Source organism: Equus przewalskii, chromosome 24 (genome assembly GCF_037783145.1).
Source record: "Equus przewalskii isolate Varuska chromosome 24, EquPr2, whole genome shotgun sequence".
Classification (NCBI taxonomy): domain Eukaryota; kingdom Metazoa; phylum Chordata; class Mammalia; order Perissodactyla; family Equidae; genus Equus; species Equus przewalskii.
This window is the reverse complement of record NC_091854.1, coordinates 19,614,127-19,686,215: the sequence shown is the minus strand read 5'-3', so window position 1 is coordinate 19,686,215 and position 72,089 is coordinate 19,614,127. Positions and strand designations below refer to the sequence as shown.

Genomic DNA, 72,089 nt, shown 5'->3' with positions numbered 1-72,089 from the left:
TGACCACCCAATGGAAGGTATAAGGAAGTCAGATCACAGCTGAGCAGGAGAACGAATGCATTTTCTGCCAGTTGGGCGGGGGGGAGTCTTTCTGGGGATCTTTAGGCTATGTCATTGGAGACCTTTGAGTATGAAAGGGAAGAACACCTGGGAGGAGGGTTAGTCAAGAAGACTAGAAAAGAGGTTTTGTGGTTAAAGTAGATAAGTTAAAATATTGTTGACTAAATTTCTTGGTTTTAGAGAATTGTGAAGGTTTTGCAGACATGGGAAGCCCAAGAGGAAAACACAAATCACCTATATATATATATTCTTAGTATGCAGAGAGAAGCGCCAGTCATATTTTGGTCTACAGGCCATCCCTCTGTGGCTGTTTCCTGCTCAAAGGTGCCCAGCCAAGGGAGCAAGTGGGGCCCTAGGTGTGTATATTTGCAAAGCTAGGATCACACTAAACGCACTGTTTTGTGGGCTGCTTTTCTCTTATAGGACCTTACGAACATTTTCTCACGTGGTCATGGAATATTTAAGGTCAGCTTAGCATATGTGGTTTAGGTACATAGTGTAGACATACTGTAATTTCTTTAAACAATAACCTTTTGTGTACATTGAAGTTGTTTGCAACAGTTCGCTCTTAAAATGTGATGTGGCCACCATTATGCATACTTTTGACTTCTTTGTTATGATAAATTCTCTGAAGTGGATACGCTATATCAAGGTAAATATTTATAGGTCTTTTGGTCCATATCAGCTGATTCGTAATTTTCCTCTTACTCCTGAGATTCTGTGAAACCTTGAGCAGATTATTTTATAAGCAGATTTATTTTTAATTATGTTATCCACTATCATGGAGATTGATACATTTCTCCAAGAATACAAAATTCAGAAACAACAGAAATGTGCTTTCCTCCAATCATTATTGCCACCCCTGTGATAAGATGGGGGAATTATCAACTGATTTATGCATGTTCAAAGATTTCTTTCCTCCCTTATCCTTGTTTTTCACCTCTTTCTGCCTACACATAAATCTGCCTGGACAAATTGTGAGCTCACTGAGAGTAGAAAACAGTTTATATACATACTCACTTCATATCTAACAATCTGTCTCTGTTATTGTCTTTTTAAGGTTTTAATTGACTATCTTGATCTTGAATTTTTTGTGTAGGTGATCATATCATTTACAAATAATATTTTTTCTTCCTTTCCAATGTTTACCTCTTACTCTTTTCCTCCTCCTGCACTGGCTCTACTGTCTAGAATAACGGTGAATGTTAGCTGTCGTCAGGAATTTCAGTGCCGATGCCTTCCAGGCTGTAGGGCAGCCTTTTCTAAACCATGTAGGTGTGGACTCTCATTCCCAGAGGGGAGAACAAAGTAGTTCAAGAAGCTTGGGAAACAGCACTTTAATTCCCTTCCAGGGGAGTCACAGAACAAATACACCAGCATATTAAAGTCCTTGAGAAATTCCCCAGTATAAAAAAAACCTGTTTAATTTGCTTTACAGCTAAACAAACTTGTTTGTTCTGGTGAAGACTAGTTTTTTCTAAACATACCTGTGGACATCTCCTCCCTTAAAGCCAGACTGAGGATCTCTGCCCTCTTGCTTCACCCTTGAGTATTGTGTTTGCTGTTAGCTTCTGAGAAATACTTTTTTATCCTGGAAAGGAAGTTCAGTGTTTCATTTTTTTAAAAAAGCTCAGGAATTGATATTGCATTTTATCAAAAACCTTTCTACTTTATTTGAAATGATTATACAGTTTTTCTTCTTTCACTCTTAAAAATTATGCCCTGTTTTATTTTTTAATTTAATTTAATATTTTTTAAACAATTGGCACCTGAGCTAACAACTGTTGCCAATCTTCTTTTTTTTTTTTTCTGCTTTTTCTCCCTAAATCCCCCCAGTATATAGTTGTATAATTTTTTAGCTGTAGGTGCTTCTAGTTGTGGCATGTGGGGCACCTCCTCAACGTGGCCTGATGAGTGGTGCCACCGCTGCGCCCAGGATCTGAACCAGTGAAACCCGGGCCTCTGAAGTGGAGCACGTGAACTTAACCATTTGGCCATGAGCAGCCCCTGCCGTGTTTTAAAGTCAAGTCATTGTTGCGTAGAATATAGAGGTTAAGAAGCTGGGCTTGGCGGTCTCTGCAGTCTGTGTTCCAGTACCAGCCTGCCACTCACGAGCCGTGTGAAGGCTCACAGGTTACTTTGCCTGTTTCTGTTTCTTTGTTTATAAATGGAGGGAGGTAGTAGTTACCTAACAAAAGAATATAAAGTGCTCACTACAGGGCCTGGCAGATCACAGCACCGCAGTAAATGTTAACTGCTGGCAATACCTCTCGTTTATTGTTGAACGTTAATAATGGTAGCTGTCAAAAGCCTGGTGTCTTTTAGGATGGTACAAATTTGACAATTTTTTAATTTTATTTTTTAGGATTAGTGCTTTCAGGTCATCCGCCTCTTCTTGTGCTGATTTTGATAATATATTTTTTTCTGGAATATCACGTATTTTATCTGTACTTTTAATTTCATCTGTATCTGTGATTAAATTGGCCTTCTTATTCCTAATTTTGCACAGTATTTTTTCTTTCTCTTTTTTGTTTTTAGTCAGACTTCCTAGATATTTGTCTGTCTTATTCATCCTAGAGAATGTTTCAATGTCATTTTGCAATTTCTTAGAAATGTTGCATTTCTAGCTTATTAATTTCTGCTTCTATCTCTGTGAATTCCTTCTTTTGACTCCCTTTTGGCTTACTTACTTGTTCTTTTATCAGCTCCTTTAGAAGAATGATGAATTAACTTGAGTTTGATATTTCTTATTTTCTAATAAGTAACTGTGGGGTTATATTATTTTTGTTGTATACCCCTTGACTTTATCTTAAGTTTGAATGTGTTATCATTGCCTTTCATTTTAAAATTCTATGATTTCAGCATCAGTTTCCGTGTAACCTAAGTTATTTAGAGCACGATTTTTTTTTTAAAGATTGACACCTGAGCTCACAACTGTTGCCAATCTTTTTTTCCCCCCTGTTTTTTTTTCTCCCCAAATCCCCCCAGTACATAGTTGTATATTTTAGTTGTGGGTCCTTCTAGTTGTGGCATGTGGGATGACACCTCAACATGGCCTAATGAGCGGTGCCATGTCCACGCCCATGATCCAAACCCTGGGCCACCGAAGCGGAGCACAGGGACTTAACCACTTGGCCACGGGGCCGGCCCCTAGAGGAAGATTTTTAAAGTTCCAAGTGGTTAGCTGGATGCTGGGGGTGTAGAGGATGCCTGTTAATAATAACTGCTTCTATGGCAGTGTGGTCAGTGAACCACATTAATATTTCTACTTGTTGGAATTTATCATGATTCTTTTATGGTTGACTATATCATTAATTTTTAAGATAATTCCATGGTATCTGAAAAGACTGAGTACTTATTAGGTGCAAAAGTCTTCATGTTAATAAATCAAGCTTATCAAGTTATTCTAATCCTTTGCTACCTTATTTAAATTTTCTCTATTTGATCTGGCAAATACTCTTGGGGTCACAGTTCTTTTTCTCAGAACTCTATTTTTTTCTAGTAGCTGCTAAGTGATCTACTCTTTTTTTTCTTATACTTAATAATATAAGATAGAGCTCTAGAACCTGTGTGATTCTCTTTCATTTGGGGAAAATCTTTTAAAAAATTATTTTTGTAAGGATGTAGCATTTTCTTTATAGCTATGGAATTTAAACGTTTCACAGGAAAATGTCTAGCTATCCTCCATGATATTGAAGAATCAAGTCCTTGTGAGGGAAAAGCTTTTCTCTTAAGTTTTTGAACAGGCAGAGGAAAGAGCATGTGTATAAGCCGTGAAGACCTTCGTGTATCTGGAAAACAACAACTAGGCTCATGTGCTTGGAAATGTGTGGGCTCTGGGAAGAACGGCAGAAGATGAGGGTGGGGAGGTAGACAGGCCCTCGATCACGTGGAACTCCTGGAAGAAAGAGGTTGGCTTTCATCTGAAGCGTACTGGGAAGTCATTGATGCATGTTAGGCAAGTCAGTGGCATTAATCAGATTTATATTTTAAAAAACTATTCTGGAAGTTGTATGGAATGGTGGAGGTCAACAAAAGTGGAAGCTGGGAGACTAGTAAGAAGGCTGTTGTAGTGTTCCAGGTGATACAACTGACGCCGTTCATGCCTTTCACTGTCCCTCCACCCCCTTCCCTCTAGTATCCACCAATCTGCTGTCTGTATCTATGAGTTTGTTTGTGTGTTTTTTTTTTTTTAATATTCCACATATGAGTGAAATGATACAGTATTTGTCTTTCTCCGTCTGACTTATTTCACTGAACATAATACCCTCAAGGTCATTTCCATTTTCTTGAGCATCAATTCTTAGGACTTTATCTGAATTTTTGGTAGCATTTGTCACAGTTGATCACTTTTTTGTCCCTTATACTTTCTTTTCCTTTTTCCTCCAGAATACCGCACTGTTTGCCTTCAACCTACCTGCTGCTTCTTGTCTTTTTTGCTGTTCCCTCTACTTCAGCCTGAACTCTTAACGTAAGAGCCCTTTTTTTCCCCCTCTGTCTATACTTCTTTGATGATCTCATTCAGTCTTATAGTTTTAAATATCATTTATAGGTGGACAATTCCTAAATTTACACCTGCAGTCTGATCTCCAGGCTTATGTATACAATTGCCTGATCAACATTTCTACTTGTATTTCTAATAGGCATTGAAAACTTACCACATCTGCAACTGAATTTCTATCTCCCTCACTAAACCTTCTCTACCCCCAGTCCTACCCTTCTCAGCTTGTAGAAACTCCATCCTTCCAGTTGCTTTGGCCAAGATCTTTAGAAACATCTTTGACTCTTCACTTTCTTTCCACCCCACATCAAATCCATCAGCAAATCTTTTGGGCTCTAACTTCAGAATATGTTCATCCCCTTCTCACATTTCCACAACCTGGGCCAAGCCGCCATCATTTCCTTCCTGGACCACTGCGATTACCTCCTCACTGGAGGTCTGAAGTATGGCATGGAGTCAACAGAGAACACAGGAAGAGCAGTCATGACAGAGCAACAGCTTGTGCAATGGCCCAGGGTCACTTCCCACGGGAATGTAAGTTGTGTGAGGGAAAGGATTTTGGTCTGTTTTGTCCACTGCTCCATCTTCAGAGTGTCGCCCAATGCCATTGCAATGTCTCAAAAATTATTTGTTAAGTCAATGAATTTTCGCTTTTAATGATATTTCATGACAGGGAAACTTGTGACAAGCATACTACTTTTTATAAAATTATAAAAATTTTGCAAATAATAATTTTTGTCACTGTTACTTCTCTCTACCTTGCTTATCTTGTTCTTTTTTATTCCACCTTTTAGTTGTGCTTTATATTTCTCTCAGCTTTCCAAAACCTATTTTTTCACTTCAAAAAGGGAAGGAGAAAAAGGTAGGGGAGTGAGGTTTTGTGGTCCAACTTTTTTGCAACTTGGTATTTTATTGTTAAGTATACATGTTAAGATTTGTAATATTCATTAAAACATGAGGAACAGTTTCAAAAAGTTATCCACATGAACATATTTTTTCTTCGTGAACATTTATCTTATCGTTTCTTGGGAAATATTTTCAATGTAGTCATAATTTATATTTTTATTTTGAAATTTTTTGAACTTCAACTTAAAAAAATAAGAAAAATATATTGCTGTTAGCTTAAACTCCTAAGTTCCCTTAGCCATTGATAAGCTGTGTCTTTTAAACAGCTAAAAAGATTTAACTGGAATTGTATGTATTTTCAGGTTTTCCTTTGATAAACAAAGAAAAAGAACTATTTCTCAAGTGGAAACTTTTTTATCTCTTCCCTTTTTTAATGAGGAAAATGACAGTAAGACTCAAGTGTTTATTTGGAATCTTCTGCCCAGCCAGTTCAGAGTAGATTAATACTTAGTTCTACCCTGAAGTTCCCGTGTGTGGGAAAACAGAACCGTTCAGTGCAAGACTTCTGCCCTGCCCGGCCGGCTGCCCACCACTGCTGGGAACAGCCTGAATTAGGGGGTCCTCCCAAACACAGTGTTTGGCCTCTGCTTTCTGTCCCTCTGAGTCACTTGGTCTACTTTCCTGGGTTTTACAGCAATGCTGTTGGATGGCTAACGTTATTTTTCATATTATCTGTAAACCATTCTTTTCTGGAGGATGTCCAGAATCTAGGTCTCAGTTTTTATAAAATTATCTTGACCCTCATAAAAATACCCAGGCTGAATTTTGAGTGCTCTGACTCATGAAAGCTGTCTTCAGTGCGCGCAGAGGGGAAATGCTGGTGAGCAGAGGACAGCACCGTCACGGTTAGGATTGTTAGTCCCTCAGTGATTAAATATTTTTTTCTTAATCGTTATTTGGTTTTAAAAGGAAGTGAATTTATTTGAACCATAGTTTATGACTTCTAATTCATAGCTGGTTAATTTAGCCTGCGCCAATGTCAGCCTTCCCCACCCCCTCACTGCACACACACATGCAAAGTCTATTTTTGAACTTTGATCCCTAAAAACCACTGGGAGAAAGAAAAAGGCGTAAACTTATAAGTACAGTTTTTCATGAGATTTTAAAGTGAAATGCTTTTAAGAATTGATCTGTAGAATTCAACTTTTTTGCTCAAACAAATATTCAATCTAATACTAAAAAAAAATACAGAAAACCTCTCTGGACTATTTTTAAACTTTCCTTTTATTTTCTGATGCTGTTAAAGAGCTCTTACTATTTAATTAAGTTCTTATTGGACTCTAGAGAAAAGACTTTTTAAAAAAGTATTTATGGGGCCAGCCCTGGTGGCCTAGTGGTTAAGTTTGGCACATTCTGATTTGGTGGCCGGGGTTTGGTTCCTGAGTGTGGACCTACACCACTTGTCAGTGGCCATGCTGTGGCAGTGAACCATATACAAAATAGAGGAGGATTGGCAACAGAGGTTAGCTCAGGGCGAATCAAAAAAAAAAAAACATTTACTAAATTAGAAAAGCTCATGTTTTACATTGGGAGAATATTGTAACTATGTCCACACATGGCAGCATCATTTGTTGTTGGATGTACTCTTAACCTCTTCAAATTTGTAATTCTAAGAAAAGCTATTTGTTTTGTATTGGTAATATTAATAAGTGCACATATTTACAATTGAACTTTTTTCAGAGAGATTCTTTTCACTGCTTGACTTTCACTAGTCTGAGAAGCACTTGCTTTGTCCTTTGAATAGTCTTAAGAATTGATGCTATGTGAGAACTAGGGAAATATTTAGGGGTAATTCTGTTAAGTGGTACATGCAGTTGTCGCTGCATATTCCCTAATATTTTTTATCAGAATACCAATAAACATTTATTGAGCATTTACTGTCACAAGTGTGAAATTTATCTGCTCCTTACAACAACCCTATGAGCTGGGCAGAGGTGGTATTCGAAGCATTTGACAACCTGAAAGGCATGGGTTCTGGCCTACTGGAATGGATTGAGGATGCAGCTGGGCAGAGTGGCCAGGCTTCTGCTGTTCAAGATGTCAGCTTTTAACTTTTTAACTCAGTGTTACGGGGTTAAGAGGCGACCGGAGGTGGGACCTGGGTGGAGGTTGTGTGTGTGTGGGCACTGGGGTGCTTGACTGGGCAGCTACTATCTACTGGCATGAAAGTATTTCAATATTTTAGAACTAGACTTCCCATACTTGTGCGTGCTGGGGAATATAAGGACTAGTTGTAGTACTGTTACTATCCCTTGATTTGCAATTGAGGAAATCAAGGCACAGAGAGATCAAGTAACTGACTTAAGGTCACAGCTAATATGTGATGAAGCTAGTGTTGAGCCAGGAGCATTGGTGCTGGGGCTGGTGTCACTGTGTAAAGCGGCTCCATAGAGATGCTTTCTGCTCACCTGCTACAAAGAACGGTTCAGGAACTGAGTGGAAGGGAGACCGATGGACTCTCCAATGAACATCCAGGCTGCTCGTTTCTCTATCCCACATGATGTCATAAGAAATTCAGCTGTGAGATGACCTTCAGAAACCAGGAAGTAGAAAATTGCAATAGAATGTGTCTGGTATATATGTTTTTAGTTTGCCAAAGTATGGAAAATTATTTATGTAATACATGTTTTGGAAGGACACAGGTTGATTTAAAAAGAAATGAGAAAAGGTTATAAAACTGTGTAATGAAACTGTAATGTGAGAAATGTTATAAATATATAAAGTCCATAAAATGTAAATATGTATATTATAAATACATATTGTATATATAAAATGCCTAAAAGTTGTAATGTGAGAAAATGTTGCAAATTCCTAAAGTGTTATATATCAAAAAATGGGTAACAACATGTAGTAATTGCTCTCTAAGTGTGGCTAGATCCTTTAATTCTTACTATTCCTGACTATCTATTATTTCAACCTCAATCCCATGTTGGTTTTATTGGAGATGATGAGAGCGCAGCTGCTCTGTGTGGGGTCCAGATCTGAGCAGGGACCAAGCAATGTCCTGGCTTATGGACTCCTTAGTTATGAGAGAACAAGACTGGGCTCCATGGCTAGGGCAGTATCTGCGGGGTGCTCTATAAATATTTGTTCCCAGTACAAATGTTGAAGGATCCAGGACGAACACAGAGGAAGATGAGCCAGTCTCTCAGGGCACAGGCAATGTACACGTTTTCCAGGGAGAAGAGTTCCATATGTATATATAACCTTTCTCTTTTGATCACAGTAGTCTTGTTAGAACAAAGTGACAGTAATAATACATTCCAGTTTCTTTTGGCATCTTTGCTGTGTGGTCAGTCAGCAGAATTTGAGTAAGAATGTGGGCTCTGGATCATTACTCCCTGAGTTTGACTCTCAACCCACCACTTACTAACTTCAAGACCCCGGACACGTTACTCACCCTTCTTGTGTCTCAGTTTCCTCATCGGAAAAATTGGGATAAGAATTGTACCTGCCTCGTAGTACTGTCCTGAGAATAAAATGTGTTAGTGAGTTAATATATGTAAAGTACTTAAGAAAGTTCTTGGGCCCATAGAAAGTGCTCAAAAATTTCGATTACTTCTGAAAGTCCAAGCATGCTGATGACAAACTAAAGTTTACTTATGAAAATAGGGAATGTCAATAATTTCCCAAGTGTGCAGTACTCCAGGAGAACCATTATTAGATGTCTGATGAATGAATGAGAGAAATAAAGAGACTGATCCATTTAATGGGACCTATTCGTCTTGTTAACTACAGAGCGGAAGATTAAGACAAAGTGGCAAAACAGAGGCCAGGCTTACTGTGCTCCTGAAGATCAAGGCTGTGCTTCGTTACTGAGTTTGTGGGGAGAATAAGAAACGGCTCTGCCTAATGAGGTGATCAAATGAGCCACCGCGACAGAATCATCAGAGTTAAGTCAAACATTAATTTTAATGCATTCTTTTCACTGAATTGTTTGGAATGTCAAGTGTGTGCCGCAGTTTTGGACCCACTTTCATTGTAAATTTGAATGCACCCGTTAGCCACAGCTCTCCCAGCCATGGAGGGTTATTGGCTGCATCCCCCAACACTCCCCACCAAGAGGGGAGAGCTTCTCGTGTTTTGCCATAATTACCTGAGCACGTTGGGCAAGTCCTCAACCTTTTCAGGGCCGTGTTTCCCCATCTTTAAAATGAGGCGTTACATTAGATACTCTCTAATTGAAATTCCCAGTCTGTTGTGATTGTAAGGTTGTGATACTAGTTTAATCAAATTTGGAGGAGAACTAGAGATATCCGCCACTTATTGCTGGGCTTGGTTAGGCAAGCCTGTTGGCGCTTCAGTTTCTTTATCTGTATAATGAGAAACAGAACAGTATCTACCTCACGGGGCTGTAGTAAGAATTCAGGGATATAGTATGTGTGAGTTACTGGGAACAATGTCTGACTCTGCGGTAGGCACTCAATAAATCTAGATATTATTGTGATTTACAGTAAAGTTGGCAGTGTATTTAGAAATTGTCACATTAATTTCATTCCATTGTTTTTTATACAAAAACAGTACACTAGAGCCTCACACTTAAATTTAAACTTTCAGTTAGGGTCCCACGTAGGACAGTTCTTTCAGACAAATGCTGGTGAACGTTAATAATAGCCAAGGTTGCTTGAATCTCTTGGCACAGTGCCTGTTGCTGTGCCCGACAAGGATGCATTACTGGGCATCTCCTGCAGCTCTCACTCTGCACAGCAATCCTTTAAGGTAGATATTGCTATTCAAGTTCAATTGCTTTGCATGTATCACGTGATTTATTCCTTACAATAATATTATTAAATAGGTTTTTTAATTCCCATTAACAGATGAGAAAACTGAGTGTTGGCAACTCCAGTGTTCTTAGTCACCACTGCATGTTACTTGTCATATAATGTTACACATATTCCATCGTGGTATCTTTCACTCATGTGCTGGAAACAGTTTTCTCCCCGCTCAAAGAGCTGGTATTTCTCCCTTCCTTCTTTGTCTGTAACAACCATATGACTATTTCTTCCTTTATATGATGCCTACTAAGAAGCATAGATCCAAATATGAGGCTCAAATGTGGTAACTCTATAACGCTGGTAAATTGCATGTTGAAGCTTCCCAAATGTGGATATCCTACTCTCTTCTTTATATTTTGCCCGGTCTTCAGTTTTAGTTCGAACTTGCATTTTTGGTTAACCACCTGTTTATTAAAACAGTCCCCTTTATGCTGTAGTCAGATCTTTTCTGGAGCCAGACAAATAAATGAATAAATAATAAAGCCTATATTCATGGCTTGATAAATTGCTTGACAGGGTGGATTAAAGATCCAGTATTATTAATTGAAAATGACCATTGCTTCTGGTTGTTTCCACAAGTTTTATGAGTCCTAAATAATCAAGAGATAAAATGTATATTTTTGAAAGTCAATATTGTGGATTATTATCTGGAGTTACAATTCTTTTCTGGGAGGTAATAAATATCTTTAAGAGCACGCCAAGTCTAATATGTCATTCAATGACTGTTAACTGGCTAGCAAAACATTCTGAATGAATAACTCTAAATGTATGTATCCTGAGAAGTAAGTCCTTCACAGATATGTTATAGCATGTAGAAAAAACAGAGAGGAGGAATAAAAAAAAAAAAAGAAATAGAAGGGGGTTATATTTCCATCTAATCACTCAGGGGAGATTCACTTCAACAGAGAAATTGAAAGATGTATTCTAAGATGTGGCAGAGGTGAAGTAATTACGTGAATAACACTAGGCGGTATGGTTTCTCTGGATGCCTTTACCAGACTGCGAAATTCTCGGATAACAATTCTTAAGATCGGACGTGATACACTCAAGTTCTGAACAAAATCTTTTAAACTGCTTATATGATTGTGCCTTATATGGCAGTTTAACTTTAGTAATCCATCAGGTATTTACTGAGTCCCCACTGTGTTCCGGGTTTGGGCTTGACATATCTGAGGGAACAAAGTGGACAAAATTCCTGTCCTCGTGGTCGTAGGCTGGATAATGCCCCCCAAAGATGTCCATGTTGTGATCCCCAGAACCTGAGAATGTGTTACTTTATCTGGCAGAAGGGACTCTGCAGATATGATAAAGTGAAGGACCTGGAGATGGGAGATTATCCCGGATTATCCCAGTGAGCCTTAAATATAATTACAAGTGTCTTCATGAGACGCAGGCAGGGGGAGGTTTTCCTTCAGGAGAGGAAGAGGCAATGTGATGACAGATGCAGATTGAAGTGGTGTGCTTTGAAGATGTAGGAAGGGCTCGCAAGCCGAGAAATGTGGGTGGTTCCTAGAAGCTGGAAAAGGGAAGGGAGTGGATTCTCCCCTCAGCCTCTCTGCCGACGCCGTGACTTTAGTCCAGTGAAGCTGATTTTGGACGTCTGACTTCCAGAACTGTAAGAGAACAAATTTATGTTGTTTTCAGCCACCAAGTCTGTGGTAATGTGTTATAGCAGCCATGGGAAACTAATGCACTTGTGGAGATGTCATTCTCCACAAGGAGAATGAAGAGGAGGGGACAGACAGTCAACCATAATTACAATAAGCAAATATATCCTAGAGTATGTTAGAAGGTAATAAGTGCTATGGAAAAGGGGAAAAGTAGTGCAGGTAAGAGGGATGGAGGGGGCCTGCTCCCTGCGGGGGTGCTGATGAGGCATGGGGGGACATTTTTGCAGTACAACTAGGTACTGTAAACTACAGTACTAGGATCAGCAGAAGAGACCTCATTGAGGACATGAGGTTTGAGCAAAGACAAGAAGCTGGTAAAGAAGTTACCTAAGTGGATATCTGTGGGAAGATTATTCCAGGCAGAAAGAACAACAGTACAAATGCCCTGAGGCAAGGGTCTGCCTGGTGTGTCTGAGGAAAAAAGCCAGGAGAATTGACGTCAGAGGGAGAGGAGAATGCAGATTAGAGAGGCAGCTGTAGGCGGGTCATGTAGGCCATTGTAGGCAACGTAGGCCTTTGTAAAGCCTGCTGTTAGGAAGAGGAAACCACTTTACAGACTGACTAGAAGTTACTTTCTAGAACATACTGTATATCTGGTCAATTCGGTTAAGTAATTTTCAATTGGAAAAAAATTATTGATAGGGTAAACTAGAGAATAACCGTCGACACAGAAACCTCTCCTAAATTAGTTTCAGAACACCAAACAGCTTGGAAGAATGGGATAGGTCAACTGATTATGTGTGTGAGACAAAAATTTTCCATCGCTTTTGAGTGTAAATATCTAAGGACTCTACTTGAAGCCAGCTGAGTTTCCGCTGATATCTCTGCCTTCTTTTATTTTATAAATTTTTGGTTGATTATTTTAAGGTCAAACTTTCTTAATTTTGGTGAAATAGTTTGTTCTTACATTTTTTTTTCTTCTTCTGGCGTAGTTTTGGATGATAGCACCCACTTTTGGTGTCGTCTATATCTGGATTTAATGTATTTGAAACTGCGGCAGGTTCTCCGTGTGAGGCAGGGGTGTGAAAGTACAGTAACTAAATTGTGCTTGGATGGGTCAGCCGCAGGCCTGCATGGCAGAACAGCCTGGACTGATTGCTTTGAGCAGATGTCTCGGCAAGTTGGAGGCACAACGACACAGTGATGGCCAGCCTATCCTGGCCCAGTCGTTCAGTTCATATTCCAAGCACCTTCAGGCTTTCAATGGCAGCAAGGTTTACCCAATGTGTTTTCCATTCCACCCTCTGACTTGGTTAAATTCTAAAATTACCTGCAGATGCGGTGTGATTATGAGCTCAATTTCTCTTTCTTCTTCCCATGTTGTGTTTAGATTATGTCTACCGTGCCAGTCCTATCAAAGTTTCTTGCCTGCTTACATTTTGGCTATATAACTTGATGGCAAACTCATTCCAGAAACCGTCTAGAATTGTTGCATCCAGAATTTTATTCAAGCTCAACAAAATAATATTTGTTGAAGAAATGAAGAAACCAGCATTAGAATTAGCAGGGAGTATCTGTCCTTGCCTTCCTAGCTACTCTTAACTTTAAGTTTTTGCAGATTCCCAGGCCAGTTCTGATATTAGATGGAGGTGTATCAGTGGACTCAGACCATCAGCCAAGGGGAACCGGAGCAGAACTTGCATATGGGGTACCTGGGATGGGTCCCAGCTACCTGCCTGTTCAGTGAGCTGACTCTTCCACTAATCACACTGCATTCATCTAATCTTCGCAGACAGGCTTCTCTCTTGGTTTCTCTTTCTATACTGTAGTCCCTTGTGTTACTGGTTCTCTGTATGGAATGTTATCCCGACTGGCTGGTGCCCTGATCACCTGCATGGTGTATGGGAGGGCCAGTTTCATTTGCAGGCCAGGGAGTAGGATTGGGGGTTTGTATCAGGGTTCTCCAGAGAAATAGAACCAAAGGAACACCTGAATAGAACAAAAAGACAGACTTCCCCAGTAAGAGGGAATTCTCCAGCAGACTGCCTTTGAACTGGAGCTGGAGCATAGCTCTTCTGGGTCTCTGCCTGTGGACTGAACCCTAATGTGGTATAACATATCTTATGTATATATATGTAATATATATAATTTACATAAGTATACACACATACACACACACCCCTTATTGGTTCTGTTTTTCTGGAGAACCTTGACTAATACAAAATCCTAACGACCATTCTATCCCAGCCATTTCTCCTTTTCCTTTCCTTTGCCTGTTGCTCTCCAGTGTGTAGATAAGACATCTGAAGTTCAGAGGGGTCAAATGACTTGTCCAAGATTGTCAGCTAGTAGGTGACTGAATTGGCATGTTGAGATGTTGGTGGGGAGAGAGGGACATCAAAGATGACTGATATATATATATATATATATACCTGCTGGATACCTGGGACGGTTTAAAGGAATAGAGATGTCAGGAGAATGTACGTACTTTAAGACAAAGCTATACCCTCACTCAGTTGTGTTAAACTATCAACTGTGGCAGAGAATCGCAGAAGATATTCAACCTGCAGGAGAGGCGTTCTGAAAAAGGAGACATTTCTGTCTGATGATTAGCCTATTGAGAATAAAGATTTGATTATGTGAAAGAACAAACTTCCAACATGTGTGAAAAAAGCAAAGTTTCCATTTGTCAAGAACACAACGTTCTGACAGCAGTTTTGTTCCTCTGGTTAGGGATAACTGGCTTTCCCTGACGCCTCACAAGATGAAATCCACTTACTGTCAGAGAAGTCACCCTCTGAAAGCCAAGAGTTTTTTGAACTTTAAAAAACAATTCATGCCATACAGTGCTTTCAATTTTCACTTTGGCTTTTTAAAATTTTACAGTGGAAGAAACAATGTCAACCCCGTTAGAGTAAGTTATAACTGGCTTTCAGAAACTGAGACGTGATGCTTGGTCTATGCCTAGACATGGAACATATTGTGGAGAATGTGGGTAATTAGTTGCACAATTCAGGCTGAGAACAACTTTTCCTCCCAATTTTTTTCTGCCTTGTGTGTTGGATAATTTGAGAGTATCTTTTTGCTTTAATTTATTTAGTCTATAATTTTTATCTCCACTTCATATTATCTAGAGAGATACGTTTATTGAGACAAGAGAAATCTACAAATGTATATAGTTATTCAATACACATTAATGAGCATCAACAAAAGAATTGTGCTAAGTTTTGTGGAAGATGTGAAAATACAGAGGACTCAGTCCTTCGTCAGTTTAGCAGGTAGAAAGTTTTTAGTGCCATAAGGGAAAAATTGTTATATGAATTTATTCACTCACTTACCAAATATTTATTGATTGTATGTTATAGTCCAGGGACTCTGATAGAGGAGTATAAGTGACTAAGATCCAGTGTTTAGTGTGTGGAAGCTGAGAGACAAATGCAAAAAGCAGGAAAAGAGTACTATTAAAAGTACTAAAATAAAAAGTTTTTTCCTTTCCTTTGTGGTCTTGCTCTCGACTTGTCATGGTGCTGTTTTTTCGCTAGTTGATATACTAAGTAAATAAAAATTAAAATGTTAAATTAATTGCATGAATTCTATTGCTCATCTCTATATTGTGCAATGCCAATCCAAATGTAAATATCAGAACATTTCATTGGTATGTGGAGTCACGGAAATTGCACAATTTGTATTGCATGGCTTGTCCTTCGAGGGTGCCTCTAGCTGGCCAGAGACCAACTCAAAACATAATGAAGCTGGTCAGAGACAAACTCAAGACAGAATGAGGAAGGTTGGAAGGAAGAAGAGAGGATCCCCTAGTCATGGAGCTGACTGAAGGGGCAGCTGGGGCATTGGGATACTCATGGGTGAGTCCAGACCCTCACCGGCACCTGAGGGTCCTGCTCCATGATTTGGCATGCATGTGTGTTTGCCTGGGCCTCAAGGCTACTGGGTTCCTCCTCCCACCAGCCAAGGGACCTAGGTGTAGCATCCCAGCTGGGACTTGGGCAGGGGGAGTCGAGCCAGGTGTCCCCTATTTCCATGGGCCCACTGCCCCAACCCGAGGTGGATGGGTGACCCCTAAAGATCTTAAATCTCCGTGCCAGTATGTGCTCAGTGCCTGGATGAGGGTGGGTGCGAGGTTTGCCCCTGTGCTGGCCCAGACAAGTCTCACTTGGAGTGGGTTGGCAGCAACCATGCCCTGCCCCAAGATGCCATAGGGTGTGTACCAATCTCAACCCTACGCAAGCTCTCAGCCAGGCCCCTTCCTAGGTGAAGAGTGGCAGCAATTCTAAGGTGGGGGTGGGGAGGGGGAGGCTGGTTGGGGTCTAGGACAAGGGAATGGGTGGCTGAGAACTTGTCACAGAGAGGTCTACCCCCATGAGGTGGGATGGTGCAGGAGCCAGAGCTTCTAAGCCCCTGGTGCGTGCGCCATTGTCCCATTAGACTTCACTTACAACACACAAATGCAAAGATAAAATGATTAAGAATTTCAAGATCTACTGGCTGCATGCCCAAGAAGCCAGTTGTACTCTGGAGCTTAGCTTTTTGATGTTGTTTCCATGGCTGTGATGGCTCCATCTTCCAGGGAAAGCAGTTTCCTCTTTGTGTTGAATTAGAGGAACAGCAAGCCTGTCAATACTTTCCCTTTCAAGCTTTCTTCACTTGAATTGCAGTTCAGGGGACTAATTTTTAATGTTTTTTTAGGGATGGTTTTCTTTACTTTTCCAAGGATGATCTCATCATCCTTCCTGCTGGTTTCAGATTTGCTTTAGATTTGGATGCTGGGGTTTTGAGGCTTCATGAAAGCAAAGCTCACATGAAGATTTTGGACAAGAAGTGAATACAGTCAGGGTGTCAAGATGACCCCTGTTGACCACGTAGCCACCAAAGGACATTCCGTGGCAGTCGCCAATACTTGGACAACACTGCATGTTCAGCTACAGTGAGCAGGGGAGTCTTGGCTGCTCATCACTTTCAGTGATGCAGTCTGGGCCAGGTTAAGGTCAAGGACTCAGGAGTGGAACAGACCTGGGGCTGAGTTCCTCCTCTACTGTCAGGTGATTGAACCCTTCATCTTTCTGTGCCTCAGTTGCCTCATGTGCAAAAGGAGAATCATGGTTTTGTCTTTTCTTATAGAGTTCTTGTGAAGGTTAATCGAATACACATGCAAAGTGTTTAACATGGTACTCAACACATAGTCAGTTGTCAATAGATGTAAATTCTACATCTTTTCATATGCAAGCATGAACTAAAAAGGGGAAGGAGGCAAAGTTTCTTTAAATAACCACCTGATGGTGTTAATGCGTACATTAAAAGAGCCTGTCACAGTGCTGGGCACAGGGCGGGAAATCCATACATATTATTTTTCTGTTCTGCCTCCTTCCAGCCTTCCCTTCTTTCCACCTGGCAGACTTTCTATTCTGCCCCTGTCATGAAGAGTTAATAAAAACATTAGTGCTAATAAAGGGCCACTGTTGGTTTTGGATATTGTGAAAGAATGTAGATGGATTGTTGCAAAACTTTTTGCACTGAAAGAAAAACAATACAGGCATCTGTCCTTCTGATGGTGAGATTAGCAACAACAAACCCTGTGCGGAAAGGACAGCGCTTTGTGTTTTGTTAACCCGGAGGCAGTACCAAGAGTTGGTAGGAGCATGGGTTTTGTGGTCAGACTTGGTTGTGTCACATGTGCTTGCCATTCTAATCACTTCTTTGTGCTTGGATTTCCACATCTGTAGTATACCTACTTCATTTGTTCGTTTATTCATTCATTCCTGAGCACCTCTACAGCCTGTGCAAGGTGCTGGAAACACAATGGCCATGACAGCTGTGCAGTTAGCATGATGTGCAGAAAGCACACTGACTTGTGGGGTACTGAGCCGTGAAGCCTCAATAGGAGTCAGGCAGTGTGCGAAGGGTTGAAGGAGGGTTATTAAACGGGGAGCATGACTGAAGGCAAGAGACTGGTTTCAGGAGCTGAGAATGTCAGTGTTGCTGAGGCACAGAGTTCTAGGGGTGAGCAATGAGAGTTAAGCCTGTGGGGAGAAGTTGCTGGATAGATTAGGAAGGGCCCTGAAAACCACGTTAAAGAATTCAGAGTTTACCTTAAAGGTGACAATAGCACTTCCTAAACAGTACTTCCCCGTAAGACCAGAGTCCAGTGGGACCCACTGAGAACTCTCCCTTCCAGAAGATTCACAACACACATTAGTATCTATCAATGTTCTTTGGTAAAAGATTCTGTTTAATATTTGTTTAACAGTTTTCTCAAACCTAATTAATATTTAAAAAAAATTAACCTCTCATAACTGAGGCTCAACTGGGACTGTGCTTAACAGAAATGATGAGAAATGAGAAGCCATTTTGGGGTTGTGAGTTGGGCCCCAACATAACCATATTTGCATTTTAGAGGTGGGTCTAGTCATAGCTACCACATAGGGAGCACCAGGTACTCTTCAAAGCACTTAACTAATCAATTCTTATGACAAGTCCATGAGGTAAGTATTGTTATGTTTTGCATTGTTAAAATGAGGAAACCAAGGCATAAAAGAATTAGGTAATTTCCTAACGTTATGGAATTATTATAAGAGGAGGGCCTTGCGTATGAACTTGGCCAGTCTGGCCTTGGAGCCCATACTCAGCAGATTGATCTGACTGCATGGGGCAATGGATTGGAGTCAAACAAGACCGGAGACAATTAGGAAGAGATTGTTGCCATAATTCAGGTGAGAGATGATGGCCACATGGACTTCACACATTTGTTTAGAGGATTAAATATTATAACATGATTAAAGTACCAGTATAGTTTTTACCATATAGTAGGCAGTCAACAAATAATAATTTTCTCATACATATATGGAAAGTTGATATATGAGATACAGATATTCCAGGTTAGTGGGGAAGGGAGGGTGTATAAATTTGCTGGGGTTGCCAGAACAAAGTACCACAAACTGGGTGGAGTAAACAACAGAAATTCATTGTCTCACGGTTCTGGAGGTTAGAAGCCCGAAATCAAGGTGTTGGCACAGTTGGTTCCTTCTGAGGACTGTGAGGGAAGGATCTGTTCCAGCCCTTTCTCCTTGTCTGGTAGTTGGCCATCTTCATGTTTATATGGTGTTCTCCCTGTACGTGTGTTTGTCTCCAGATTTCCCCTTTTCACAAGGACACCAGTCATATTGGCTTAGGACCCACCCTGCTGACCTCATTTTAAGTCATTTACCGCTGTAAAGACCTTATCTCCAAATAAGGTCACATCTGAAGTACTGGGGTTTGGGACTTCAACATATGAATTTGGGGGACACAACTCAACTTATAATAGAGGGGTTATTTAATAATGGCACCATGAATATTGGTTATTTATATGGAGAAAAACCCTGGGTTCCTCCCTCACATAGTACTCAAAAATCATTATTTGAAGGATTAAAGACTTAAATGTGGAAGGCAAAAAGGTTAAAATGTTTAGAAAATATAGAGTAGAATATCTTTATAATCCAGTTTCTGGAAGGATTTTAAAATGCTAAAATACAACACAAAGGATGTGATTTAAAATATTTAAATTTGATCGTATTAAAATCAAGAACTGCTCGTAAAAAATGATAGCACAAAGACAGTGAAAAGGCAAGTTGTGATTTGGAAAAAGATGTTTGCAAAGCATATAACTGATAGAAGATTAGTATCTAGAATACACAAAAAAATTAGTAAGAAGAGGACAACCAATCCAGCAAAAAATTGGACAAAAGAGACGAACGGTTATTTCACAGAAGAAACGTGAATGGAAAAGGAGATGCAATTTAGGCCCATGATGTGATTTCATTTTACGACCACCTGGGTGGTAAGAAGCTGGACACCTCCAAGCATTATCAGGACTTTGGCTGAAGGGGAACTCCTAAGCACAGTTTGAAGGAGCATGAATTTATCGATATAAGGTTTTAGCATCATCTTGTAAAGTTGAACAATCTCATACCCTATGACTCAGTGATATCCCTCCAGGTATATATCCTACAGAAGCTCCCCACACAAGGTGATGGGTATGAGACCAACCAGAGTAGAATATTTCCTAAGAACAAAAAACTGGAAATAACCCCAATGCTTACTGACAGAATACTATTAAAAAATTTGGATGTCAAAACATTGAGGTATTGTAGAACTTTGTAAATGAATAAGCTAGCACTATATATAACAATATACATGAATCATAACTCTTGTATGGAAAAAGCAAGTTACAGAAGTTACGTTACAAAACAAGGAAAATTAAATAATATATTTGTTCATTTGCATATTTATGTGATAAAACAATAAAATGCAAGGGAATGATGACAACAATACAATTCAGGATAGTGGTTATGTCAGTTGTCTCTGGGGGCAGGATACAGAGGAATGCAACGGAGGCAGAAATGTGCCGATGGATAAAACAATATTAGTAATGTTCTAACAGTCTTTGTTATGGATTGAATTGCTCCTCCCCAAAAAAGATATGTATGTTGGAGTCCTAACCTCCGGTATCTCAGAATGTGACATTATTCGGAAATAAGGTCATTGCAGATGTAATTAATTAAGATGAGGTCATACTGGAGTACAGTGGACCCCTACTCCAATAAGACTGGGGTCCTTATAAGAAGATGGTCATGTGAGGACAGAGACATGGAGAATGGCAGGTGAAGGTGAAGGCAGTGGTTGGAGTGATGCATCTATAGGCCAAGGAACACTAAAGATTGCCAGGAAATCACCAGAAGGTAGGCCTTGGGCCCCGACAGATTCTCCCTCACAGTGCTCAGAAGGAACCAACCTTGCCAACACCTTGATTTTGGGCTTCTAGCCTTCAGACTGTAAGACAACAAATTTCTGTTTAAGCCACTGAATTGTGGTACGTACTTTGTTACAGCAGCCCTAGGAATCCCTTAATGGATTTAAATTAGGTAGAAGGTGCATGGGTGTTTTAATTTATATCATAATTCACAATTTACAAGTGTGTTACATATGTTACTTTTTATGTATCAAATAGTTTTGTTGTTAGTACCTTCCAGATTCGGGCTCCTAGTGACCCTGTGTACAGCAGAGCGGAACCCTGCCCAGTCTTTTGTGCCATCCTCTCGTCTTCTGGCACCATATCAGACAATGCTCTGCTGCCATTAATATGATTTTCATCAAGCAGTTATGTAATAAAAATAAAAAGATAAAAGAAGGTATTATTATTTTCATTACTACCAAACCGGGGCATGTTTCTATTATTAATCTTGATGGCAAATTCCAGAAAAGCTTTTCTAGACAGTTTTTTTAAACTATAAAAATCAACTTTCAACACTCCCTTTGATTTTTATGGAGTTTTAATTTCAACCTCAGTGTCACTGAGTCCTTTTTTCTCTGACTTTAATTATAGTGTGCACATCTTCTGAGCAAAGTGTCCAGCATCTAATCCTGAATGAAAATGATTGCCAAGCACACACTTGTCATGGTATGTTATCTCCCTGTAGACAGGCCAACATCAGCTTTGGCTGCATTGAACACAAAGGGAATCCTGGGCATGTAACATCACATCAAGGTTTCGGGCATGCATGCCACAAAAGTAAGCACCTTCCCTGAGCCCAGAAGCCATACCAGAGCAGGGGCTCGTGTGCTTTGTTCTCTTAGCTATACTTCTGCCTTCTAGAAAACAGTGCCTGACAGGTACTCAAGAACTTTGTTGAACGAATGTATAAGTGCGTAGTTTTATGAGAGTATCCACTTCTCCGAAATAACAATACAAACTATCACTTTTCAAAAGAGTTTATCAGCCATCCCCGTTTGTTTCCTGATCTGTGTGTTTCCCACATCTGCTGATTCACCAGCTCTTCCTCCTCATGTAAGCAGTCAAAGACTTTCTCTGGGAACTTTGAACAGAGGATCAGATTTTGGTCCCATAAGGCCAGACATGTGTATGTGTGTGTTACTATGTTTTTCTTTTAAGAGTAGTTAGTTGTTTAATCTTCCATACAAATTAATAGCTTGCTTTACTAACAGTAACATAATCTTGCCGTCTTGAGGAGAAGACATGTAGGTACTTTGGAACCTTTTATTGATACTCAGGTGAAATGTGTCTTGATTAAAGAATAGATTTTAAAAAAGGAACTCTAAGAATGCATGCGAAGTAGATAATTTTTTTTAAATGGGATTTACCTAGTACTTTGAAAAATAAATTAATATTGTTTTGAGTATATTACACAATGAATGTTATGATTTGACATTGCATTATTGAGGTTTTTTCCTTTTTTTACTCGGTAGATAGAGCAGCTGACGTTAGTGGGGGGTTCCAGTGAGGGAGGGAGAGTTTCCTAGACCTCAAACTGTAATACTTGAAATGCTGACTGTAACACTGATAAATTCAAGCAACATTTGATAAGTGACCAGGCATATTTCTAGGTGAGAATAGACAGAGGAGCAAGACCTCTGTAGGAATTCAGTTCAGTGGGAGAGATGTAAGTAAACAGATAATTGCAATATAATGTGATTAAGTGCTATTAATCATCAAAGGGAAAATGGTACTCTATATCATTCACATTTTCAATGTGGTTTATTACACAGTTGTTCTTTGGATACTGGCCATCCAGACATAATGTTTCTCTACTAACCAGAATATTTGATTAACTAAATTGTTCAGTTCCCTGACCATACCTGAGTAACAGTTTATTTTACAAGTTATGATCAGGTCATTACAAAAACATCTCGATATCTACCACAGGGGAAAACTGTGCAATCATTCTTTTCTGTAATTAACGGCTAATTTATTTTATCTCGCTGTAGTATTTTATGATCCTTTTCAATTTCCAGAAATTTAGAGGCCTCTTCTGATTTTAGAATGGAGAAAAGATGGTTTATTTCTGTGTGACACTGGTCTTTTACATAGGTGGTGGCAACATTTTACTAAAATAAAAAGAGCAAAGATCAGTAATAGATTCCTGTAAGTGTTTACCTGGAAAAATGAGGCACAGTTAATAGGTATGGGGCAAAATGGTATTAGTAAAAAACAGCTGTAGTATTAAACTGGCTCATTATAATTTCTTATGAAGTAATGGATATTGCTTCACTTGATCATGAAATTTTCTCCATAAAATTTGTTAGATTCACATCTCTTTGGGTAAATATCTCACGAGAAATTCTCTCCCCATTGGGCCTTTTAATCATTAAAATGTTACAATCCCTTGTCTGCAGGGTTCTTCCAGAATGCTTCTCATCGCTTTCCCTTCTCACATTCCTTAGAAAGCCAGAAACACAGTCAGTGCTCTAAGTGACAGTGAACCCTAAGGCAGGGACTGTTTCCATTTACAACACGTGGCTGGACTACCTGCTTTCAACTCCGTGGGGGATATCAACCACCAAGCCCTTCCTCAAATACACCATCTCTTTCTTCGTACCTGGTGTCTTTATCCTTTCCGAGCTGGATTTGGGATGAATTAACTCTGCAAACTACGATCTGACAGCTGTGGGTAAGCTTTCCTCCGCTCTCCAGATTCCCATTTTGTAGCCCTAGGGATGGCGTCTTGAGCTTGAAAATGAGTTCAAACAAACTTTTCCCTAAGTGGTCGGGCTGCTGAAAGGGCAGCTCTGAGGCTGACGGGGGAGCCGTAGCATCTGAGCGCGATGCCCTCGTCTCTCCGGGTCCGGCTCTGGGCTCATGGAAAAGGGGCGGAGAGGAGACAGAAGAGAAAGGGGCGGAGGTCACCCGCGCCCTCCAGCCTGCCCAGGCTGCGAGCGCAGCTAGGTGCTGAGGGATCGGAGGAGCCGAGCGCCCGGCAGGTTCCACGGTGGGGGAGCGCGGAGAGGGACGCGCGGCCAGACCCAGCCGGAGCCGGAGCCGGAGCCGGGGCCGGGGCCGGGGCCGGGGCCGGGGCGGGAGCGGGAGCCGGGGCCGGGGCCGGAGCCGGAGCGGGGGCGCGGCGCCCGAGGAACCTGTGGCGGCGGCGGCGGAGCGGAGCCGGGCGCGCGATGGCGCACCGAGCGGCGCGCTCTGCTGCTCCGCCGAGAGCCCTGCCGGCGGCCCTGGACGCCAAGGTAAGCACCCTTCCGGCGGCTGGCTTCCCACGCGGCTGCCTCCGGATGCTCAGCCCGATCGCGGGTTGGCCACTCTATCCCTGGACGCTCGGCGGCATCTGCAGCCGGCCGCACTGGAGGGCACCTTAGCCTGCGCTTGGCGACAAGTTTAGACTATGCCCCAAGCTGGGAAGACTCTAGAAAGAAGGGTACTCGGGCTGACCCGTCCCGATTCTGAGCTGGGCGCCTGGGGACCGGGTAGAGAGAGTCTCAGAGGAGGGAAATGGGCAGAGGAAGCTATCCCCTTTTGGCTGTGTGGTTCCCTGTTGGCGACGCTTCGAGTCCTGCACCCAGGCCAGAGCAGGCCTTTGGCGCCCCCGGGGTTGGGAGAAGGAAAACGGCCCTCTGGCGTTTGAGCAATCGCAGAAAGTTGCAGCAAGTTAGGAGGTTTGGGAAGGATGTTGCAAGCAGAGGGCTGCGGGCGGCGGGGAAGTAACGGGAGAAAGTCGAGCTGTGAGTAAGACCTGGAGGAGACGGCCGCCCTCCGGGCAGGCCGGGCGGCCCCACTCGGGCGGGTCCCAGGAAAGGCTGGCTCCGGAATTCCCACCTCCCGGAAAGCTGCTCTGGGAAACGCCAAGCGAATTAGCTCGGGGCGGGGTGGCTGTGGTCGGTGGGTACTGAGGGTCTGTGACTCAGGCCTTAATTCACTAGGGAAGGAGCGGCAAATACTTTGTATTGGATGTTGCTACCTTGAAGCTGTAACTTAGCATCTAGGCAGATGTGCTCACCGTGAGCGCCGCCCGCCTCCTTTCCTCTCACCAGCCAGGATTTCTGCACAGGTGGTAGGTGGACCAGAAAACCTTCAGAGAGCCTCACCGCTCTGCTTCCCGTGGGTCACTGATGCGTGTGGTTTGCTGTTATTTGATCGAAATCAAATAGTTTTAAAACTTATTCAGAGAAGCCCTATTTAACATCAGTGAGCTTGCTGGTCCCCTTTGCCCCCTCCCAAAGTTTGGAGAAGATTGTTTTGTCAGCTAACAAACAGGTAGTTCACCTAAGGAATAATCTGCAGTTTGGGGACGAAACCCATCAAAGAAAAAGGCAGGAAATTTTGAAATGTTATGTCGTTATTTAAATAGACGATTCTGCTTTTAAAAACTTTATTGGGTTTAAATCTAATCTTGTTAGTGATTTTCGTAAAAAGTTTTAATGTGTCAGGGAAGTGTCAGGAAGAGATTTAGGAGGTGCCCATTGGCAGAGGGCCCCAGAGGTTAACCAAGGGGTCTCCATTTTGGCAGCTTCTTTACCTTGAAAATGACTCGTGGAACCGCAGGCAGATGTGTGCTGTTTACACTGTGATGCAACCTTGCTTTTGATAGGCCAGATAAATCTGATTCCCACCACAGGGTGCTGGGGCGCTGCGGTCTTAAATGTCAGATGAGCAGTTACCCAGTGCTCATAAATCCTGTCTTTATGCTACAGATGTCTGGACTGCAAGCCTGCACTGTTCTGAGAGGGAGATGACTTGAGCGACCAGCTTTTATCTCTACAACAATGTCCATGAACAATTCCAAACAGCCAGTGTCTCCTGCAGCTGGGCTCCTTTCAAATACAACTTGCCAGACGGAAAACCGGCTTTCAGTATTTTTTTCAATAATCTTCATGACAGTGGGAATCTTATCCAACAGCCTTGCCATTGCTATTCTCATGAAGGCGTATCAGAGATTTAGACAGAAGTCCAAGGCATCGTTTCTGCTTTTGGCTAGTGCCCTGGTAATCACAGACTTCTTTGGCCACCTCATCAATGGAGCTATAGCAGTCTTTGTATATGCTTCTGATAAAGACTGGATCCGCTTTGACCAATCAAATGTCCTTTGCAGTATTTTTGGTATCTGCATGGTATTCTCTGGTCTGTGCCCACTTCTTCTAGGCAGTGCAATGGCCATTGAGCGATGTATTGGGGTCACCAAACCAATATTTCATTCTACGAAAATTACGTCCAAACATGTGAAAATAATGTTGAGTGGCGTGTGCTTGTTTGCTGTTTTCATAGCTTTACTGCCCATCCTTGGAAATCGCGACTATAAAATTCAAGCGTCGAGGACCTGGTGTTTCTACAACACGGAAGACATCAAAGACTGGGAAGACAGGTTTTATCTTCTACTTTTTTCTTTCCTGGGGCTCTTAGCCCTTGTCGTTTCATTCTTGTGCAATGCCATCACAGGAATTACACTTTTAAGAGTTAAATTTAAAAATCAGCAGCACAGACAAGGCAGATCTCATCATTTTGAAATGGTCATCCAGCTCCTGGCTATAATGTGTGTCTCCTGCATTTGCTGGAGTCCATTTCTGGTAAGAACCTAACATTTTGAGAATTTCTGCTTTCTTCAGTTAATCCATGTTCAGTACAAAGTTTGCTATCTTTTTCCAAGTTGTTAGTCTTGCTGGGCAGCACTGTTCAGTCTTTTAAATGCTGGAGTTCACTCCTTATTTCAGCACTGAACTCTGGCTTAGATTTAAGCTACTTAGGATGCCCATGGTTATTTCCCCAAGCCCTGAGTTGAAAGAAATGTCTTGCCAAACAACTCTAATGGTAATGTTACCTGTTTGCTGTGCAGTATAAAGTAATTTTAACAGAAGTAACGTAGTTTTAATATACTGAGTATGATTCGTCTCTAAAATGTGAAAAAAAATCACCAACTATAATACGGTATTGGAATGGACTCCAGTAAGTCTTGGTGGAAAATTAGCCAGACTTTCAATTTATAGACAAGGCATATTAGGTACCAGGTTCTTCTAAACACACAATGCCCAGGTCTCAGCTTACAAGGGGAGGTGATGAGTCGAGACAGTTGGGTAGTTCAGGTGAACTGTATGGATGGATCAGGTAAAGAAATCACTAGTTCGCTAACCCGGGAACCATGCCAGTAGTGCAGGGAAAGATTTGATTGGCAGGAAGGCCAGAGATTCTTCCCTTATCATTTCATTCCTTTCTTTTTTTTTTAAAATTTAGCCAGCAGCTATATTTGACAGCTTGGTATTTTTATTTGGAAGTGAAAGCTAAGTATAAGGAATTAGCAACAAACATAAGTCATTTATATTACATTCTGGGTAGAAGACAAGAAAAAAAATACTTATGATTGATAATATGACCTTCACTCCCTCCAACAGTTTACTTTATGATGGAAAGAGTGACACCACACCATGAAAGAGAAAAATTCCTTCTCTGCGTAGCTAATAATGGCAGCACAGATTATCTTCATTCCTTTTTCTGTACCAATGGGGAAATGAGCTGATATCCCGTGTTAGTAATAGAGGTGATACACAGGAAGAGGTGAGGAAAAGGGGTGAGACAAAGGTAGATGGAACACAAAGGTCATGGTCAATGCCTTGAATGGTGGTTTGAAGGTGCTTGTGACTAATGCAGTTTTCCTAGGCACCCAACAGGCCCATTGCCCAGTTGTTGCCAGTGGAGTTTTAATAGAAAATCCTGATGATCTTGATGCACAGAAAATTTTGGGGGAGCTGCTGCTGCAGACAGATTTTTTGATAGCCTATTTTATATTATGGATGGATTTCTACTTTTTGAATATTTCTTTATTTCTATGTGTATTATTTCCTCACAATTTCAATTTAGCTTCTTGAATTGTTAAATCATTTAAATATTTTTTTATGATGTTCCTGAATTGGTCCTAGGAACCACACCAGGGGAAGGCTGGGTTGGATCTGTCAAGGCAAGTCAACACTTTGAGGCTTGTTTGTTGTCAATTTAGGTGACACCACACAGGGATATGACCTGTGCTCACGGGATAGTTGTCTCTGTCTGAATAGCAGAGGCCAGTTCTAGCAACACTTGGAATCACTTCAGTGTTCATTCTTGAAGAGTTTAATTTATACCACTTGACAAGGGAATTTCCATTGAATAAATGTTGCTTTTTTTCTTAAACTTTGAAATAGAGTAGCTTCTCGAAATAAAAAGTGAATCTGATTAGAGTTAAAATTAATTTAGGGGTTGGAAAGGAAATACAAAGAAGGTGAGAAAAGAGGTAGCTGAAATATTTAAAGACATTTTGAAATGAAGGTCATAGCCCTGAAGAAAACCTGAAAATAGTGAAATCGTGAACTCAATGAGAGACAGAGACACTGAACAGCTGAGGTAATCAGTGGGGCTTTGGTTTTCGCTTGTTCTGAGTCACCTTTAAATTCTGCTTAGTTCTGGCTTTTGACTTTGAGAGCTAGGAACGATGGGTTAACTACTCAAGACTATGGAAAGTGGTAAGGTCTCACTCTCACCATGGATATGTTGAATTTATGTTCTTCCCTAATTTCTTTTCCTGAATTTTTGATTTCCTGCACTGTTGACATAAATATTACAATTTAGTTCATATTTTGAACATATTTCCTACTGGAAACATAATTTTATTTTTATGAAACATTTTCGGAGGTCTGCGTTCTATTTATCTGTGAATTATTGTTACATCTATGATACCAATATACCATTACCTCTAAAATGCTTTTTAGTGTGCAAATTATTTCTGTGTTAGACATGTAGTAGGTGTGGCACAGACACTCCTTGATGGATTGCTGTTTTGAGTTGTTTCAAGCATTCTTTGCATTCCTGGTCTGTCTTGTGGAGACTTGGATCTTTAGCAAGTTCTGGTAAAGAATTGATAACTTTCGTGGTCTTGGAACAAGTGCCTTGGGCATGGGTTAAGGCCGTCAGACAGCTCTAAGTGGAATCCTAGTAAAACACCCAGGCTTGCAAATGTCAGAATAACACCCAACACTAATACCTCAATTGAAACATTTCTCCTTTTTTCCTTAAATGCCTAGGAGGAATTGCATAGATCTTAATTCTGAGCCAACATTCTCCTGCCCATCCTGTATTTTAAAACTTTCTTAGTTTTTAAAATACCTCTGAAACCAAGCTTCTAGATTCCCTTAGATGTACTATAATGGTGACAGCTTTCAGGTCACTGCCCTGCTTTACACCGTGAGCCTTCTCTCTATGATTGATAAATACAAATTGTTGGATTTGTAATTTGAATTGAACATCTGCACACAGCCTGTGACCTGTGCTCACTGTCATTTTCAAGCCTCAAACTGAAACGAAGGTGCAGGTGCCTACCCTAAAAGAGGAAGCGAGTAATGCAGATGATGTCTGTGCTTGACAGGGTGCACTGCATCAAAACTTATCAACAGTGGCATCATTTCTAAAACTATTTAAATTTGTAACTCATGACAAAGGGGATACTTTATTAATTTTGATGATTGAGTTCTAATCAATACAAAGGTAAGATGATCATGATGTTTGTTTGAATTCTCTCTCTTTTTTAATATACTTTATTTTTCTCGAGTAGTTTTAGGTTAACAGAAAAATGAGGGGAAAGCACAAAGTTCACATATACCTCCTCATGTCTCCCCTTATCTCTCTAGGCATCCTTGTTATTAACATCTTGCATTGGTGTGGGACGTTTATTACAATTGATGAGCCAATGCTGATGCGTTATTATTAACTGAAGTCTGTAGTTGACATTAGGGTTCTCTCATCGTGTTCTACATTGTGTGGGTTTGGACAAATGTCTATTGACATGTGTCCACCATTACAGTATCATACAGAATAGTTTCACCGCCCTAAAAATCCCCTGTGGTAGGTTTTTTTAAAAAAAATTTAATCTGTTTTATTTTCCCCAAAGGGGAAATGTGTGTGTGTGTATGTGTGTTTAGGAATTGAGATGTAGAAATGTAGTACAATCATAATATTAGTTTAAAATATAGCTTGTTAATGACTTCTTAAATTTTACAGTATCTGGATTTTATAGTTTTAAACATGGTTAACTCATATAAATTCATTTAATTACACTCCCAACTGAAAAATACAGGAAACTACAATAGATACATATTAGTTTACAGCTCCATTTAGCACTAAGTTAATACAAAGATTTTTGAGAGTCAAATGGCAATTATAAAATCGTCTTGTGCGCATCCTAGGTGACTCCTTTTCCTTAATAAATAAATCTTGAAGACATTCTTTTGACATTTAAAAGAGGGGAAAAAAGACATTTACCAGCACTTTCAAGTAACATTTTCTTAATATTCTTTGTTTCTTTCTTTATACAGGTAATGATTCTTTTTAATGTTCCATTTCTAGAATATGTAATCCTAAAAGGAATTTATTATTACTGCTATGCTTATTTCACTAGTTTGGCAGAGCAATAAATACTTGTTGACTGGTTGACTGTAACTTAAGTAGCATGAATGTCAAAAGATTGGAAATGATTGACCAGAATGTGGATTCTGAGTTTTGTAGGTAAGAGTTAATTAAGCAAATACTGAAACCAAGTGGTAATTTTCAATCTGTTCCCTAAAGCAGCAACTATAGACATGACACTATTAAACTTCAGCGATCTTTCTAGAAGGCCATACGTTTGTTGACCTTCTCTTCAGGGATAGAGGATTATTTTGAATTGGGAAAAGAAGTATAAAGTATATGAAGAGCAAAACGATTTCTTATGTAGGTGAGTTTCCCAAGAAATGTGTTCTCTTGCATGTGTAGAGATTGAGTTTGATTTTTCTAAGATTCTTACTCTTACGCTAGTATTTCTAGTCAACGTAGTTAAATTTTTGATTACTAAGATGTTTGTCAGATATAAATCAAACAACTGGATGGTTAATTAACTTTACTGAGTTACTAAAGGTATCAGCATCATAATGACCAGATCTTACAGGGCTAGTGGCAAATGATTGAACAACACAACATCACAGAACACTTTGACTATTAGTGAAGATTGTTTTCTTTGAAAGGCTGGCCCTCGTTATCATATTTAAGAACTGTGTAATGGAAATCTGTATATGTGTCTTTTACACTTGCCTCTACACCAAAAGGACAGTGAATGGATGTACATTTACATGTTTTAAGTGAAAAGAAAATGTGGAAAATGTATAAACATGTACATAAATAACGTGTACATGTGTAAATTATGTCCCAAATTAAAAAAATTAACTAATCCACCATTGGGTCTAACTGTACTAAAGAAAAGGGTTTTGAATAGCTTTCTTTCTTAAATTAAAAACAATAATGGGCTCTTATGGTTTTATGTCACATCTTGGAAAGTGGGTCTTTCTGGTGTATCCTCGGATTGCTGCTGATTTTAGAGGCAATGTTGTCATAAATTGTTGTAGCTCATTCCTTTGTGAAGTGAGAGTGCTCCCTTGTTTGGAACATGGAAGCAGCAGTGATGTTGTCTGAGTAAAGGACTGATGACACTTAGGTTCTGCTTCTACAAAATTCTTAAACAACTCAGACACATGCCACTCAAAATTCATATCCAGAAGAAAAGGTGTATTTTAAAGATGTATTAATGTAGTTTACCTTATGGGAATCCAGGCTACTTCTGTGTTTGAGAGGGCATCGAGTAAGTGGCATGAGGTCAATGACAGTAGCTGGCAGAGGAACAGTTCTAGGAGATTTGGGAGCACATTCCTGTCCCTGAGCCTTGGCGTTCTCTTCCCTGTCACTTTCCTCCTGACATCCATGTGGCTTTCTGTCTTACTCCTCTCTTAAATTTTATGTCCTCTGTGTAGGTTATCTTAAAAAGTACCCTTTCTCTTCTCTCTTGTCCTCCTCTACTGTATTTCTGTCACAGCACTTAGCAATATCTGGTAACACAGGATTCATTTCTCTGTTTGGTTGTTGTTTGGTTTCTACCTCTAGCATATCAGCTCCTTGAAGGAAGGGACCTTGTTTATTGCTATATCCTCAGGTCCTAGACCAATGCTGCACATATTTGGGGTCAATAAGTATTTGCTCAATGAATCTCATGTAAGGAGGGCTCCGTCAGTGACGGCGCTCGTTTCCACTCTGGACCCACTCTGCTGATGAGGTCAGGACTCGGATGGTTGGCCTCAGGGATGCTTCTAATGCTTCGAATTGGGATTTGAATAGGAGAGGTCTGAGAGGAGGAAAGTATGTTCAGAGGTTCCCCAGGAGTATCAGTTGGAAGGAAAATCCTGGAGAATCCTGAACATTCTATGGTTTGCATTGGTGCTAGAATTTAGAAATTTTGTCAGCATCCAGAGGAATTTCATGGGTAAACTACGATTGGTATTATTTTATGATGATGCTATTACAATTATTTGTCTACATACCAATTTTCTCTCTCATTCTCAGTGGTCTCTGCTGGCTAGGCTCTATATTACTGGTTTGTGTTTTAGTTTCTACAAGCCGTAGGTCATACACCAATGTTTGTTGAAAGAATGAAGTAAGGAACCAAATATTGAATGGGAAGTATTGAAAGCAAAGGAAGAAATTAGGTGACATAACTAATTCAAAGTTATTTTTGCCCCTTTGTCTTTAGCACTGCCTTTTTCTCTACACGCACACATTTTCCCCTCCCCCCAAATGTATTTAATTTTATTGGTGTTTTATCTTTGAGGAGGTCATGTCAGGAGACAAGAGGAGATAATTCCTTTGAGTAAAACCTGCAGATATTGGTCGTTCATTGTCATAGATAAAACCTCTATGGTAAATGTTGAAATTTTTCTGTAGAATGAGCTTGCTTACCTCAAGTCTTTAGCAGCTGATTGAGTGAATACATGGCTTAATTTGTATTGCTAATCAGACTAAAAGATTGGGTAGGTTTTATTTTCACAGAGGATTAACAGTTTAAGGTCCAACAGACCTATTTTGTGGACACTCCGGTGCCCCATCCAGAACCCCTTTTGGGTGAGCCTTGCTCTGGGGGAAATTACCTCAGCCAAAGGGAGCTACCCCCAGCCCATGGTTATGCCCCGCTCTCTTTGGTCATTCTGTGTGCAGTGACAGGTGGATGTAGGGGTACAAAGCACTTACCCTCTTGCCTCATATGGGACATTTCTGAAGGGTCATCCATGCTTCAGAGCTTGCTGAGGTCTTTCCTGCAAGCAGATTGCAGCTCTGCTTCTCCCTTGCCAAACCCTGCTTCCCTCACCGCCTCACACTCCCCAGAAAACTTCGTGCATGCAGATCTCTGTCTTAAAGTCTGCTTCCTGCAGGGTCCGGCTTCCCACAGTCTTCCAGAAGTCCATTTGTTCACACATTATCTAAATTAAAGTATATTACACGTAGGTTTCCACTGTGATTTGACAACAACATTGAACTTTGTATAGGCCTTTGCAGTTGAACTCATTTGAGTCGATCATCTCCCTTCTTGGAAGTGTACAGTGTAAAATTGGCCCAGCAAAGGTCAATTAATTTAAAAAGACACTGCTAGGTTGAGAATTTACGCAAAATTCTCTTGCTTCAGATGTGCACGATGGTCTGGTATACTTTGGTATTTTAAGTTCATTTACTCTTGGCAAAACATGACTTCCTGTTTTTAGGGAGAAAGACTTATAAAAATGCCCAAAGATATCATAGACATTGAGACGGCACTTACAAAACATTACTTGAATGATTCAAGTGCAAACGGATCAGAGACATGTGGATTAAATTTATGCCCTCCTGGATATAAAAATCTTCTGGCTTAATGTGTTTGGGAGTTTTTATTAAGCTCCAAAACATTTGAAGAACAGTTCAAGATGTTGATGTGCCCCAAATCTCTCTGGGTTGCCAATTTTAATTTTATTTGCTTAGTCTTCTCCTTACAGGAGGTATAGAAAATGCGTTCCATTTATATTTGAGTTGGAAGGCATTTGTAGCCACACTGAATTTCACCTGGTACATCAATGCCCTCTATCTGTATTTAGAGAGGGCTTCATCCAATAGGAACAATTTGTCTTTTGATATTTGTAAATATTAGCCTTCAGAGCTTTTGTAAATTTGTCATTCTGTCTGTCGTCTATCCTGGGTGTAAGGATAGCAATGCCACGAAGAGTGGATACAATTGTGGCTTTATACAGACAGGAAGGTGGTTTTTCTCACTCTTTCTATGCTACTGAATTCCCAAATAAAATTCAGACTGTGGAATGCCAAAGGGGAGTGTGGCTGTGGTGTGAGGATGAAGGAGACAGAGACAATTGGGTTATGTAAAAGGATTTATTTTAGCTTTTTGTGCATAGTCCCAAATCAAACCTTCCCTTTAGAATACTGTAGTTATTCAAGTCCAGGCAGGGGGCAGGGTCCAGCCCCACCACCTCTTAATTGTGACCTTGAGTTACTCTAAGCCAATTTTGCACCTCTGTGAACTGATTATAATAATAATACTTAGTTTAAAGTACTATCAGAAAAATGGTTTGACCTTCCTATTATCCCATAACACAGTGATTGGTGCAGAGTAAATGCTCAAAAAAATCCAAAAATCCTCAAAAAGTCTATTGCTTCTCGCAATCCACCATCTCAACTGGAAATAATCATCTGTGTTTAGCTCAGATGTTTTCCATTTTCTCCTCTAGTAAGAAGGTTTGGTTGTAGTGGAAGGGAAAAGAGGGAGCTCATAGTTTCAGAAAACTTTCTTGGACATTTCCACTTGAAGTTTCAGATTATTGCTCCTTATTTCACTGCCTCACCAGAAGTAAAGATGTTGCCTGCTAATCTTTTGCATCTTATTCAAATTCAAATATTCCAATAATTTATGATTATAATACTCTGTAAGATATTCATTTATAAATTATTGGAATCAAGTTAAAATGAGCAAAAACTTACTGAGACTGTTGTGTATAAGGCACGATGCTTGGCTTGTGAGTGGTTCCAGGGAAAAAAAGATAAAGCTCTTTCTTTAAGGAGCTTATAACTTAGTTGGAGTAAAAGATACACCCTGTCTAAAAGCTAAGATATTAGCTCTTGGAGAGGCAATATAGTGTAGTAATTAAGAGTTGTTTTGTTTCTTCCACTTACTGGCTGTGTGACCATAACCGCTCTGTGCCTCCATTTCCTTGTATGTAAAATAGGTCTAGAATAGTACCTTCTTCACTGGGTTGTGTGAGAACTAAATAAATTGATATATGTAAGATAAAATAGTGCCTGACATAGTAAGAACCGTATGCTTCAGTTATTATGCTGTTGTCATTATTGTTGCTGTTACTATTAAATATTAATGCTGCCAGCCAATAATTTTGTCAACGAGGTGACCAAAGGTGCTTTTTAACTAGTTATAAAATGAATAATGGTGCTATAGTAGCGAGCTGTCACTTGCAATTTGGCGGTCCGCAAGTCATTATTTGTTTATTTATTTGACAGACGTTTACTGAGCACCTCCAGGTAGTGCTCTAGATCCTAGGAGAACAATCTCTGTGATTTAACTGGTCATGATATCTATGGCCCTAAGCAACAGTACTTATAGGCAGTGAGAAAAGAGGACGTGTAGGAAATTGAAATATGAAGATCTTCAATTATATTTTCTGTTATAATAGAAGAGCAGGTATTCTGTTAAGAATGCATGTGGATGAGATGATTTCTGATAACTTGTAAAAAGGAAAATTTCTATAGTGTATAATTTAGAAGGAAAAACTACTGGAAATAAATGTGATCCAAAGTCAAGTAATGTAAATTGTAAAAACCAAGAGAAAAGAGATTATAATTGTATAATTGCTAGAGCCATAAAAATGTATGAATAAGAAACTCTGTAGCATTTGGAACAGGCTAGCGCAAGAGTAGAATTGAGCAGGTTATAATAAATTAATATTAAAGGCTAGAAGAATTTTCAACTAACGAAGCATGAATGGTAGAAAAATTAAATCTGAAATAGCAATTTACAATTCAAATTGGTATTTTATACTATCTTTTGATAAGGAAAGTGGTCAAGGATATAGAAGAGAAATAAATTTTGGTGAAACGAAGCATTACCAAAACCACCAACTCTTTCTAAAAATTTGGCTTAAGAAAACCTTAGAAAGGACTGAAAATAAAGCCAAATAAATTACTGTGAAATTTTAATAATAGAAATGAAGAAAATTAAAAAATTCGTCGTTGTTCATTTACTCATTGATTCATTCTTTCGGCAGACTTTTGCTGAGCAAAATGTTGAATGTCTCTCCAGGTGGAAGGTAAAGCATAGAGACAGAGATGTGGACTGGGAAAATATTCCTGAGGCAAATTCTAGAATCAGACTTCCTAGCTCCTTCATTTTATCCACGATCTTTGCGCCCTCTTCTCCAACCTGTAACTCATACATGCATCTGCCTTTTTCTTCTCTTTCCACTTTTAATAGGGATAAATATAACTGTTGGCATTTTTCTGGTCTTGCCTGGGAGCAGGGCAGAGGGTTAATTGATTCAGTGACAGTAGAGGAAGCTCTGGCCCGAAGGTGCATTAATAGGGGTTAAATAATAACACTGCTGTAGCAGCAGCCGTCACTGTTATTGTTATTATTATGATTACATATTACTGTGTTTTGCTTCTTGATTCATGTTCACAGCAGAGGACCAGAAAACACGGAAAATAAAAACCACATGAATGACAGAGAGACAGAGCGAGGAGTGGGAGAGGAGCAGGGACAAGGTAGTGAAGGGTGCAGGAAGCTGGCGGTGTGGGGTTGAGAGAGTCACTCAGGTGCTTTAAGAACTCCATTGGAAAGGAAAGACCTCCCTTTATTTCCACGGACGTCTTCTCCTTGTTGAGGAATATTAAATTTTGTGTGTTATAGTCCCTCAAGCTGCTTTAAAAAATAGAATGTTTTCTTTAACTGTAAAATTCGATTGTAAAAAAAAAATACAGCAAACTACAAATTAAGATTTAAAAAATTTTTCCAAATCCCACTATCCAGAGATAGCCATGATTAGCATTCTGGGTTCATCCTTTTACTCATCTGATTAGTTTAATTTCTTTGATTAGTAAACTTTTTTCTTTTTTTCTTTTTTTTTGAGGAAGATTAGCCTTGAGCTAACATCTGCTGCCAATCCTCCTCTTCTTTTGCTGAGGAAGACTGGCCCTGAGCTAACATTCATGCCCATCTTCCTCTACTTTATATGTGGGATGCCTACCACAGCATGGCTTGCCAAGTGGTGCCATGTCTGCACCCGGGATCCGAATGGATGAACCCCTGGCCGCCAAAGTGCAACGTGTGAACTTAACCACTGTGTCACTGGGCGGGCTCCACAATGCATTTTTTTGATAGAGTTTTAGGGTGTTTTTCCTGATTGTTGTTTTGAGTTTTCTACTTTTTCTTGAGACAATATTGGTATATTTTATAAAATTTAGTTAAGTTTCTTGAGAGTATAAATTTAGAAGCAAAATTTTGTACTAAGAATTTCTTTATTATTAAAGATATTCTTTTCTATTAATTGATATTTATTATGCATATACAAATTGCATATATACGTACATTTATATATGTATTTATTATACCAATATTTTGTATAACAGTTGCATTATTTCTTTTTAAATTAACCTTTTCAGAGGGCTGTCTAGTTTAATAGTTAAAAAATTTCTTATAGCAATTAATAAATCTTATTGTTTTCAAATTAGCTAACTTACTATTATTAGATTTTGTAAATATTCCATGGGCATATGAAAAGAATCTACGTTCTCTTTTTCTAAGTTACAAAGTTCAATACATAGCTATTAAATTAAGATTATTACTTATAGAATCCCATTTCCTTATTTTTTCCTAATTGTTCTATCAAATAATGTATATGAGAACTTAGAATTTTATTACATTTGTGTTTTTTTTAACAGTTGTATTCATAATGGTTTTCAATGGATTTCGATTTCAATGTAATGCCATCAGGGGTTAAAATTCATATTTGTTATGTCTTTGTTGTGAAGTTACTCCTTTCATAAATATAGAGCAGCCTTCCCTCTCCAATTTAAAACGTTTTTCTTTGAATTCTTCTTTATCTTATACTGAAGGTGAGCATCTTTATTGCAATAGTAGCAATCCACTTGTGAGTATTTTGGATTTTGTTGTGCATTTACTATTATTGGTATAGTCTAAGAAACTTTTAGTGCCATTCATATTAATGGAAGACAGCGTCATAATAACATTCAAACAGAGCAAGTAGAGCTTTTCTCTCCCTCTCTGTCATGCCCCCAGTACCCCTTGGGTGGGCTCCAGAATTCTGACCTTGGAAAAAATGTAATGCGGGAAGTAAGTTCTCTTCTTATATTCTGCTTCCTGTGTTCTGGTAGCTGCTTTAGTTCTGCTCATTTAGGAAGCATGAGGCTAGATCAAAAGGGAGTCAACAAATGGAAGAGCATGGCTAAACTTCCAGTTTGGAAAGCCCATTAGTTCTGCCTAGTGCCAGAAATTTGCTCCAGAGGACAGTGGACTTCAGCACCTGGGATTGGCCTCTGCCTCTTCCAGTCCTGCTCAAGGTTTTGGTTTGTGTTTGCTGGAGATCTGTGTCCTAGGAAGAAACTTCTGAGAATATTCCTCCAATCTAGCATATCTTTTGGATCTGCTTAAATTAGAAATGCACTCTTTGGGGAAAAGCTGGACTAGAACTGCATGTAGAATGAAAATACTGTGTGAATACCTTCTTTCTCCTCATTTCCTAGTATAAAAGCTTATTTCCAAATTGCAACACAAAAGTAGCAATATATATCTAGCGTTATGCTTGTGCTCATTGCGGTGAACCGAGAATTAGTTTCTGAAACAGATTAATCTTTATATGCTGCTGTAATGATATATTTTTGTGACTGACAATTTCCATATTTCTCTCATATACTATTTCTGAATCAATAAAGTACCTCACATACCAAATAATTTTTTAAAATTCCATAGTCTTTATAAACTTTGATAGCACATGGTGGCTTTGAAGCTGTTTTGGGCTGGGTGGTGATTCTTTTCTCCACTGAAAGTCCAAGGACAGCCAAGGCAGACTGTTCCTTATTTCAAAGGAATATAAAGCATTCCTGCTTTCAGTCAAGAAAAACATGCCAGGCAGTTCTAAATGCCTGGCATTTAGAGGCGATCTTTGCCTTTTTAGTTCATCTCTTTAAGGTCATCGCAGGCTGATCTATGGATCCGGACGCCAAAGACAGCTTGCCAACAGCTTTCCTGGATGGGGGAGAAGACAGCAGTCTGTCTAGGAGAAATTTCCATTGTGTGCTACTGACCTTCTCCCAATTGCTCACTTTAGGTTTGTCTGTATAAGCTAAATAGTCATAACACAAAGCCAGTCTGCTTATTTAGATAGTTTGGGATCCATGTTAATTTCCATATGGTTGATTTAGCAAGCCATTTTATATTTGACTGTAAAGATCAACGAATAACCTGTCTTACTTGTATCACTGCCCTGTGTCTAACACCCGCCTTGTGTGTGAATTGACCTTAAGATGTAACCACAGCGTTGGTGCCATCTTTCTCTTCAACTTCTTGGTTTGTCTTACGTGGTTGCAAAAAACTCAAGCTCAAAGCGATTCAACTCACCCAGAGGTTATTTATCTGCTAAATGGTATGAACAGATAAGCAAGAAATCAATGAAACATGATATGCATCACAGTGATTTCTCAATGATGCCCGATGTATTTGGTACCCAGCAAAGTAAGAAAACCCAGTGAGTCCTGAGGAATCTCTCTGCTACCCGCACCTACCCCAGCCCTCCCCTAATAAGGCCAAAACATTGAAAAATGTTTCAGCTTGAAGGACCAAGTTCTCTATTTTGGAATTAACCTCATCTTTCCTGTCCTCTGAAGGCCACTAGGATCTGTGGGAAACAGGCAGGGGCCTTCTTTGTGGTGAGTAGAGGGAGAAACCCAGCCTCGGGCCTCCCTAGTCAGTGACAGATGGACACTCAGCCTGAAGAGCAGAGGGGGGATGAACGTGCCATCATGACTTTAAGGTGAAACAGGGAAAGACAGTTCATTAAATAATGTTTTTATAATTAAAATCAGAACACTCATGTTTGAATGCTGGTTAAGTAACTAGGTGTTTTTCCTTCCCAAATTGCTTCAAGAAAGTCCAATGTTTCATAAATAAAATGCCAAAATTACAGGTTTGGCATGAAGTGTAGTCAAACGTATATATGACTGGTGGCTAAAAATCATTTCTCTAAGAAGAATTTGTTACTGTGGCACATTATGCTGATTCGAATCTGATTTTCTTTTTATTATTCAAACCTGATTTTCTTTTTACAATTCTGACATTACACTGATTTGAATCGGATTTTCTTTTCATTGTTCAAATCTGATTTTCCTTTTACATCTCTGACATTACACGGATTCGAATCTGATTTTCTTTTTATTATTCAAATCTGGTTTTCTTTTTACAATTCTGAAAGTCTTGATTTGTTTTTATTTACATTTGTAATAATTTTCTCCGTGAAACCTGCTCTGATTATTCTAGCCCACATTTATCTCTCTTTCTGTGGATAAAATATAGCAACTAATTCTATATAATTATAAAATTTGCATTGTTTGTTTTGTGACTGTCTGATCTCCAAATGGATAGGGAGCACCTTAGAGACAAGTCAGTGTCATGTGTTTCTACTTTGTTTCCTGCGATGCCTGATATACAACTTGGAGAGGTTCAAGGAAAATACAGCTCATCCATTCGAATCCTTTAATCACAAGTGAAGTTAGTGAATGAAACAACGTCTTTATAGCTATGGTTATTAAATGCATATGAATGTCACATAAGGATTTTTTTTTAAATGTTATAAATATAACTACAAAACTATAATTGTGATGATGATTTTATATGTAAAGTTCTTGCTTAGAAATTGTTTTTGTAGTGTAAGAATTAATTAATAAACCTCATCTATAACTCCTACCGCATGGCGGACAATGCTCTCAGCACTTCACAGATGTTAACCCATGAAATCTTTATTCCATTCTCACTTGTGTATTTCCTCAGACACAGAGAATATTTATGACTCTGTATGTTCAGAGGGTTTACCCAAAGGATACGATCATATAAGGCTTGAGATTATTTGCCTTCAGCATCATGAGCAGCCGCACAACATCACTGGCTATGTGTTGTAACTGAAGTTTTAGTTAAAATTGAAGTGAGTTCAGATTTCAGTCACTATTCATGGGGAAGAGCTCTGACATGAGGACAGCTCGAAGGCGTTGAGTTGGTTGTGATTTGTGGAGAAAGGTAAACATGATTAAAAGGAAGATTATTTTTGTAATCTATTGTTGTACTGACATAGGCCTGATTGAAAGTAAATCTTTGAACAAACTTGCTAAAAAGGCTGCCTTTGATGAATTAAAAAAAAATTTTTTTTTGCTTTTCTTCTTCCTTCCAGAGCATTTCCAATGCCCTCGGTCTCCTATCTTTCCCTGTCCTGAACTGAATGGGTCCTAATTTATCTGTATAAATTAAAAATTCCAAGTTAAAAAACTTGGCAGCTCTGTTAGTTGGTATTGAGTATTAAAAATAACCTAGATTTTGTGCAGCATCTTTTTACCTCTTGAGAAGTGTTCTTTGTCTTCTCTCTGTCCCGGAAAGGTTAACGCCCCATCCAGGGGAGAGAAGTCCTTGCTGAGTGTTTTGAGGGACCAGTGAGGCTTTGATTGAAACCAGAGGATGCCATGAGGAGGCAGTTTCAGAATTTTGATTACAACAAAACAAACTTTTGTCTTGAAAATGTGTTCATCTCGCACTGATAGCCTGTTTATTCCAAATGTCTTGCAAAATCTGATGGCTTTGCTCTCAGGACTCTCCCATTCACCATCATGCCCAGGCACGTTTGTGGCTAGAGGATGCCATGGTCCTTGGTTCTTAAAGAGAGCCAAAGATATAGCCTTAGAATTCTTTATAAAAAAGCAATCAAAACACATCCATAAATACAGTATGTTTAGAAATGCTCATTCGTCTATTCAGTAAGTGCCTTTTTTCTCACTGCCTTCCATGTGTCAGACACTGTCCTGGGTGCTAGGGCTGTGGTGCTGAACAAGACAGGCAATAGTCCCCCTCTCATGGAGGTCACATTCCTCTGGGGGTGGTGGTTGCCAGGGGCTAGGGGTTGTTTGGAGAGAAAGAGTGAGAATAAGTAAATAAATGAATTAGGATGATTTCAAATAGGGTAAGTGCCGTGCCTGAGGGTGGAGCCGGGGCTCATTCAGATTGGGTGGTGGAGGAAGGCCTCACATTGAGGTTAACCCTGGATGACCAAAAGGAGCCAGCCATGCGGAGATATGTGGGTAGGGTGGTTGAGTAGAGGGAACAGCCAGCACAAAAACCCAATGGTGGGAATGAGCCTTCTGTAATAAGGGACAAAACAAAGGTCGCTAACTGGAGCAAGGGGAGCACAGGTGAAGGTGGTAGGATTTGAGGATGGAGAGGAAGGCAGGTGCCAGATTGTTTAGGACCTTATAGGCCCTGGTGAGTTTGGGTTAAAATTCGGTTGGAAACCATTCCTTAACAAAGGAAAGATGTGATCTGATAATTAGTTTAAAAAGATCGTTTTGGCTGGTAGGTGGAGAATGGATTACAACAGAGCAGGAATATAGCAGAAAGTTTTTTGTTTGAAATTTCATTGGACACATGAGTGATGAATAAATTACTCTTTTAGAACTTATATTGGGAAGTCAGGCAAATAATAAATCACTGTTAAATAAAGATCACCTTGGGAGTAACAAAGGAAATACTTTCAAAATAATTCTCCTTTAGGCTTAAAATACAGATATATTTTGTGGCAAAAATTTTAAAGGAAACATATTTAGTTTATCTATTCTACTTGGTTAATAATCTCATATCTCCTCTGCTGGTTTGGCAAAGGGCATTTTGATGGGCAGTAATTTGGTTGAGAATATGCAATTATCTATCTGCATTTTGCTTTTGAGATGAAGTTATTTGGCTCTCTTTTAATTCTCTTTATTATTATTATTATTAATTTTTTGGTTCTGGTTTTGCACAGCATCACACACACACAGACACACACACAATTAGATAACTTCATGTTTTAGTTTCAAATGGTTTTCTGTTTCTTGACTCTAGAGAAACCAGCTTTGAAATGCCCTGATAATTATTTTAGTACAAAAGAGAAATGTTCAGTCATTACCGCGTTTGTTATCACAATATGAAGGACACCCAGGAACATACATTTGTAGGAAGGTGTTTGTTACAAGTCAGAAGGACTATGGGTCAGGAGTTTACATGTCCCTTGTTTGGGGTTTATTTAGGCTTTAGCTCTGGAATGAAAAATATTTTTTTTGCTACTGATTTTAATATTAACTCCCACTATCTCAACTGTGTCAATTATGAATAGGGTATAACATTTTATTCTGTAGGGCTTTTTTACAGGGCCCTAAAATATTTAAAAATGTCAATACCCTGCAGAAATGAATCTTTCTGGGCAGAGAAAGAGAGCTGGCCCCACCATAACAGGCCTCAGCAAATCCTGACTTGAAAAGAGGCTGTGCCTTCTGAGTCAAGATGCTTAACTATTCTCCAGCTTCTGTTATTGGGAAAGGATCAGTATTCATTCCCAGTTGAATGGCATAGTTAAGACCTCAATAAGATGACCTGACTTGGAAAACTGGTTGAGTTTCGCACTTCAGTTCTGCATTCACCTACCAAATATTCAGCAGGCACCTACTATATGCAAAGATATCTTGATGTAGGTTGTCTGTGCCGATGAGCATCTTCATCAGCGTTGACTCCACATTATATGACTCTAGTGAATCTCTTTAGCCTATACTCGAATCTGTACTTCTGGTTAGGTGAGTTCCTGTGGTCTGTTTTAGTCGACAGAAATTTCTCATTACTTGAGTTTGGATGTACTAGCCACATCTCCTTTGGCAAATTATTAAGGATGTTGTTAAGGATACTGACCATATCACTGATTATATCAAGTAACGTGTGAATTTTCACGTGATACCTGGCAAACCTCCAGTAAAAGATGCTGCTTGATGGCTGTTATTACCGTTATGACCATCATTCCGTTTGATACCATAGTAAAAGTCAGGGGTAATTTGAAAAACATTGAGTGCCTACCATGGGCAGTTGCAGATGTGCTACATGGGGATATAAAGATGACTAAAATGGGATCCTAACTTCAAAGGAATTTGTAGTTTATTTGAGGAGGTGTGAGCAGAACCAGCTCTATTGCAAAAGAACCCATGAGCAAGTGCGCATGGCCTTCCAAGGAGTGGCTTTGCTCAGGAACTTCACGTGTTTAGTCTCTGCTGAGAGACGAATGGTAGAGAGTTCTTGACCAAAGCCCCCTTGAGTTCAGGTTCATTGTGGTCTCTGGTGGTCTTTGGGTTTAGTGAAGTAGGTTCTTAACTACCAATCATGAGACTGAGTTCTCTTCTAGAAATGCCATTTTGTCTTTTGACTTAATCATTGATTTATAAACTTTCTGTTCTCTTTTCTTCCTTGGATTAAATGACCTCATCTTTTCCCCACATTGATTCCTTTTCCATAAATTTGTAGTAAATGCCATTTTAGGTTTATATGGTTTCCTTTCTTTTCATGATTTGCTTCTTAATATGAATGTGTTTAATAAGGTCAATTCTTTTCTAAGATGCCAACCAGACACCATTGCACCTTTTGGAATTTTGGACCTTTGCGTTTCAGGGCTACAGGGGTTTCGGATCTTTGTATTTTTCACTGGTCAAATCAAGCGGGGAAATCTGAAGGCTAGTTCAGTCCATCTCCTTTATCAAATCACTTACTTGAATGCAAAGCCTGATTTCTTGTTGATTACATGTGTTTATCTCCTGTTGTTTATTTCTGGGAAACGTCATGTTCTTTTAAGTGAGCCCATTTTTGTGGTATTATTTGCAAAATCTCTTAAGAATTCAATGTCTTCTTTATAACCACAGAGGAAGGGCTTGGCTTTCTGGTGTTGCAAATAATACCACAAAACTTGGTAGCTTGATGGAAAAATTACAGAGAATTTATACACTGGAAAGAAGAGAGTGGAATTGGATCCACAGTTTTACAGTAGTGCAGGGAAGAAATTTCTAGAGCTTTTGCTGACAGTCTCCTAAGGGAAGAGAACAGTCTTGATGCCATTGGTGGTCATTTTCAGCCCTACTCATAGGATTAGTTAGACCTTTCTTGGTGATATGAGTGAATCATTAGTTTAATTCGGTGATGACTGGCTTTCAGTTTGAGATCGATCATGGTTAAAGTCTACAGAGAGTGTCTCCATTGCCTCCTTCGAATGTGTTTATAAAGGGAAAATAATTTGAACTCTCAAGCTACTTTTCATGTTAAAATTTACATACCACTCAGTGGATTTTGTAAAAGTACTTATTAAGTATGTCATTGTGCTTTAATTACTATGTTTTGATTACCCTGGGTTCTGAGACTCATGAGGCTCCATGAGGGATTTTTAACCTTGTTATTTCATAATTTGAAGGCAGATCATGGCAAAGTCCCCAGCATTCACCTCCTTGGAACCACTGAGTTCGTGCGGGGAGAAGTAATCAGAGCTACACTTTTTTGTTCTGTCTCCTCAGGCAAGACAGGATAGTCAGCCTGCTGGTCGGGTACAGACCATGTGGGCTAGTCCCCTTTCTTACTGTCCCATTCTCCAGCTCCATAGATATGCCCTTCTTCTATGCCAGGTCAGTTTTTTGCCCCTGCAATCTTTTAAGTAAACCTTCTTGCCTTATTGATCTCATTGTTCTCCATTCCCTTTCTCCTGACTACGGGAAAAATAATTTGAGAGAATTTCCTTGGAGAAAGTGGAAGGCTAAAGTTTGTCCTTCTCAGACAATTTAGAGAGAGAAATATACTAGTCACTTAATTAACAATTATGAGCCCCAAGGGGCTTCTTCACCTGGCACATGCCTGTACGGCTGAACGACTTCTTATTGCCTGTGCCATTCTGATTGGTTGGTGCTAGGGTTCTAAATATTTTGAATGTCACCATTGATAATGGTATATTTTTATCAGCAAACTATTATATGTTCATTATACAAAGTTTGAAAAACACAGAAAAGGATAAATTAAAAATGTGAGCCCCTTTAAAGGTCTTGTTTATTTCTTAAGTAAATTCCTAGATACTTTATAATTTTCATGCTATTTTGAATGATATTTTTATTATATTCTATAGTTGGTAATGTTAGCGTAGAGAGTTAGAGCCATGTTTTTGATTTTTCTGAGTGAAAAACTGTGACCATGTATTCAGCAACTTGCCAAACTCTTTCATTAGTTTTAATCATTTATTGATTCCAATTATTTCCAGATAAAAGTTTATTGCTTTTCTTCTAATTCTTATATACTTCATCTTATTTTCTTTCTGCGTTGGCTGGGAATTACAACACTATGTTAGTCAGTGGTAGTAATAATGGATGTCTTGTCTTGTTCCCAATCTTTAAGTGCATCTGTATTTTCTCCGTTGAGTGTAACGACTGTTACAGATTTTTGTACATAAACTTTACTGTTTCTAGTTTTAAGTCCCTCATAAGTACTATCTTAGTTTTCTATTGCTATGTAACAAACTTAACAGCGTGAAACAGTGCCCACTCCATTATCTCTGGGTGGGTTCGACCGGCTCTCTGCTCAGGGAACTGAAATCAAGGTATGCGTGGGGTTGGGCTCTAACCTAGAGGCTTGGGGGGAGAATCCTCTTCAGGGCACGTTCAGGTTGTTGGCAGAATCCAGTCCCTTGCAGCTGTAGATGTGAGGTGCCCATGTCCTGGCTGTCTGTCTGCTGGGGGCTGCTCTCTTCTTCTAGGGGCAGCCGACCTCCCTATGCATGCAGTCCCCTCCATCAACCAACCAGAAATCAGTGCGCCGCATCCTCCTCATGCTTGGAATCTCTCTGGCTTCTCCTGCTACCAGCTGGGGAAAATTCTCTGCTTTTGAAGGAGTGCATGTGATTGTTTTAGGCCCTTCTGGATAATCTCACTGTGTTAAGGTCAACTGTGCCATATAATAGAACATAATCGTGGGAATGATCTCTTATGTTTCCGGGCTCCAGGGATTAGCTTGGGACATCTTTAGGGGGTCATTTGAGAAATTCTGTTTACCACAAAGTACATACTCAACCTCTAAGTATTGTAACATTTTTGTTTATATTCTTCCATGCTTTTCTCAAAGCATATACACGTGTAATAGAGAGGCTGTATTGAGAGTGTGACTTTGGCAGCCAGATTATCTTTAGTGTTTCACCTTGGGCAAGTGAATCAATTTTCTTTTGTCTCTTTTTCCTTATCATTAAAATAGAGTATTAGTAGTACCTATTTCAGAAGGTACATAGTAATTATGCAATACATTTTAGCTCTTGTAATAATTATTACATTAATCAAACTGAAACGCTATTATTTTGTAATCTTTATTTTCTTAACTATAATGTAAACATCTTTATCTTACCTGTAAGCATTCTTAGGCAGCAGCATTTTAATAGCTGCAGATGATTCCATTGTGTGGGTATACTAGAACCTATTTAATAAATCCCCAATTGTTGGAGGTTGCTTCTATTTCTCCACTTTATAAACAACACTAAGGTGAACATCCCATGGATGTTTGCACACTATTTCTATTTACTTCCTTAGAAGAAATTCATAGACATGGAATTGATACTTTTAAGGGGGACTACTTAAGGAAAGCTTGTGATTTATTTTACGAAGTTACTCTACAAAAAGATCACACTAGCTTGCACGCTTTGCTCTCCTTTTCCCCGAGACATCTAACTTACTTTTTAAAAACACTTTTTAAATTATGGAATAATAGCATTAGAGAGTGAACCCAGGAGGTCAGAACCATGGAGCAGTGGAAGGAGAAATAGTTCAATTCATAGCTCATGGGGAAGTAGTCATGAATAGCAGTCTGAATTGGAGAACAAGTTCTGGGGAAAAGAAGACTGTGAAAGACAAGTATAAGTACCTTTGGACTAACAAGGTAATAGGAAGTCTGAGAGTCAGAATTCTACATAGCTTTCAGATATGACATAAAGTTCAATTTAGAAAATAAGTTACTTGTTTTTGGTGAGGATTACCAACATTGCAACAAAATTTTATTCTAGTTAATTTTTTGCGTCAATGGCGCCATATTTTAAACTAACATACAATAAGCAGACTCCACATTATTATGGTGAGCTATATTCTGTGCTCTAAATGGTACTTATAAATGAGTGATATTTCAAAAGTTTGTAATCAGAGACTGTCTGTGTTTCATTGTTTAAAGAGATCCAGTGGGTTTTTCAAGTACTCTGGTAATTCCTTAGTTCAAAGGTTGTCCTGATACACTTCTAACTCTTGGGAACTGTATACCCAGCATGTCTAAAAGTGACCTCCAATACAGCAGCAATATCAATACCAGATTTCTGAAAAGAAAATCTCAGCAACTCTTTTCGAACACAAAGATCTAGTTGTAACTGACAGCATGCACAGTGTATGGTTTGCTTAATCTTGATGGTGCCTTTCAAGCAGCTGGTGTAGTAGCTTATCGAGTCTAATCATCTCTCCTTAAACAGACTGATACAACTTGATGAGGGCACTTGTTCAAGGCTAGGGAAAACTCCATCCCTGCACTTGTCCTCTTCAACCTCCACCCGTCTCACACCACACTCAGCAACCGCACATACCCGAGGCTTGATGAGTTACTTTGCCCGAGAATGTATTGAAGCCAGTTTACTCCATCTGACTCCAACAAAATGAGGAAGAGGATAAATACACGCTATCTACAGTCTTTCCAGACTTTTTTGAATTCTTGAAGTAACTCCAGAACCAGAAAATTTGAATAATAATAACAATGACAAATATAATCATTATGGTAATGTTCATAAGCAAATACTAGATGTGATTTTTTAGGAATTTATGATGCACCTGACACAATGCTACGTGTTTAAATATATTATTTTATTTAGCCTTATTCACTTATAAAATTGTTTTTATTATTCCCATTTTACTATAGAGGAAATTAAAGCATAGAGAGAGATTAAAGAACTTGCCCGAGGTCACCTTGCTCCTAAATGATAGAATCATGTTTTAAACCCAGGACTCTGACTCTAAAACCTATATTCCTTTTTTCTTTTTTAAACAAACAAACATACATGCTTTGGTTTAAAAAACCTTTTTTATATGTACAAAAAAGTTACAAACTTTATATAGTTACAAAAGTAGTAAGGAGAGTTCCCATATATATACCTTTCACTCAATTCCCCGTAAAATTAACATCTTGCCTTACCATAGTGTACTTATCAAAACTAAGAAAATCACATTGGTACAATATAATTAATTTAAATATAAACTTTATTTGGATCACCAGCTTTTCTACTTATGTTCTTTTTCTGTTCCAGGGTCTAATCCGAGATCCAGCATTACATTGTCATGACAGCATTTGTTGTCATGTCTCCTGAGTCTCTGTGATAAGTTGTTAGTCTTTCCGTATCTTTTATGACTTTCACACCTTAACCTTGAACTTTTGAAGGTTCTTATTGTTTTGTAGGATGCTCCTCACTTTTGCTTTGCCTCCTGATAGAAAACTGATATTCTTAACTGCTAGGCCTCTTAACAAAGATTTAATTGTATTTTCTAGGCGAATATATTATTTTTGAATAATTAATTTACATTTGTGTGTTTGTTTTGATGGGCTGTATCCCTTTCAGTCCCTGGAATCCTGAGGAGCTACGCTAGGATTCCGCAAGCAGCAGCATTCCTCCCGCTGTTCCCTATCGAACTGGAGAACTTCATGTTGGAAGGACTTCTGCAGCCAGAGTCTCTTACTTGCTTTCTCCTCAGATGGCGCTCGGCCACTCAGTGGGCTGGAGGTCTGTGGGGGCTCTCCTTGAACGTGCTGACACGCTTAGCTGTGGGTGCCTGCTTCCTTCATTCTCTGTCTGGTTCAAATTTCTTTATGCCTCTAGCTTGAGCGAGAAATTACAGAACTGAGTTTTAACTCTTCAGACAAAGAATCCATTCTGCATTCTTTATCACAAGACTTCTGTAATAGGGGCTGGAGAATACTAGGTTGGAGATGTGCTAAGGCACATAGAAAGAAGAGCAACAAGATAAAGTGTTCCTGTTGAGAGCTTCAGGCAACTGGGCAAGGTTGTGTCCCAAGTATGCAATAGGGAAGGTTGCTTTTTCTTTTGTGTTTTGCTTAAAATCATTTAATGGCTTCACACGCCCACAGAATAATAGCCAAATTCCTTTGTCAGGTAGAGAAGACCCTTCCAGGATATCCCCACCTTTCTTCACTGTCCTCTCTCATGGCCTCGATTACAGGATTTATGCAGCTGCGTTTATTTTTTTATGAAGGATGAAGTTCCCCTCATTAGAAAACAGGGGCTTAATAATTAATCTTGACATATCTAAGTTCCCAGTACTGATTTATAATAGATGCCTTATAAATGCATATAGAATGAGTGAATATCTGCATTGGCTACCCCTTTTGTAACGTACGTCAGCAGAAATGTAAAGAGACATTAGAAGTGCTACTTTAATGATCAATAGAAGAAAGACAAGATGTTTGATTATATCCTGCATGCTGTTTTTTTGCTCCCTCTTTCATTGGCAAGACAACCTGACTAGAATTTATCTGCCTTTGTTTCTGAATAATGTCTTACCGCAAGGAGCTTGGGAATCAGAGTATGATTTTAGATGTTACAGATCTTATCTAGTCCCAGCTCTGATGCTAAATAGCTGTTGTGCAAATAACTATCCCCCTGGCCTTGGTTATTTCCTTCCCTGAGAAATGAACAAATTAGACTACATGATTTTTCAGGACTTTTCCAGTTCTGACCTTATCTACCTTTCTATAATAAAATATTTGTCTTGTGTCAGTCAGAGGGGGATGATAATAATTTCATCCCAAATTCTACACTTTGAACAAATGCAAGAATTTTTTTCCTGCTAGTTACACCTAGAATAACCGCCACGGCTTGTTTGAAAAGTTCACATATATCTGCCAGCTGCTGCTTCTAGTATGAAAATGGTATTCCAATCTCCAGTTCCAACATGCAAGACTGATATCATGATGCCTAAACTGAAGTAGTCCAGGGCAATTGTAATACTTCCAGCCTCACTTAACCTTTGTCATACTGACATGATCAAAGATGTTACGAGGACCTGCAATGCAATTCTGATGCTGACTGCCCGGAGTTATTTCAGATTTCACAGGGTAAGGGCACAGTTCTCCACAAGACTGCCCTTGCTTCAGACACTAACTGCAAGCTTGGGGATTTGCAGGCCACCTGCATTTCTGACCAACTGCCTACAAAATCAGGGGTTCCTACTACTTCCTCAGGTTTGATAATTCTCTAGAGTGACTTACGGAACTTAGGAAAGTATTATACTTATGTTTACCATGTTATTGTAAAGGATGCAAATGAGGCCAGCCAGAAGAGACCTGTAGAGCGAGATCTGGGAGCATCCCAAACACCAAGCTTCTGTATCTTTAGGACATTTCACCCTCCCAAGACATCAGTGTGTAGCACCAACCAGAGAAACTCACCTGAGCTTTGGGTGTCCAGAGTTTTAATCGGGTTTCATTACCTAGGTATGACTGTTTGAATCATTGACCATGTCGCTCTTCAGGGGGTCAGGCTGATATCAGATGGCTCAAAGCCCCAGCCCACTGATCACATGCATGGTCTTTCTGGCATGGCCTGCCTTCGTCCTGAAATTGTCCAGGGGTCCACCATGAGTCATCTCATTAGCGCAAACTCAAGCATAATTCCAGGGGCCCACCATAAATAATAAAGACATACATCATTCAGGAAATTCCAAGACCTTAGAGGCTACTTCCTAGGAACCAGAGAGAATGGCCAGCCAAATTCTTTATTTTACCACAGGACCTAAAAGTGGTATTATATTTTGTTTGTTGCTTTGAAATCTTAGAAACTGTTCCAATTCAATAGTTACAAGTTGGAAGTCGTCTGCCAGAATTAGTGAGATGCTTACATAATTCTTCACGTAGTGATTGCATCTTGGAGACCTGAAGTGGATTTTGGTCTGTTGGATAAATAAATAGACTTATCTAATCTATACTAGACTGACAATAGAGCTTTAAAAACAAAAACAAACAGAAAAACCCAGGTCCTGCCCTCTATTGCGAGAACTATACACAATTTAAGTTAGTCACTGGAACTAAAAAATTATTGCTAGATCTTTACTTCTAAGTGGTGCCATATTCACTGATGGGAAATTGAAAACAACCAATAATTTTTTATGAGAGGCTGCTGAGGAATAGGGTTGATGTAACAACCTCCAGGTTTTACACCACCTGGAGAGCCGAGGAGGCAGGAGTCCTCCTGAACCTCCTCTATGGGCATGATGCATTTCTAGAGATACTCTGAACTGAGATGACTGAATCCTGCTAGGCATGTCTAGTGCTGTTGCCTTTTGCTTTGTTTGGTGTCATTTGTCAGCACAGAACGATTGAAATGTGTAGTGTAAGTTGACAGAGTAGAGATACAATTCTCAGACCCAATTTGCCACAGACATCCAGGTTTCCAAACGGTTTCACCTACAGATCCCCCTGAACGTTGAGGGTCAGGGCAAGAATACCAGTGGTTTTATTGGAATAAAGCCAGATCACCAGCATTTCTATGTGCTCTTTATAATATAGGTCCTCAAGTTTGGACGAATAAAAAGAATGGGATTGCCATGTGTATCATTGTTTAGAAAGCTACAAGTGAGGCAGTGAGCAGTACCTCACTTGTAGCAGGGCATGGAAATACGCATGATGGGCACTGTGATCTGTGAGAGTGATGGCAATGAGGTGCCTTTGGTGGAGCAAAAGCTTGAGGTCAGTAGTGAATCAAGGAGACATTTCATGCATGGATTATAGTCACTCATTAAAAGGGATAGAATGTGCTTGTGCTAAAAGGAGAAAAACCATGACTTATCCATAAAATGGATAGAGGACTCAATCTGCTTCAGAAAAGGCAGATCTTGAAGGGCCTTGTAGCCTTTGTTAAGGATAAATGATAGCATGAGTATGTTTCCTTTCTTGTAGACCATTTTGGCAAATTCTCAGTTTTCTTTTTATACTTTACCATAAGCTGTAGACTTCAGCTACAATGGCAGCATATATAATTCATATTACCACCTATGAATTTTTAGGTAAGATAAAATGCTTCATGAGGGACCGACAGAAATCTGACGATTAGTACTTTTTTCAGAAAGAGCATCCACTCAACCTAACTACTGTGTATACTGTACTGTAAAATTTTTGATTTTACTTAAAAATTGGATTTTTGTGACTTTTAAAAATAGCTATGGGGGTCTTTATTTGAAAGTTTAAATGGCGTAAAGGCAATAAGTTTTCATATTGTAGTGAAATTGCTTGATTTTTAAGCAATAATTGTTAGCCTCTCAGTCGTTAAGTATATCTTAAAATAGCAAAATAATTTCTTGAAATTTTTGGTTGTTATTGTTATGATAATACACCAGTAAATGACAACCTTTCTGAGGTCATAGTGAAGTAAAAATTAATGGAATGTAAAAATGTCATCATAATTGTATCTCCAAATCATGCCAAAGAGGTACATCAATGACGTGCTTATGCTAATGCTGAGGCTTATGCTTGTGCTTATGTTTCCAAGGTCTAAGTTTACCACTTCAAATAACTTAGTCTCTTACCAAAAATAAATAAATAAATAAATAAATAAAATTTTAAAAATTGAAAAAGATTCTCCCCAAAACCCCATATGCCATTAAATCTGTCTTTTGTTGGATATTGACCATAGTAGTATCATGAACTTGATGAATGTTGGTTATTCATTTATGATGATCGTGTGGCCACTGAAGCAAACTGGCGTAGTTTTGTGCATTACAGAGAAGGGTGTATGCCAGTTTACAAATAGGCACCCACTATGTGCTCAGCACAATGTAGAATGAGTAATGGTTTGTTGCTTCCATGCACTCTAACATTTCTTGTCATTTGTTCATTGCTTTATTTGGTAGTTACTGAGTGCCAAGTATTGATTATGGCACTGGGGATAAAGGAGTCCACAGGACATACAAAGTTATTTTCTTGATGGAGTTGATAGTTTAGTGGAGCCATGGTATGTGCTTCTGAAAGAGTTGAAGAATGGGTGATATATAACAAAGTGTCAAGAGAAAGAACCAGGTAGAGTATAACCATTGCACTAGATTGTTTCGTAGATGAAGTGGATTTGGAACTGGGCTTTGTGGCTAGTATTTTAGGCCATGAGATAAGATATGTATTCAAAGTGCTGAAAATTACATGAGGGTGTATTTGATCAGAGATTTAGGCCAGTTGGCTGTTATCTAGAGGACACTAGAGTATTCATTGACTTAGGACTAAGGAAGATGAATTTCAGTTTGCTGCTTAGATATTCTGAAGAAAAATTAAAAGTGTAACTACAGAATTCCAGAGAAATAAGTTCACAAAGTAAAAAAACTACTTCAATAATGAACAAGTTGTCTTATCTTTGTGATCAAACAACCAGATTGACTCAAGTGACACCATGAAATGAATTATTTTTTAATTAAATTGGATAAGCTTCCAGATCTGATTTTTTTTCCTGACCAGAGGTATATGTTGATTTCATTTTGAACTATAGCCCTATTTTGCTTTGGGGTTAAATAGACATTGGTTATAATCCTGACCCAGACCCTTCCTAGCCATGTGTTCTGTGTGTCTCAATTTGTTCATCTATAAAGAGAATATAATAATATTTACCTATAAACTTGCTAAGAGATTTTGCATTTGGTCTGTGGGCTTAGGTTGTCTTTTTCAATGACTGGTTTTCACGTAAAAATTATGGATATCTTTTATCTTTAAAGGGACACTCGTTTCACTAAAAATTCCCATTAAATAATAAATTATTGTACTAGAGCTTAGAGGAGGGATCAGAAAATCTTTCCAAACTTCTGTAATAATAAACTAACCTTGCTGGTTGGAAATTTCTCTTTGGAAAAGCATGATGTGTTTTATGGCAGATGTTTTACCAGAACACCTTACTGCTAGTCTGCTTTGGCTGTTAAAACTGTTGTCAGCAGTTGAACAAAGTGGTCTTTTGTTCCTGAAACAGTGTGCCTCCCGTACTACAACCGATTTCTATCTAGTTGTTTTTGCTTTAATTTATAGATGAGTTGCTAATAATTACTTTAGTTATGACATTTTAGATAAACATTTCTTGATTAGGATGAAAATGTCTTATGCATCTATCATTGCCAAGGTTTAGAGCATAACCAATATTTTGTTAGCCTTAACTATGGGCTCGAGGTAGATAATCACAACTAGAAAGAACCAGAGTTTACGATGTTGTTAAGAGCATAGTTGAAAGTAAAATGCCTCAAATGACTTTTATAACAAGGCAGGACATATAAACATACATATTTTCATACACACCTTTTCTTCTAAGACCTAAAATTTTTGCCTACTGGTTTTTTATTTTCATCATAGTCAAAGAACAGAAGTGATTGAATAAGGATACTAATGAGAAGTTTGGATTAAAAAAAATAATAAACAAGATCCAAAATGATATCTGAAGACCAGCTAAAAGTCAAAAGGTGAGAGGAAAGAGACTGTGAAAGTGAAAATCGTGCCATTCCTCATGGGTTGATATGAAGAAGGGAAAAAAAGATACTAAGCTTTGTCTTATTGTATCACTTTACAACTATTAGTTAATATATTAAAAAGTGCCTTTCCATTCTGGGACAGATAGCTATCCTCTGACCTCTCATCTTTTTGGCAACCACCCTTCTGAAGGACACCTCAGTTGTGTGGTGCTCAACTTACCTGAGTTACCTATCAGTTACATCTGTTGTTATGGGCACAAGAGATTTGGAGCAATACATTTATTAGCATAGGTTCCTGATTTTAAAAAGAGACACTGGTGAAAGTATATTAATAGATATGCTGGGTGAGAGAGTGCTAGAATCAGCTAGAAAGACCACTAGTCATGGGCAGGCAGAAATAGAAACCTAGAGAGTTAAAAATGAGATCTACTGATGCCAAGGAGGCCAATACATGAATTCTTACTCATCATCTCTCGCCTTTCAAATCCTGACTCTACCACATTTTAGTTGGGTGACTTTGGGCAAGTTACTTAACTTCTCTGTGCCTCAGTTCCTTCTTCTTAAAATGGGGGTAATGTTACTTTCCTCAAAGAGTTGTTAACAGGATTAAATCTGATAATAGATATAGAGTATTAAAGCAGTGCCTGGAACATAGTGAGTACTCATTGAATGTTAGCTATCATTTTCTTTTTGTCATCTTGTTCATAAATAGAACATACCACTGCTGATCTCATTACTGGGAATGCTGTGTGAAAGATCATGGGCTTTGAAGTCAGATAGACTTGGGTTGAAATTCTGCCTCTGCCACTTACCAGCACTGTGAATTTGAGCAAGTGAATGTCTTTGCGATTTAGTTTCCTTATCTGCAATATCAAAAAAATAGTAATTATCCCTGGGAGTTTTGTGAGGATGAAATGAGTTAAAATATATAAAGTGCCAACACGACTTTTCCCTTTGCTTTTCCCACTTCCTTGAAGACACATTAGAGGTAAAGGAATTCCATGATTCCTGCTGTGCCTAAGCCACCCCCGTGGACCCGGTCTTCCTGCACCACTCCTGTGGCGGGAGGTGTCAGATGCTGACAGGAAGGGTCAATGGCCAGCAGTAGCAGGCTGAAGCTTCTCTAAGCTAAATTAAACTAATTGATTAGTCAGTGAGTTTAGCAGCGGTTAAATCTAACAACTTATGCAGAAGGTGTGGGGATGGCAGAAGTCCTTTAGCCAAAATAAAGACCTCTAAGATAGAGAGGTCTCTGTCGTAGCACCTTTGAATGCCCCCCGTCCCATTTCCAAGCTCCCAAGCCCTCTGGGATCTGGCCAGGTAGGACTCTCTGCATCTGTGTCTCTTCTCTTCACCTTCTCCAATGATTCTCAGTTTTGACCAGAGACTGTGACCTTTCCTTAAGGACAGTAAAGGCTTCTGGGGAGATGTTTGATTTATCACCTTAAAAAAACTGAAAATTTAAAACTCACTTTAACTGTACCAGATGCCTTTACTTTAAGTGAATAGGCACTTTTGGGCAGACTAGCGATTAATGGTCTCAAAGAGTCTGAGGCTTTCCTTGAGACACAAGGCCGCATAAGCTTTCTGTTACTTCCGTTGTTTTTCACCTTAAATCCTCAATTTCTTGGATCTGGGGTTGGCTGGCCTGCTTCCTGTTGGACCGTCTGAATATCTGTATGTGAAATTGCCTGTTTCTTCTTGTCTTTCTTGCCTCAACTATGGGAATCTTGTCTCAATTATCCTGTGTAGAGTGGAGGAGAAGGATTTGAGAAAGTTAAAGACATAATTCCTATCCTCAAGGCACTCACAGTATAATTGAGGGACTATTGTACATATACTGACATTATCTCATTATATTTTATGTATTGTACTGACAGTGTACCTATCAATGCTAAGGGAATGGTGCCCAGCATGATGGGAGTGTAGAATGAGAGGTTACTGAGCTATAGGGAGATTACGGAAGGCTTCCTGGAGAAGATGGGATAGGGAGGATGGAAGGATTTAGATAGGTCATTCCTAGGGATGGAAAGACAGGGAAAATAACATGTTTTGGCATTTATGAAATATTTGATAAATAGACTAAACAAATTGAAATAAGTTAAATAAATAAATAAATAAATAGTGTCTGGAAGACCAGTTAGGAGCCTGTAACATAATGGTCTGCTTTTTAAGCGGTGAGACATTAAACAAGAGGGGGCAGGGTGTGGGTTTGAGAGATGTCGTGAAAGTGGATCAAAGAACATGTACATGGGGGCTGGTTCAGATTTGACGTCCGAGCTCCAGAATTGGATGCTTATTCTATATGGTAAATCCATTAATATAGAGTCCCAGATATGGGACTGCACCTTTGCATATTTATGTCTAAATATTTACATATCCACACATCAAAGTCTGGATAATTTGGAAACAAGCAGGGGAAAGTCAAGATTGTCTAACTCTGCATTTCATTCTGAGTAAAAGTAATACACGAGAAGCTTATTTCCTGTAATGTACTAGGAATTAGGATCAATTCACAACGGGGTGAGGAAAGGAGAAACTAGCTATCATCATCCTGAAGGCCCAGATGGGAGTAGTTTGTCCAGATCACAGGAAGCGATCGTTCCACTGAGCTTTAAGCTTATTGGACCCTATATACATTATTAAGTTTATTTCTGACTAGTGCATTTTTTAAAGGAAGATTGAGAAACTAGAATCTAAGAGATGGACAGCCAGAGGTATGCAAACCATGTTGTATGAGAAACAGTTGAAGAAGTGGAGAAATAGACAAAACTAGTGTTATTTTTAAAGCATGTGGAAGGCTGATATTTAGCAAGCAGACTTATTCCGTGATGCTCTGGAGAGCAAAACTAGGATATATAGAGTAAATTTTGGCTCATGATAACAGAGAATGGTCAACAGCTCACACAGGTGAAAGGGAAGAGATTCTCTCATGACTAGTGCTGAGTCTTTTCCGCCAGATGCTTAACGACACCTGCAAGGAATCTCTGCTTTGTGAAGAAGACGGGACTAGATAAAGGAAACTTTTCTGCATCCTGTAAGATTTTGTGATTCTGTCGTCTCATGTGAAGTGATGGAGAGAATTCTGTCTGTCTATAATCAATGAAGCACATTTTTTCCCCCTGCTCTCAGAATCCTTTCAGTTACATTCTGCTTTACTCTCTGAAGCCTCAACTGTCTTGGTGGTAGTGAGCACACGAACACAAAATTGTTTACTGTACTTCATGACTCACTTTGGGCCAAGAAATTTGAACAGAATTCCCTGGACCCCTCTGATTTGGAGACATCAATCCTAAACCTCACTTGGTCACCCCTGCCTTATCATCCTTGGCCTGTCTCAGGGGCAGGATGTATGTATTTGTGTCAGTTTGAAGGGAGGAAGAGGAGGGCTTCTTCAGGCGTTTTTACAACTGGAGCAGGATCTCAATTCTGCGCTGCTTTCTCCTTCCATCCCCATCTGCTCATCTGCTTTAGGGCGGATAGAGATGTTGACAGGAGCAGCAGCTCTTGACATTGCAGCAGATTCCAAGGGCCCCCTCCTCTGTGAGATCTCTGTTCCTTCAGGCAAGTGCCTCTCTAAGTGTCTCCCACTCCTTAGGAAGCTTTCGCTACTCTCCTGGGCCAAGTTTGGTAAGATGATGGAGCAAGTAAGCTGCAGGGACCCTAGGCGGTCTAATGTAGCGATTAGAAGGACAGGCCCTGGACAGGCTTTGATTCAGGTCCTGACACTTACCATGGGCTGGCCCCTTATTTTGATGGACCATAGTTTCCTTGTCTGTAAAATGTACATCACAGCAATACATGTCATAGAGTTGTATATATTAATATACAGAGTGTATATATTAATATATAAATATATAATGAATCTATAATTATGGTGTGTATATGTGTATATATATATTTTACTGAGGAAGATTCTCCCTGAGCTAATATCTGCCGCCAATCTTCCTCTTTTAGTATGTGAGCCACTACTACAGCATGGCTACTGACAGAGAAGTAGTATATATAGGTCCATGCCCAGGAACCAAACCCAGGCTGCTGAAGTGGAGTGCACTGAACTTAACCTCTAGGTCACCAGGGCTGGTCCTACTGGTATATATTTTAATGAAATAGATAAATATTTATTTAACATATATAAATATATATAACATAATATATATATAAATTTTATTTATTTTAAATTTTTGTTTTATTTGATATCTTGGATAAATGACTATTTTATTCCCTTGAAAAGTATCATAAAAAGAAATTACAACATTATTTTGTAAGAAACTATCAGCAGGGGGCCATATGGACAATTATTCCCAGGAGTTTTGGCATAAATCTTCCCACTAAATAGATTTGAAAAAAGTGCAGGCCTGGGAGTAGAGACTAGAATAGAAAATGAAAATAAATGAATTCTACAAATGCACCTTCTCTATAAAGATTGCATTTTGGTTTTTCAGCTATTATGCATTTTTTCTTCTCTATGTACTATTCAGTTCAGAATTTTTCCTGCTGTTCATTTTGCACATTATCTCCTCAGCTGGCATAAAGAAATGAAGATGCGTATAGAGTATGATGATTTGGGATTGCCCCATTCTAGAGGGAGCAACGTCGATGTAGCATGTCCTGTTTTCTCATTTCTTTATAGCTTTCAAAGTCTTTAGGCAGAGATTGGAATGTGCTGTTAATTGGATCACTGGTTAATCCTCTATTAACAAATCAAGCAGAAAGAAAGTTTTCTGTACAAGTGTTTGTATTTTGCAGCACTAAAGTATACTTTGGGGATGGACAACATTTCACAGCTGTTCTAGAATTGTAGTATAAAAAATTCCATACGCTCTTGGCCTTTTTTCCCCCCGTTACAATATTTCTGTCTTACTTATCTCCGAATCATTCACCATGTGCAAAATACTGTCTTAGTTTTAATAAATATTCAATAAATGAGAAGTGATTGAAATATTACTACCTTCTATATGCAATAATCTAGAAATTTGTATAATTTACATATGGAAAAAGTTTATAGTTGAAGAGATAAATCTTGTTAGAGCCTCTGCATTTCAATTTGTTACAGCCTTTCTTTTTTCTAAGCCTATTATCCTGGAGTTGCCCAAGAGTAAGTTTTTTCCTGAAGGTTCTTGTAATCACTGTTGCAGAGATAAAGTATTCTATTTCAAGAATAAATGCTATATTGTTAAATCCCCACGGATATATTTAACTCTAAAAGTTACCCGTGGGACTGAGATGGATTCAGTGATTTATATAATGTGGCTTTTCTAAAATTGCCGCTGAGATTAAATTACAGTGAAATTTCTCATTTGTAAATGCTCATAGAGGCTGTGACATTTAAAAATCAATCATCTATACATAGTTGTTTAGTCATTGCTTGCTAGTCATCTAAATTAACACAGAGATTAAACTGCTCAAACATGGAGAGGTAATGAAATGGTCTGTTGGTAAAGCTTCCAAATGGACCTTTTTCATCATCAGGTAAGCCTGGATTGTAATCGCATAATGACAGTTAGCGTCCTATCTTGGTGGTTATTCAAGTGCCAAACCTAAAGATGAGAGTTTGTATGACAATATTATGAAGGATAATAATTTGCAAATTAATGAATTGTACTTCTGTGTATGCTTTCATTCCCCAAAGAAAGTGTCCCTGAACTAGTCTTCTATGATGACAGAGAGGAGGAAAGGAGTGGTCTGCTTCTTGAAATAAGATAACTATGTATGAAAATACCTGCTTCAGTGACTAAATGAGAACCATGGATAATTGTCATAAATATTTTTATATGAAAATAGATGTTGATTAAATTCCAGAAAATGAGTTGGTATCTAAAGAAGTTGGACAGTCTACCAGAAATGATTTTGATGATGTATTCATGAAAATTTCCTTAAAAAAATGCTGCCAAGGAGAACTTCAGACTAACTGCAGCGGAATCACCATGAATTCAAAATTAGTCAAATTTGAATAACTGAAGTTTTGATGTCCTAGAAAAATTGCAAAAACTTGTCATTTTTAATGACCACATCTGTGATCATGGACTAGTAAATAGCCCTGCCTCTGGCGCCTTTTACATGTCCCTATTATATTACCTGCAACATTATAACTGTTTGCTCTCTCTTGTCAGTCTGTCCTCATAGGGACTTCATTTATTCAACTCATTCAACAAATATTGACTGTCCTCCTGTATGCCAGGTGCCGGGGAAACAGCAGAGAACCAATCAGACAAAAACATGTACTTTGGAGATTATATTTTAGTGTCAAAGACAGAAATAAAAACTAGGTATATAAGCAAAATATATCATATGTTAGATAGGATTTCTCTACATTTTCATCTCTACATCACTTGCATCTAGGACAATGCCTGGACATAGTGGACACTCGAAAACTGCTAACTGCTGGATTGATTTATGATTACTCAAAGGAACAGAAGCACAATTCTTGAATTTACCATTGCATTTACTTGTGAACAGCCACTGAAGTCCTGACATTGGCCAACAGATATGCCGATTTAGGGTAGGGGATAATGGAGTAACTTCCAGAATGAAACTTTAGCGAACACGAGCTCTGTTATCTATGAGTAAAGTAGCCTGGCAGATTCATTAATTTTGGTGACCTTAACAGCTGATATAATTGTCTCATGTGACCTAAATGAATGGAGATTTTATTGTATCATCTATTTATTTTGTTCTTTGCAACCTGGCAATGAACATAAACTCTCCTTTTCATATACTTCTTTGACCTCACTTTTTCTTTCACATGTTAGTGTTGAGTGTTCAGAGGTATGACGTTAATTAACCGATTTTTTTATAGAATATCCAAACACTTGGCCCTGTCCACTTCTCATTCTTGTCATTGTCAAAGGCGAACAACTGTAACATAACAAGGTCCAAAGGAAGATATTTTAGAAAATAACTCGTAATAGTTCCGTGTGTTGGGTACCTCTTGGAAACTAGATGAAAGACTGTGTCTGTACATGACTCTCTGGAATTCAAGTTTGAGTGGGCTGGCTGGAGAAGAATGCTCTGAAGGCTTGTAAGGTGACTGTTGACAGAGCCCAGGGAAAATGGCAGACGAGCCTCGTTCTTACTTCAGCTCCCACACTTCTGCCAGTCTTCTCAGGGCTTAAATTTTTCAAACAATTCTGTGGCTCCTCACTCATATAAATAGAAATGCAGAAATAATCCAGATTAGTTCTGATTCTTTAGTACAATAGTATATTTTGACAAATTACTTGGGGAAAAAGTACAAATTATAAAAGCAATGCATGATCTATCTAAAAAATTAGTAAATTAGAGACAAGCCAAAGGAGAAAATCAAAATCCTGTAGTTCTCCTGTCTGGAGTTAACCAATGAAAATGTTGATGCATATCCCAGTCTTTCTTCTATGCATGCACAAAATTACATATTTGGTTTCTTTCAAAATTGGGATCACACAGTCAATGCAGTTGGTAACTTGCTTTTTAAAAAATTAACACTGAGGGGCCGGCCCTGTTGCCTAGTGGTTTGTGCGCTCTGCTTCGGTGAATCACAAACTTTAATGCTTGCATATTTTTCCATTACATGAAATTACCATAATTTATCTTTTGTTGGATACTTAGGTTGTCCTAAATTTTCAATAATATACTATTATCTATCAATAATATGCTAATGATCTTTTACATAAATACTCCACCTACATCTTTGTTGGTGGCTAAGTGGTGCTTCTCCCAAGCCAGGCTCTAGAGCAACCTCTCTTCCAAGCTGGGCTGGAGGTCAAAGGAGGGAGAGAGAGTGAGAGTGACTGCCTGGGCACTGCCCTGGTGTTCTGGAGAGAAGCCTGGCCCTGGCTTCCCTCAGCAGAGGACTCAATGTCTTTTCAACCCTGGTGACCACATTGCTGTTTGCAGGAGAGAGAGTTAGAGATGTGCGTGACATGTGACGTAGGCGTTTTTAATTTGCACATCGCTAAACCAGGCCCAGCTGTTTCATGCAGTTACACTGAGCAGCTTTGTTCCCAACTACACAGACCAGTGTCTTGGCTGGGCTCTGAGATCCCAAGGAAAATGGCTTGTCTTTAATAGGAAATGCATTCATTTAACATTTGTGAGGCAAGAGAAATATTTGTTCATTCTTTCTTGAACCCACCCCCGACCCCACCCACAACCCAGCAAATAGATTGTAAGCTCCATGAGGGCAGGCACAGTGTCTGCTTTGTGTGCCGTTGCGTCCTCAGTGCCTAGCACATTGCCTGGCACAGAGCAGATAATCAATAAATATTTGATGAGTAAAGAAAACATAAAGTGAAAATATCTCAATCCAACTACCAATTGGGTCTTGGTCCTGCTTTGTTCTAAGCGGAGCTGGGGCCGTGGAGCTTTACTTCTTCCATCCTTTTGGGTGGCCTGGGGAGCAGTGATAGAAGAGTCTGTATCTGACACAGGTACTATTGTATGGGGACTGTAATTTTTTCTGGGCTGAGACTTGGTCAGCCTTATGCAGCTACAGAATCTTTAGGCCTGCAGTTTGATACATTATTCCCCCAGGAAATGAACCCAAGGGAAAGAACCATTTCCCAAGGGATCTGTGTGGACTGCAAGATCCTGATCCTTTTAGTGGCAACAAACCACCTTGGAATCCTTCACTAGTGGATGCTGTTGTATTAAAACTTTTAGAAACATTTTAAGCCTCAAGATATTGGACCATTGTGATGGATGGCCAGAAGTTTCTCTGATGGCTAGTTGCTGTGCTCGTGGAAATAGCCTCAATGAATGAAAAATAATACAATTTTATTCATTCCGACACTTACTGAATACATCCTAGGTGTCAGCTTTGTACTGAGAATTAGAAATAAGAGAAAAAGAAGAGATGCTCATAGATATGCAGATAAATGCATAATTATCATTCAGTGTGGTAAGTGATATAACTGGGTCTGGACAGAGGGCTGTGGGAGCACAGAAGAGGGAGCAACTTGCTAATTTCTCTCCGTGAAGTCAGGGAAAGTTTCATGGAGGAGAGCCCATTTTAGCACAGAGTTTGAGAGATGGAAAGGAGTTTGTCAGGCTGAGAAAGGGGGAACAGGGGTTCAAGACACAGAGAGTCATATAAGCCAAAGCTCAGAAGGGCATGGTGCATCCGGGCAGGTGAGGCCTTCACAGCGCTTGGAACATGGGGTATTTACAGGGGAGATGAAATTGTAGAGATGGACTTCAGACGTATCATCAAGGAACCAGCTAAGGGGTTTGTACTTTGTTGTGTAGGTAATGAGGGTTTTTATGAGGGACATTTATCCTTCAACCATTAGTATCATCAGGCCAATTGGAAACATTTCTTCTGATAACAGTCCAATAAGAAGACCACGAAGACTTATTTTTCTTTCCATTTGGGTTTAGGCTTTGTTCTATCTTCTTGTAATCCTGGTGGCGTAATGATCCAAGCCTCCCTTCATTTTTTAGTTTCACCTTTTGTTCATTTATTTCTTATTGTTTTTATATGCAGGGTGTTTTCATCCTGTCTTCATTTCTCTCTCCTGCAGCTGTTTATTTGGAAGTCAAAGCCAGGCTCAGTGATTAGACCAGTTCTAATATGTAGCTGGGACCATTTATGGAATTTATTCCACAAGATGATCTCTTTAACATCCTGGGTGGTCAGGAAATGGACGCATGAGACCGAAGTCTACATTGTTCTTGTTAAGTCTTAGTGGTAGTGTAGAAGAGGACTCATTTTCTCAAAGTCCTTAGAAAATTTCATTGCTTTTTGGAATATTTTAGCCAAGTTAAGGCTAGAGTGAGAAATGCAGAAAACAGAATACGAAATAGAAGACATTTGTATCATTGTAGTTACTAAGCAGAAAATTCTAAAAGTCACATTTCAGAACAATATCATATACCTTGTGTGAATTAATATCAGATACTCTAAATTCGTTTTTAAAAACTGTTTATCTATACTTTAACTTATCTATAATTTATTTGCATAAATGAACTTTAGTTTTTTCATTGAAATATACAAATGTGTGTTGGCTTTGAATTTACTATTCCCAAAAGTAAGAAAAGGTCAGTTATTAATATCAATTTGTCTTCTCTTGGGTCATTCTACTTGTGCACGTTTGACTTACCATAAAAGTTATCATTTTTGTAGTTTTGATGTCAGTTTGAATTCAGAGGATTCATATGTCTGCATCAATGTTTCTGCTATTGTTCATTTGTTTTTGTCAGTATTTTGCAAAATAATGTCATTTTGTGAAAATGGAAAGGAATATCATGTAGCATAGTTGGTTAAGTAAAACAACTATAGGTAACTGCGAAAATGGCTATCAATTGATTTTCCTATTTTGTTTGTTTTGCAGGTGACAATGGCCAACATTGGAATAAATGGAAATCATTCTCTGGAGACCTGTGAAACAACGCTGTTTGCTCTCCGAATGGCAACATGGAATCAAATCTTAGATCCCTGGGTGTATATTCTTCTACGGAAGGCTGTCCTTAAGAATCTCTACAAGCTTGCCAGACGCTGTTGTGGAGTGCATGTCATCAGCTTGCATGTTTGGGAGCTGAGCTCCATTAAAAATTCCTTAAAGGTTGCTGCTATTTCTGAGTCACCAGTCGCAGAGAAAATAAATCAGCAAGCACCCAGTTTAATAGGGCAGTAAGTCATTGTAGGTCTAGGAGAAAATTTAAAAAGTTTTGGCAATATGTCAGTTAATTAAATACATATGTAAAGCCTAACTGGAAAATTCAGACCTCAGCAGGTAGTATGGGGGCAATTTTGTTAGAGTTGGCTTTTGAAATTTGTTAAATTTACTGTTTAATTGCACATTTTCACTTGCTTTTGTCAACTGGATGTAATCACAATGAAATAGTGCCCCATGGAAGTCAAAGTGAAAGCAATTTGGGGCTTATCTGTGTTAGTCATGCTTTCAGGACAGACTCTGTTGAAGCCTAAAGCATTTACTTGGCCTATTTGCCAAAGTTCATCTTAATGCTACCTGCACAGTGAAATGGCTATTTGGGGGTCATTGCTCTGCAGCTGCTCTGTATAGACTAGGCTCAATGAAATGGAGTGCCCTCGTCTTTTGATCTGGCCTATTTTACCCCTCATCATGTAGCCTCAATCAATATGCATGTGGTCATGCCCCATAGGATTCACTGTGGCTTGTTATAATGACCTCTGCATACCGCGGGTCTGACTGTTGGCTTGCCTGATTTTACGAGCCTGTTTAGAATGAGCCCGTTCTTGTCATATTTGACAAATATGGTTGCTTATATTTACTATTATGAAGGTCAATTTTTGTTTGAAGGGTTTATTTGGTCAGTCATGATTTGCACAGTTTTCAAGTAATCCTCTTTTGCTCTGAAAATTCTAGTGCATTATGCACAATAAGTAATTTTTAGAGAAGCAAAGGCTCTATCTTACCACATGTAGAGACGACTGGCAGTTCCCAAGAAGCTCTGCCATGGACAATGCAAACAAACAGGACTTGACCCCAGTGGTGGGCGTCAAGAGCATGGCCAAAGGTATTTTACTTTGAGCCGTCATTTCCGTGTCAAAGAAGAAAAGAAACACAATCTGTATATAATAGTCAAAGACTATCTGTAGCTGGTGTGTTTTTGCTTTCCATTTACACACACACACAAAGACCCACACATATACACCCCCCCCACACACATATATACACACTACAAAAGGGATTAAAAATTTCTGTTGATAGTGGGCTCATTAAATCTGTAAAATGGCATCTTCTAAAGCCTGTGCTACCAGTGTCAATGGGATGATTGGCAATTAGCCAGGCACTGGGAGATCATTATAATGGTTAACCAAGAGATAATCATCTCTCCTAATATTTCCCAATAATACTTTAGACTTTGCTTGTTTGTATAATTCAACCCAAAGAATTTTGTAATCATCCAAAGTGTCCTGGTCCATCAGAACATAGGGCAGGTAGTTCTGCTTTATTATAGGGAAATGCATGTCTTTAAAAGAGTTCATTGCCTTCAAAAACTGGGGTCCATTTTAAAATTAGTCTTCCCTGAGAGACTGATTTCAGATTCTCCAGGAAAGCTGTACAGTTCAACTAGACTTAAATTATTATGTTCACAAATGTTTGCTTTAGACTGGTAATTTACATTGGAAGTCATTGTTAACTTTTGTGAATGTTGGTAAATTCTCATGAATAAATTAAAATAAATTAAGCAAATAGCCTCATTGAAGATTTAAAGGCAGCCATTTTTCCAGTGAATTTAAAGAAGGAAAACACATGTACACACGCTGGCTCATGATATTCCTAATTTAGGACCAATAAATGATTAATCACACAATTTTAGGTTATTCTCAAATATAGAGCCCATAGTAGACGCTCGAAAAATACTTGCCAAACTAAATTACAGACTAAGATTTCTTGGTGCAAAATGAGCATGGAATTGTAAAGTTTTTGTGCATTTTAATTTAAACTGACAATTACATGTTGTTTATTGTGACGTATATGTTTATAAGTATACACATATATGCACATATATGTGTGTGTGTATAAATCCAGTGTATATGCTTAAAAAAAAGGGCCATTACAATTTGTGATTGCTGTTACATTTCATAAATGTTGTCAGTGTTTCAAGAGCCTTAAAGCCCAGAAGAACTTTTAGATGGTTTAGAGGACATGTCTGTTTCTCACAGCTACTTAAGAGTGTTGATGTCCTGTAAACTGAGGCACAAAGAACCAAAGCTCCATCCTTCCTCATGCTAGGTAGGATGCTCCAGCGATCACATCTTTGTATTGTGACCTGGGAGAAGCACAGAGGAGAAACTCTCATCTAGAGTTCCAAGCCTCTTCTCCTTGAAGCTTCTAACTGAATGGCAGAATTGTTGCTTCTTTGTCATAATGTCACCCTGGCCGTGTGTATCTTGAGGAGATATTGTGACATGATCATGTACGGGAGTGCATGAGTATGCAGTGTTTGGAGAGTAACAGGGGGGTCACTCTGTGAGTATCCTGGAAGGATGATCTGTATTATCTGGGCATAGGTTTGGGGCAACTAAATGGTTTTATGATGATGTCTCCCCAACAAGTAGGCACTAAAAATTGAAAAGAAATTTAGTAAAAGAATATCAATTTACATTGTTTTAGACTTTTCACCCAACGAAAAAAAAATAAAGTGAACACAACGATATGCATATCTGACTTCAGAATTTTATTTCTGTTATTATACATATTTCAGTGTAGTTGGGCAATTTATTGTATAAAGAATAATAGAGTGGAGCATCCACCAATAACTTTCATATAAATGTTCAAAACGAAAGTGTGTTTGTCCAGATTACTGGAAATAAGTGGTACAAATAGTGTTCAACAAGTTTACCAATTTTTAAGTTTTAAAGTCTATTTTAAAATTCATAATTAGACCATCAGAGTAACTGGGTTTCTCTTCTCATTGGGTAAAGTGTCTAAGCAACTTCACATACTATTTGATCATATTATTTCTCAGGAAATATGTTATTCTGGGCAAATGACTTGAAAATGCCAGGCTTTTTCTCATGTTGGTGAATTGTTAAAAAAATGAGACTGGAAAAAAAGCCAACCCAACAGCACATGGGTGTTTATGATTACGCGTACAAAGATGGATAGTGCTGACTCATGATTAGCTGTGGATGCATCCCAAAACATGACTTTTTACTGATGGATTTAACTAGGTGGTAGAAACAGACTCTTTTAATTTTTTTTCTAAAGGCAGAAGTTTGCTTCTAATTATCTGTATTGCTGAAGTGGAAAATACTTAAAAGTTAACAGACAGACGCATAGGCAAACAGATATATCTGTCTTATCTAACAAGTGGCTCTGTTTACTCATTTTCGGACTTAAGAAGAAAAATCTGCTTTAGTTTTGGGTCTAATCTGAGTTTTGAAATCCCAATAAAAGCATTTGTTAATCACGTACAGTGAACTTTTTATGGAACTTGTTGCTAGCTATCTTCATCTAGCTAGTACCATCCTTGCTCCAAACTAATGAACTGTTTAAGGTCACAATGGAAAGGATGGGAATGTCCACTTTCTTACTTCGTCTGGGTGTCAGAGTATTTTACCACCTGGTGAATAGTGTTGGACTTCAGCCTGTTACTGACACATTTTAACAATAGGTGAAATGTGTTATGTGAATAAGTGTATTTTGTGCTCTTCATCCTTGTCGAATTGTATAAGAGATTAAATTGTGATATGTATATTTTGTTGCTTGCATCAATATGCAACTAATGTAATTTTAGTGCTTGGACTAGTTTAAAACTTCAAACAAATGATTTTGTAATAAACTTGGACTAGTGTTTATCAAGAGTGGTCATTTTTCAGGCAGGTCATCATATAAAACTTGGAACTCTTGAACCCAAGATGGGAACAGTTTCAACTTGTTTTCCCTTATTCCCTGTTGCTCTCCCTTTTCTGCTCACACTTCTGTGACATCTGCTTTCTTTCTTTGTCCTGTGCCTCACCTTACCTAGGCAGATCATAGTTCTGATGGGAATCTGATCATTTCCCAAACAGAGTGGGCTAGGTGTGTCGGTCAGGATAGCTGAGGTATGTCTGTGAGAACAAACAACCCCCAAATTTCAGTGCTGTAAACCCACAAAGGTTTGGATTTCATCTGGGCCTCTTGTCCACTCAGAAAGGAGCTCCGCTCATTGCAATCACTCAGAGACCTCAGGTGACAAAGCAGCCGCCATCTTCTCTGTTGCTTGTTTGCCATCCTACAGGGAAAAACACAGCAGGGTGAACCATGTGCTGGCTGTTAGGGCTTCCACCTGGAGGTAATACATATTACTTTTGCTCACACATCTCTGGCCAAAGCAAGTGATATGGCCCTACTAACTTTAAGGGGGCAGGTAAGAGAATACTAGGATATGCACAGGAGGAGAATTGAAAATAATTGGTGGGCAGCACTAATAATTTCCATGTTAGTGAATTTTTTCCTCGTGCTTCCCTTCCTAATAGCCTTCCGCCTGGAACCATGCTTAAAAGACATTATCTAGGAACATCATGGGATGAAAACATTTAGGACTCATTCCTCTATCTTGTAATCTATAAAGATAAGGTAGAATGAATGTCACATGTATGCCACATGCGTTTTGCAGTTAATAGGAATTTTAGATGACAAAAACACTATAAAATACAAAGTGAAAAACTTGGTTCCTAAAAATGCAGGAAACGAGACCTCTCTGTACCATGCCCACGCATCGCCAGTTGCGGCATTGTCTGAAACAGTTGCTTTTCTGATAAATGAGGGTGTTTGAAATGTATTTTTGCTTTTACACTTTCAGTCTCCTTCCTTTAGAATATGTTCACCTGGATGTTGCCTGTCCCATTGAATTCCATCAAACTGGCAGAAAACCTGAAATAGTATAATAGCACCAGAGTGAGATTAAACTACATTTCTTTTCTTTTTCTCCAAGTGAGAACAGTTCCTTCATTTTGAACCCAAACATGACAGTATGTGAAGTAAATCAGAAACCTGGATAAAGTTAAATCATAATAATGTTGAGATGCAAGTTCATATCTACCAAGTGTTTTGTTCAAATCTACTATAAGGAGTTATTGCAAAGAATTTCCGACAGGGCTGTCTTTCTGCCCTGCAAAAATATCAACTGAAAGCAATATGATATATAATTATGAGAAAGTAATTAGAAGGTTTTATGCCTCAAAAATCTCATATTTGCTAAAGTATATTTTTAGTTAATCTAGATAGCTTATGAAAGAATAATGAAAATACCAATATGTATTTATCTTACTCATAGCAAAGTAGAGGCAGAATTATTGAAATCTAAAGGAATTATAGTTTGGATTTGAAGTGTACTTTAAATTTCCACTTATAAAAGGAGATAAACTCAATCTTAGAGTTTTGTATTTAATTTCATTTGAATTATTTTCAGCGTCTGATTGGTAAAACCCCAAATGAACAATTTGCAATCGTTAGTCCTTGAAGTGACACCTTTCTCATGTCAAATGAGGCAGTCCCACACTAGCACACACCTATGTAACTTTAGTTCTAAAGAATGAGCTCGTACTAGACATGCTGTTGTGTTCTGCAACTTTTTAATTTCAATAGTTCATGTTAGCACAGAATATTCTGTTTAATAGCCAAATAGCACTACATAATATAAATGTGCCATAATTTAAAGAACACTTTTCCTGTTGAAGGAGAGTTGTTTCTGATTCCAGCTATTTCCCTCTCTCAAATAATGCTGTTCCAATATGCACAGCCTTATACTTTTTCCGTGGTGTTTTGTGGAATTGCTGGTTAAGGCGTCCTCCTTCTCTATGTTGATATGTACCGCTGAATTGTGCAATGTGTACTCCTGTTCTCGTCTAAGAGAAAATGCCTGTTCCCAACATCATCTACCGTGTATCACAGCAATCTTTTTATTGTCACCCATCTGATTGGCAAAAATAAATCATATTTAAATCATACTTTGTTCTGTTACTTGTATTTCCCATTGCTAATGAAGCTGAGCATCTTTTCTTACTTTTATTAGTCATTTGCACTTCCTCTGTAAATTTCCTGTTCTTGAACTTTATCCATTTTTAACATGTTAATTTTTTCCTATTGACTTTCAGGAGGACTGTGTATATTAAGGACATTGTCTTAGTCAGCTTGGACTGTTATAACAAAGTGACATAGACTGAGTGGCTTAAACACCAGCAATTTATTTCTCACATTTCTGGAGACTAAGTCCCAGATCAAGGTGCCAGCCAATTAGGTACCTGATGAGAGCTCTCTTCCTAGCTATTTTCTTGCTGTATCCTCACATGGTGATGAAAAGAGAGAGAGAGAGAGAGACAGGGAAAGAGAGAAAACTCTCTGGTCTCTTTTTATAAGGACACAAATCCCATCATGAAGACTCCTCCCTCATGACCTCATCTAAACCTAACGACTTTCCAAAGGTCCCATCTCCAAATACTTCAAATTGGGGCATGAGGCTTAAATATGAATTTGCTGGGGGTGGGGGGGGGGGACATAATTCAGTCCATAGCAAATATTAAC

At 39.0% G+C, this 72,089-nt stretch overlaps 1 protein-coding gene across 8 annotated transcripts; it reads left to right on the top strand.

Moving 5' to 3' along the window:
* Positions 1–15,528: 15,528 nt before the first annotated feature.
* Positions 15,529–71,515, top strand: PTGFR (prostaglandin F receptor). 8 transcript variants are annotated; one of them, XM_008543584.2, is made up of 5 exons: positions 15,596–15,715; positions 21,229–21,303; positions 23,085–23,311; positions 25,338–26,207; positions 65,424–71,515. In XM_008543584.2, exons 4-5 carry the CDS (start codon positions 25,410–25,412, stop codon positions 65,724–65,726), a joined length of 1,101 nt encoding a protein of 366 aa, XP_008541806.1. In that variant the 5' UTR covers positions 15,596–15,715; positions 21,229–21,303; positions 23,085–23,311; positions 25,338–25,409; the 3' UTR covers positions 65,727–71,515. The 8 variants fall into 8 exon arrangements, with proteins under 8 accessions (XP_070448799.1, XP_070448800.1, XP_008541806.1 ...); XM_070592697.1 differs by having other exon boundaries at positions 15,614–15,715; positions 23,037–23,311; XM_070592699.1 differs by lacking the exon at positions 23,085–23,311 and having other exon boundaries at positions 15,575–15,715.
* Positions 71,516–72,089: the final 574 nt, after the last annotated feature.

Coding starts and splice junctions, on each gene's coding strand:
- PTGFR (XM_070592698.1), top strand. CDS start 25,410: ATGTCCATGAACAATTCCAAACAGCCAGTGTCTCCTGCAGCTGGGCTC. Junction 26,208..65,423: donor TTTGCTGGAGTCCATTTCTG/GTAAGAACCTAA, acceptor TTTGTTTTGCAG/GTGACAATGGCCAACATTGG.